Source organism: Myodes glareolus, chromosome 12 (assembly GCF_982192425.1).
Source record: "Myodes glareolus chromosome 12, mMyoGla1.1, whole genome shotgun sequence".
Taxonomy (NCBI): domain Eukaryota; kingdom Metazoa; phylum Chordata; class Mammalia; order Rodentia; family Cricetidae; genus Myodes; species Myodes glareolus.
The window spans coordinates 17,573,329-17,634,600 of NC_142037.1; the positions used below are offsets into that span (position 1 = coordinate 17,573,329).

Here is a 61,272-nt window from a genome sequence, read left to right on the forward strand (position 1 = left end):
ATCCCAGGCTGTTCTGGAATTCAATATTGTAAGTTTGACCTTGAATTGGAGGCAATCTTCCTCACTCAGCCTTCACAGTCCTGAAACTAGTTCTGTAGACCAGGCTGACCTCAAACTCAGAAGAGATCCGCCTGCCTCTGCCTCCCAAATGCTAGGATTAAAAGCGTGCACCACCACCGCTCAGTGATTTTTGTCTTTTTCAGACAGGGTTATCCTAGAACTGGCTATCCTAGAACTATGTAGACCAGGCTAGCCTTGAACTCAAACTTTTTTATTTTTTTGAACCAGAGCCTCATGCGCACTTCGGCAGCACATATACTAAAATTGGAATGAAACAAGGTCTTAGAACGTAGCCCTGAGTGGCCTGGAACTCCATGTAGACCAAGCTGGCATCCAACTCAGAGATCTGCCTATCTCTGTTGAGTTACAGATGTGACCACCTCCCAGCATTTAACTGTACTCTCTGATTCACAGGGTTCTGGGGAGTGGCAGTTACTCTAACCCAGTCTGACGACAGAACTAATTTCTTTCTTTCTTTCTTTCTTCCTTCCTTTCTTCCTTCCTCCCTCCCTTCCTCCCTCCCTCCCTCCCTCCCTCCCTCCTTTCTTTCTTTCTTTCTTTCTTTCTTTCTTTTTCTCCTTTTCTTTTCCTGGCTTGGAACTCTCAATCCTCCTTCATTATCTACCCGATGTGGAACAGTCTTCCAAATGCTGAGATTACAGGCAGGTGCCACAATACCCACATCAGACCTAATCTTCAAAAGGACCCCAGAGAAAAATCAAATTGCCTTACCGCCTCTGAGTTCCTTCGGATCTTCTCCACTTTTGAGTCGGGATGGATCCACGGAGAAAGCTTTCCCACAATTAGCGTATTCCAGTCTGCACATCCCCACCCAAGAAAAGACAAAGACTCATTGAGGTCTGGCATTTTCTTGCTCAATTTCTAGTTCTCAGCAGGAAATAACGAGGAGAGGGGAAACCAAGTCTTTTCTCTCAGATAAAGAACGGGGACTGCGGCTTTTAGTGAGTCAACACGGAGAAAACAAGAGTTACCTATATCACAGGACTAACCAATATAATCAAGTCAGAAAAGGAGGAAAACGAAGGCCTATAAAGCAGAAGTCATTGCTGCCTCTAATAATAATTAAGGGCACATGGGATGGTCCCTACCCCTTCCCGACAGCAGCAGGTCCGATCGCGTCTGGGGGCCAGGCCGGTTCTTAGCAGGCTCCTGAATGAACTCCCTCTTGAAACGCGGGTGGAAGACAGGCATGCAGAGGAAATCAAACCTACAAACCGCGACAGACTCAGAATTATCATGTAAAGTGAGGACCCGGAGGTCCAACCAACTGGGTTTAAACTGTCTTGACTTTGCACAGTTCTATAAAGCCATCATCACCCCGCGGGCTACTGAGTTCAGCCCAGCCCGGGGCACACACTTTCACTCCACTGTACATTCATGTCTTCCCAAAGCACAGTCATGAGAAAGATGAATGAGAAAAGATGGACAACCAAGTCAAGTAGCATTCTTTCTTCCCTGATAACACTGGCTTTCCAGGACTGTCGAATTCAGATTTGTTCCAATACTGCCCATGCCTCCCCAGCCAGATTAACCTCTTCTCGCGCTTGCCCCTTTATACTTCCTTCTACTCTCAATCTCGGCCTCCAAGGCCCTAGATGGGCTGACTTGCGTCCCTTTTCTAATTTACTCAATAACTCCCCTGACTTTTGAACTCCGTGACCACACGCCTCCCAGAGTTTCATCCACTCGTTCTTGGGGCCGAAGTCTTCCCCACTCAAAGAGTAATGGTGTCTCAAGCCCTCATCCCCCGCGGGGGACTAGTCTGCCCTCCTTGGTCCCCAAATTTGGATCCCGTATTCCTCTGGCGGAGGCCCAGCCCTCACCCCTGCTTGGCCACAGCACCCAGTGTATCAGCTATTTCGGGGACGCAATTCAGGTCCCTGCCGCTGGACACGCGGCTGCCACCGGCACCTCCGACTGCCATCGCCGCCATCTTTTCCCTCGCGCGGCCCACGCCGGGATTCCTTGATACTAAGGACCAATCACAAAGCTGAGAAGAGTCCCCGAGAGGCGGGACAAGTCGCCCTAACAACCAAAGCGTCTTCACAGCTCTAGAGTGGAGGTGGAGGGACCCTGCGGCCCCTCCCGCCAATCCACAGGCCGCACGGTGACGTAGTTGTGGCTCCCTGGTTCTACCAATGACAGCCTCACACTGGTGACGCTCTGCAATCTCCCAGAATGCCCTGTCCGTCTGAAGCGCTCCAGAGAGACTACAGGTCCCATGCAACCCTGCAGCATAAGCCTGAAGGATCATCATTGGGCCAGGCCAGAATGTCTGCGGGCCAGTGGCGCAATGGATAACGCGTCTGACTACGGATCAGAAGATTCCAGGTTCGACTCCTGGCTGGCTCGTTGGGACTGGTACTCCTTTATTTGCATCCCTTGCAAATAGACCATTTGTTCCTAAACAACGAGTTTAGACGTATTTTTCTTTCCTTGTCTCTCAACCACTTTATTTCCTTCACTCTGCTCACGCTGTCAATTTCAGATCTTAACCTACTTGGTTGTTGCAGCCAAAGCATGCTGGCGTTTCTCGCTCCTCTTTTCAAAGCTGCTTCTTGTATAATTAAGTGAATCTGAGCATGAAAATTTCAGTGAATGGACTACTAAGATGAGCTTTGTCTCATTACTATGCTACACTTAAAAATAGACCATAGTAACTTAGCCACTAATTCCTAGTGATTCTGTCTCAAACACGGATGTAAATAAACATCTTCGCGTGCGCACTCCCCGCAGAGAAAAGGAATTCAATGGAGATTACGATGCCCAGGAATCATGAAACTGTTTCACATTTCCTCCTGTCCACAGCTGGAAAAGAAGGAAATGACAGAGGAAGGAAGGATCTAAGGAGGGAAATAGGAAACACATACCTGAAGCAAGAAGCCCACACATGTTGAGGGCCCTCCAGGCCAATCTGGTGGAGGCATTTTCTCAGCTGAAGTTCCTTCTGCCTTGTTTCAGCTTGACAAAAACAAACAAACAAAAAAACACAAAAGAACAAAAAACTAATCAGGACAAGGAGGCACTGACAGAATTCAGGAGCTCACTCAGTAGCAAGAAACCAAGGAGTAGGGGTGGAGGGGAGGGGCTGCCGGTTAGGGATGACATCCAGCTGTTTGTCCTTGCAGTGGGAGCATTCAGGGAGAATCAGATCTGGGGTGTGGGTGTCGTCAAGAGAGTGCTCTGTAATAGAGAGGTGCATGAACAATGATCTGGACCAGACAATATTTGGAAGTTTCCAGGCGAGAAATCTCGACTAGTGAGATCATCATGGATTCTGGAAGACAGTGCCCTTGGCAACACAGGAAGGATGCGGATTGGATGTGCTCTAAGGAGCCGTGGGTGATGGAAGTCTCACTCCCCCGCACCCCTAAGAAGGACAGTCAGGAACCAGAGAACCAAGAAAATGGACCATGAGAGGCAAGAATGATTTTGTACAACTACACTACCAGCTCTACACCATATGACCACCACACCACACCACACCATCACACCATCACAGCACAGCACAGTACAGTACACCGCACCACCACAGCACATTACACCACACCACCACAGCACACCACAGCACAGCACACCAACACACAGGCATATTGTAAGAAACCCTTCTGTTGGAACTTGTCTTGTGCTGTTCTCATGATTAGACTGGGACAGAAAATCAGAGATAGGAGACTCAGAGACTCTCTCCCTCCCTCCCTGTCTCTTCCCTCTTTCTTCTCTCCTGCTCTGTTCCTCTTTCCCTCCATTCCTCCTTCCCTGTTCTTGGGTTTTTAAAAAAGAGTTTTCCTCTGTAGCTAAGACCGACTTGGAATTCACCATGTAACCCAGACTGGCCTCAAACTTCCAGCAAACACCCTGCCTCGTGCCATTTCCATCCCATAATAACAGCGGTGAACTCTTTCAGCATGACTTCTATGCTGTAGTGTCAGCATTGCCAGGAGGAGCACTCCGGTGTCTCCCACCGGGTGCAGTTGTATACCTACAGTCCCTGCTCTCTGGGAAACTGCGGCTGGAAGATCTCTTGAAACTAGCCCCCGCATACACACTCACTCACTCATACACACACGCTCGCTCTCTCTCTCTCACACACACACACACACTCATACACACTCACACACTCTCACACATACTCTCACACTCACACACTCATTCATACACACTCATACACACATTCTCTCACACTCACTCATACACACACTTCTCTCTCACACACTCACACACACAAACACACTGCCTCACACACACAGACTCACTTATACACACACAAACACTCTCTCACAGACACACACTCACACACAAACACTCTCTCTCACACACACACACTCACCCATACACACACACTCTCTCACACACACTCATACACACACAGTCTCTCTCTCTCTCAAACACACACACACAAACACACACACACTATTCCTTTTCCACTATACTTTCCGGAAGGATCTCACTTCGTGCGTCCCTGCGCACACCCAGGAGTCGGGAGTGCGAGCTCCAGTCTCTCCCTGTGGGGACCAGATCTGTAGAATTTATCTGCAATTCCTCCCTGCAGATCTTTCCCCCAGTAGGTGGATGTCTGTGGGAAGTGAGGGCGCTGCCCACAGCCCAGGACATAAAGCAGGTGCTAAGGAGGTGTCCTTTCTCTGCCTCAGCTGTGTCCAGCAAACTACATCCACAGAAGGCCTGGGAAGTGTTTGTTCTTGAGAAACTAAGGGTCTAGTTGTGGATCATCTGTGTCGTTGCTGGGGTCTCACTCCTGATAGCAAGGTAGTGGTTGTTCCACTGACTGTTAAAAATCCATAGGTGAAGCCGGGCGGTGGTGGCGCATGCCTTTAATTCCAACACTCAGGAGACAGAGGCAGGGAGATCTCTGTGAGTTTGAGGCCAACCTGGTCTACAGAGCAAGTTTCAGAACAAGTTCCATAGCTATGAAGAAGCCCAGTCTTGAGAAACAAACAAACAAAAAAACCAAAAACCCGACTTTGACTTTGTCACCTATTGGATAGGATGCTGAGCAGCTCCTGGGAGCTCTGTCCCCAGTCCTGCTCTTTCCTACAACCTTCTCCTGGGTCCCTGGGGAGGGGAAGCAAAGCGTGTAACTGCGGGTTTGTGCCTAGCAAGAGGGAAGGACCGAAAGAAATAGAGAGCTTAGGTCAGCGAGGTGGCTTGGTGGGTAAAGCCCTCACCACACAAGCCTGGTGATCCAGAGTCCTTAACTTGCGGATCACAGTTGTATAACAGGACTGGGGTGGGGGCGGGCGCTGGCTTTGCTGGGATGAAGAAGAGGTCAAATAAGAGAACAGGGGAATTCTGGGAAAAGGGAAGGCTCAGTCTGCAGTCGTTACCCAGACACAGAGAAAGCAAGATGAGAATGCCTCACTGATAAAAGGTACCAAGCCATGTGCCTAACACAGACAAGAATTATGGGTTAATTTAAGATGTAAGTTAATAAGAAGCCTGAGCTAATAGGCCAACCAGTTTATAATTAAAAAAAAAAAAAAGACCAGATAAGGTTGCAGTTAAAATGGCTTTCAGGAGCATGGATGCCCATGGGACTGAATTCCTCCCATCTGTGTTGTCTTTGTTCTTTGCTAAAATTGACTTTGGTCAGCAGGGCAGTGGTGGTGCACATCATTAATTCCAGCACTGGGGAAGGGGGGGTGCAGAGGCAGGTGGATCTCGGAGTTAGAGGCCGAGACCGCCCTAGTCTACAGTTTCAATGCAGCCAGGGCTACACAGAGAAACTCTGTCTTGAAAAACACCAAATAGCAAATAAATAAATATAAATGAGCAAAAAATAAATAAGTAAATACAGTTACCTTTCCAGTAGACAATAATGACAACAATCAGAGCATTAGAAACCTTTGGGAAGGAAAGGGAAAAAGGAGTGAAGGAAAGGGAAAAGGTGCCCACTCCCAGATAGCGCCCACTCCCTGCTGCCAATGTTCCCTGTCTTCAGGCTCAGTCTTGTTTGACTGAGTTTACTGTGTTTGTTTAAATACCGCCTGCCGATCTTAACTACGCTGCTCTTTCCATTGTCACCGGCTGTCACCTCTGCGCCAGCTCCCTGCACTCTCCAACACCTCCAGAATGGCCTGCCTGACCCCCCCCCCCACTGCTCCAAATTGCTTCTTTACAATTTCTGGCTGTGAAAGTGGCAGAGTTACTGAGGCAAAATAATCTGTGCCAATTTGCATTTCCTTCCTTGTCATGTCTATTATACAGCATTAATCTGCCAAGACAAATAGGAAGCAGGGGCTGTTCTAAACATAGAAAGAGATAGAAAGCAACTCAATTTATGGATGAAGCAGAAACACAGCCAGTACCAAAAACTGTCAAAAGCAGCACCCAAAAAGGCTCTAGGCCAGTCTTATCTCATGAATATAAAACTCCTGAGATATTTAGAATTATTAAAATCAATAGAGTGATGTAGTGATTATATAACACAACCAAATAATGCTTATTCCAAAAACAAATACAAAATTTGGTATTAGGATATATAGATATGTAAGATACATAAATATGCATATTTATGTATATCTTTTCTTGTTTTTGAGAACAGGCACTGGCAAAGGAGGGACTCAGGAGGCTAAGGCAGGGGAATTGCCTTGAGTTTAAGGCCATCCTGGGCTACAATATGAGACCCTATCACTCTGTCTCTCTCTCTCTCTCTTTCTTTCTCAACACACACACACACACACACATGGGCCAGGGCTGTAGCTCAGTCGGTAGAGAGTCCTAACATGGGCAAAGGCTCAGCCTCTGCTCCTAACACAACATAAACAGGACACATACACAGATTACTAGAAATGGGTTAAACTAAGATGTAGGAGTTAGCCAGAGCTAATGGGTCAAACAGTGATTTAATTAATACAGTTTCTGTGTGATTATTTTGGGTCTAAGCTAGCTGGGTGACTGGGAACCAAACAAGCAACCTCCTTACTACAGGGCTACACAGAGAAACCCTGTCTCAAGAAAAGAAAAAAGAAAGAAAGAAAGAAAACAAAAAAGATACACCATCTGGGATCCCTTTAAGTTCAGCACTCACAAAGCATAGGCATGTGTATCTCCGTAAGTTCCAGGACTGGCTAGCGCACATAGCAGTTTCCAGGGCAGCCAGGGTCTAATGAGGAACACGCGCGCGTGCACACACACACACACACGTACACACACACACATGTACACACACACGTACATACACACACACACGTACACACACACACACACGTACACACACACACACACGAATTACAAGGCCGTTTCCATCTCTGGACTCTAGGGTCTCCTGACTTCACTCTTACCCTTCTCTGCCCAGCGCCAGACCAGTCAACAACAGTCTCTTTGGCTCAGCCTCTGGCTTTGTAACCAGCAGAACCACAACCACAGATGACTGCAATCCAGCAAAGGACACTAAAGTCTTTAATGTCTTCTCCTCATGAAGCGTCGGTCGTCTTCCAGCCTATCCGTCTCACAGAGGAACTTCCTATTGCAGGACTGTGGGATAATGATGTTTGCTTCTGAAAGTTCGAGACAGCAGGCAGACCATTCCCAAAGCCCAGCAGATACCCCTGCTGGAGTGAGAGAAGGAGCAATGTGCTCACGGCATCGTGTGATAAGATAGCCCAGATGTGGGACCTGAACAGCACCCAGAGCCGGGCCACCCAGATCACAGTATAATGCTCCTGTTACTACCTACCAAACACTGGATCAAAGCCCCCAACTACGGTGATGACCAAGAGCTGGGATAAGACTGCCAAGTTTGGGCTAACTGATTATCAATTACTATGATGGTCTTGCAGGTACCATGTGATATACCTGATGGCTGCTGTGGCCACTACCAAGAGGCATTTATTTGCCTGTCTATCAGAGAAGCAGCCTTTGATATTCAGGAAGTCAGAGTCTCCACTGAAATGCCTGTCTGTAACTCTAGTTCCAGGGCATCCAATGCCCTCACACCGACACACATGCACTACACAGGTGAATGAAGGAATTCATTGCCTTCCATCTGGTCCACAGCATCTCGCCGCTGTAGATTCTAATGGTGGGTTCAGCTTTTGGGGCAAAGATTCCAAAACCAAACTAAAGACTTTATGCTCAGTACGGAGCAGCCTGCGGCTTCAATCACAAGAGAAGCGCACTTGCGAACCCTCCTTCCAGCTGTGACTGGTCCAATGATAAATATTTGTAAACACCAAAAAAATATTTCCCTATACAGCACAGCTGAAGAGCTGAAACCAAGGAATCCAAAGTAGTGTCCCGCCCTGGGGGCCGTTGGGATTTTCTCTCCAGCCTGCCTCATTTCTGCATGGCCATGGGTGGGCCAGCACCCTCGGATGAGGGTTTCCACCTCTGGAAGAAAGGCACGCTTGACTACTTGCCTGCCTTCCTTTCTACTCCCTGTTGCAGCTTTCCTATAAGTCTAAGGTGATTGAAATTCCCACCAAAGCCACACCCTTGTGACAGCGCATTGTTCAACAGTGTTCATGCCCAATAATGTTGAAAAACTATCAGTCTACAGCACGTTTTATAATAAACTATTTTGAGTATGGCCAATAAAAGATAAATTGTCGGGGGCTTGAGAGATGGCTGGCTGGGTGGTTAAGAGCTTGTATGCCATGTGGTGCTGGCACTCAGGAGGCAGAGGCAAACGGATCTCTGTGAGTTTAAGGCCAGCCTGGTCTGTAGAGCAAATTCCAGAGCCGGCACCAAAGCTATACAGAGAAACACTGCCTCGAAAAACCAAAAAAAAAAAAAAGATATATTATCTTTGTTATTGTTCTATTGCTGGGAAGAGACAAGGAAACTCTTATAAATGAAAGTATTTAATTGGAGGCCGGCTTACGGTTTCAGAGACTTCGTCCACTATCAGTATGGTGGGGAGCACCGTGGGAGCCCAGTGGCATGTATGGCAATAGAGCAGCAGTTGAGAGACACTGGGCCTGGTGTGAGCTTTTGAAAACCTCCAATCCCACCCCCCAGTGACACCCTTCCTCCAACAAGGTCACACCTTCCAGTCCTTCTAATCCCTCTCAAATGGTTCCACTCCCTGGTAATTATTCGAATAGCTGAGCCTACGGGGGCCATCCTTATCCAAACCACCACACATGTATATCTTCTATAATTCGCTTCTAGAAAGCTAGCCCCAGCGATCTTCTTCACCCACGAGAACAAAAGATTGACCAAGAGAAATGCTTAGTGCCAGCTTTACTTATCTATTTGGATATTTTGTCTACATGTTCCTCTGCACACCAGAAGAAGGCACTGGATCTTATGGAACTACAGCCAGATGGTTGTGAGCCACTGTGTGGTTGCTGGGAATTGAACTCAGGACCTCTAGGAAGAGCAGCCAGTGCTCCTAACCACTGAGCCATCTCTCCAGGCCCTCGTTAAAGGCTTTTTTTTAAAACCACAAAGCTGTTAGAGAACAGAGAGCGGCGATGGTTAAGTAAATCACTCATGCAGTGACGTCTCACGCAGCCATTAAAGTCAATGTTGCCAAAGAAAATTGAATAATGCAGGGAAGTGCTCCTAATAGTACCATTAAGTGAACAGATTACAAACTGTACATGCAGAATGACCTCAGCTGTGTGGAGAAAATAATGCTTCCCGATTTTTCAATGATGAGCGTGTTTATATTACATTGACAACATCTCTAAAAGTATGTATGAACAAAGGCTTGGCTCCGGGCCGTTCTGCCTCATTCACCCTGTTCCTCCGCAGGCGTCTGTGGCTGTCTGACCTCAGCCGTTAAGAACACGATCATCCCCCAGGCAGATATTTATTAAGCTTTACCACACATCAGGCATTTTACAAATTTGGCGCATCCTCTAGATATAATTATGGAAGGTCAGAATCATTAATGTCCATCTCACAGGTAAGAAAAGAGACACATGAACCCTGAGTGAAGTGGTACTTAGCTCTGGGAGAGCCAGATGGGGAAGAGTCTAGCATCTGATTCAAAGGCCAGTTCTTTTTTATTTTTTTTTTACAGCAGTATTTGTCAAAATGTGGTCCAAGAAGTCAGGCAGAGGTGGCACACACCTATAATCCTAGGGAGGCAGAGGCAGGCAGATCTCTGTGAGTTTGAGGCCAGCCTAGTCTAGAGTGAGTTCCAGAATAGCCAGGGCTACCCAGAGAAACCCTATCTTGGAAAATATTAATAATAGTAATAATAATAATATTTTCAGTACATCAGCAGCCCTTTGACATCCTAGATGCTGTGGACCAAGAACTTCCGGGAGGTGCTGGCTGTGTGTATTTTGCTCTGTCTCCCCAGGAGTGTATCCGGCATTGGGCTCTGGTCCTTTGAGTATCCTCCACACTCTGTTGTCTCTGACTCTGGTGCTCACCAGTTTTGGGTCTAACTGGTGCCATGTGAACTTCTTGGTTCTCTTATTGACGATTAGGCTTCACAAGAGGTCTCATGGTGTAGGAGGTCCTTCTTCCCTTTGTTTGTTGCTTTCATTGGTTGAATAAAGAGACTGCCTTGGCCTTTTGATAGGGTAACCCTTAGGTGGGCGGAGTAGACAGAACAGAATGCTGGGAAGAAGGGAAGTGTGGCAGATGCCATGATTCTCCTGCCCAAGACAGACGCTGGTTAGACTCATGCCAGTAAGTCACAGTCAAGTAGCGATACACATTAATGGAGATGGGTTAAACGAATATGTAAGAGTTAGTCAATAAGAGGCTAAAACTAATGGGCAGTAATTTAATTAATACAATTTGTGTGATTATGTCGGGTGTAAACTAGCCGGGCGGGATGAAACAAAGGGGCCCACCGCTCAACTTACAACAGTCTCAAGACAACCATTTCTCTAGGTAGCAATAAGGAAGAAGGTACAATGGGCTTTTTAAAAAGGAAGTAATAAGAGGCTGGAGGGTGGTAGAGTGGTTAGCAACACTTGTTCCTCTTGCAGAGGACCCAGGTTCTATACCCACACACTGCTGTCTGTAGCTGTTTCCCAGGGTGGGGGTTGGGGATGTCTGATGCCCTCTACCGGCCTCCTCCAGCACATGGTGCACAGACATGCCTGCAGGCAAAATACCCATATATGTGTGTGTGTGTGTGTGTGTGTATGTGTGTGTGTGTGTATACACATATATAATACATATAAATGAGAAATGAATTAATAAGCAAATTTTGGTTATTTTGTTTTTTAAGACAAACTCTTGCTATGTAGTCCTGGCTGGCCTGAAACTGACTATGTAGCACAGGCTGGCCTTTAACTCACGATGATCCTCCTGCCTCTGTCTCTCAAATGCTGGAATTACAGGTGTGAACCTCCCTACCCAGCCTGCAAACATCTTTAAATGTTCTCAGTTTGTCATTGGTGGTGGTGGTGGAGGTGGTGGAGGTGGAGGTGGAGATGGTGGTAGAGGTGGTGGAGGTGGAGGTGGAGATGGTGGTGGTGGAGGTGGAGGTGGTGGAGATGGTGGAAGTGGTGGTGTGTGTACTTCTTGTTTGCTTGAATTAGGATCGAAATTATGTACCTCAGGCTGGCCTCACCCTCCTGAGTACTAGACAGAAGCCTGGCTCAGTTTTCATGTGGGGAATGTCTATTGATAGAGTTGCAAGATGGGGATAGTGGCTCATGTCTGTAGTCCCAGGATTTAGTAGGTTGAGGCAGGAGGATTACTACAAGCTCAAGGCTACCTTAGACTACACAGAGAGACATTGTCTTGAGCAAAAACAAAAATAAAAAGTATATGGGACCTAATAAAGTTTCAAAGCCTTGATCTTGTTATTTGCTTGTTAGGTTTATTTAGTTTGTCTTCTGTGTGTAAGTGTTTTGCCTGCATTATGTATGTACACGGTCCTCCAACGGCCAGAAAAGGGTATCAGATCCTTGGGAACTGGAGTCACAGACAGTAAGCTGCCAGGTGGGTGCTGGGAACTGAACCTGGATCTTTTGCAAGAGCCACAAGTGCCCTTAACTGCTGAGCCATGTCTCCAGCCTCTTGAAGCCTTGTTTAATGGGAAGAGATCACAACCAAGGCTTGTTCTGGCCCGGTGCAACCATAGCTACTTTCCCCAGGACCCTAGCTTGGTATCCCTTTCATACTTAGGGTCAAATAAAAACCAGAACCTTGTGTGTGATGATTAAGTTTAATACGTTGATTTGGCTACAAATGTACAGAGTTAGCTATGCACAAGGACAACCTGCTTCCTTTTTCCCTTCCTTTACTTTTCTTGTATATTAAATTTATTCTGTGATAACTTTATACATGTGTACACTATATCTACATCATACTCAACCCTCATCTTCCCTCCCAAACTCCCTGGACCCCTGGATGCATTCCCTCCCACTCACTTTCATGGGGTTTTTTGTTGTTGTTGTTTTTTGGGTTTTTTTTAGATTTATTTATTTATTTATTATGTATTCAACATTCTGCCTCCATGTATGCGCATACCCCTGAGAAGGGCGCCAGATCTCATTACAGATGGTTGTGAGCCACCATGTGGTTGCTGGGAACTGAACTCAGGACCTCTGGAAGAGCAACCAGTGCTCTTAAACTCTGAGCCATCTCTCCAGCCCTTTCATGTTTTTTAATAAACCACTGAGTCCAGTTAGTGGTTCCGACTTGCTCCTGGGTGTGGGGCCAACCATTACAGTGTGGGTAATGGACCAGCAGCCACATCCCCAAAGAAAAATGATTTCCCTTCCCCCAGCAGCCATCAGCTGCCAACTAGGGGTGGAGCTCATAAATCCCTTTCTCCTCCACTCTGGAATGTGGCTGGTACGACCTTGTACAGGTCTGTGCAAAGTCACCCCAGCTACTGTGAGAGCGTGTGTGCGACAACCATGTCGTATCCATAAGACAGCATTTTACAGCACGCCTCCACCTTCGTCGTTGCTGTTTGGGTTTTGTTTTTCCAGACAGGTTTCTTTGTGTGCCCTGGCTGTTCTGGAACTCTTTCTGGAGACCAGGCTCATAGAGATCCGCCTGCCTCTGCCTCCTCTTATATAATAAGGCATCCATCTTATTTTCTTTCTGACCCTCTTCCTCCGTGTATCCTGAGCCTGTGCATGGGGGAGGGGGTGATAGGCTGAGCACTCAGCGGTCACTCCTTCTCTGCACTTTGACCCTCCGAAGTCTGCACTGACCGCAGCAGGAAGAGGCTTCTGTGGCCAAGGCTGAAGGCAGCGCTGACTAAATTCTTGTGCTGAGTTGATGAAGGTCCTGGGTCCCTCTGGCTCTAGCAGGTTCCCTGGTACTGACGAGTGGGAGTCTGGTCTTTTCAGCCCCTGCTCGCGGGGCTCTGGGGACTAGGAAGGGGGTCGCTGTAGTCCTATCCTGGTAGTTCCCTCGGAACCCTGCACCGCATCGCCCTCTTCTGGTCCCTCTCTTAGCATTTCTATTTCCCCCACCCCCCCAACTCCAGGTTAATTTTGCCACTTGGGGCTAATTCTAGAAGGCTTTCTATTCTGCTCTCAGGCTCCCTCTACCTCTCCTTCCATCTTTCCTCAACCCATTCTTTCTCCCCTCTCCATTCTTTCTCTCTTGAACCTTCCTGTCTTCCTTCTTTTTATTTGAGTGCCTCTGCGCATAGCCTGGCTTAACTTTAAACTCATGATCCTCCTGCCCCAGCCTCCCAAATGCTAGGATTACAATTTGAGCCACCAGGCCTGGCTATTGAAGTCCTTTCAGTCCTAGCTGCCCTACTCACCCCAGAGCTAGTCTGCGTTTTCCAAGCAAACTCTAAATTGTAGAGCCCTTACAGTGGGAACTATGCAGCCACACCCGTCCCAGAAATGCTCCTGATTCTTTGATAATAGCTTAAGATAACCTAGCTAGGATGAGGTTCCTTTGGTCCTAACCCACTAAGAAAACGCCTCTCCTTCAAACTCAAACTGTGGAGATCTAGTTGGTCTTCCTGGTGCTGGGCCACACTTTTGCTGCTAAGGCCCCAAATAAATTGAATTTTGTGCAATTCTATATCTCTCCCACGATGTATAAGGAAACCTACTTGTTTCCTAAAAGCCCGATGAGGTCCTTCAGGATTGATGATACAGTGTCTTCCTGGATGAGAGGCAGTCCTGGTTACTGGACCCCAGAGGTCCCGCTCACCGTTGAAGATAACCAGGCTGGCCTCTAGGGGGCGATGTTTTCCTACCTTTGGTGACTAGTGTAGGCTTCAAATTCAACCTTCCTTGAGAACACGTTAGTTTATGTATTTTCTTACCTGTGTGATCTTACTCCACTGTCTGGAGGTGATTTCCTTCACTCGACAGGCAGGAGGCAAGTAAAGGGATCTCAGACCACCGAAGAGTGGAGGGGAAACAGCACATGCTTCCTGAGCACTGTGAGGAGATGGTGGCTAGGAGACCTTAGCTGTCTGCTTGCCAGCCGGATCCCTTTTTGTTAGCCACTGCAGCACCACAGGGCAAAGCGTGGAAGAGCTGGGAGGAAACAAAGCAGGGCTTCCTTCGGGAGCAGGCACGCCTTTTGTCCCTCTGATTTTCTGAAAGGGTTTTGTTTTGTTTTTCCCACAAAACTGAATTCATGTCCCGCGTGACTGCGTACCCCCTTAATCCTGGGACTTGGGAGGCAGGAAGATCTCAGTGAGTCTCCAGAGAGAATTCCAGGCCAGCTAGAGCTACGTTGTGAGACCCTATCTCAAACACACACACAATCCCCTCCCCAAATAACCATATTCATACACTCAGTAATTATTTTTCCATAAAATAAATGAACACATTAATTTATAATACCTCCAAAGAGCAAAAGGCAGGGCTAGGGAGACAACCCCGAAGCCACTAAGAGCACTTGCTGTCCAACCATGTGAGTTCAAATCTGCAGCACCCAAATCAAAAAGCTGGATTTGGAGCTGTAGAAACGACTCGGCAGTTAAAATCATGGACAGCTTTTCCAAAGGACCAGAGTTCGGTTCCTAGCACCACATCCGGTTCCTCACTATCACCTATGACTCCAGTACCATGCCTTCCTTTAACCTCCATGGGTACCAGGCACACAGTTTTATACAAGCATACATGTAAACAAAACACTCATACCCATAAAATAAATAAATCTTTTTTTTTTTAAATGTTTGTTTTTGTGAGACAGGGTTTCTCTGTATAAGTCCTGGCTGTCCTGGGACTCACTTTGTAGACTAGGCCGGCCTTGAACTCATAGAAATCTGCTATCTGCCTGACTCTACCTCCCAAGTGCTGGGATTAAAAACATGCACCTCCACCACCTGGCTAAAAAAAAAAAAAATTTAAAAAGAATATAACAAGGCAAGATAAATATGAAATGCTAAATTCAACAAAACATTCTGTAATAGGGTGAACTGGGAGCAATCTAGCATCTATCATGATGGGAGCCGTTTAATTATAAAACAGAGGCCTGCCTCTGCGTCCTGAGGGGGGCTAGGATTAAAGGTGTGAGCTGCACGGGGATACGACCCTGATTTTCTGACCCTGACAGATCAAAGTCTCAAAGTCTACTTGGCGGGATGACAGACATGCACTAACTACCATGTTGACCTTATGTGGGTTTACAGGAACCAGAAGCAGGTATTCGCAATTGTGAGGCCAACACGTTTCCCTACTGGGCTGTCTCCATGGTACCAAGAGTACCAGCACACCCAGTTTACACAGCACTGGGATTGGATCCAGGGCCTTACCAATGCTAGGCAAGAGCCTTCTGCCAACTGACCTTCCCAGCAAAGGTTAAAAAAGATAGTTTGCCAAGACCATTACTCCAAAGCCTGTTGATCTGTGATGCTGGGGCTGTGAAGAGCCTCAGGGCCCTGAGGTGGAAGGGAAGAACCAGCTCCCACACGGTCTGCCCACACACAGTCAACGAAAAGCATTGAAACTGGTTCCACAAAACCATCTCAGGCAAAGGCTTGCTGCTCTGTGACTTCTGAAACACAGAAACAGTTCATGGCCCTTGGGGACAGGGTGGGAATCACTCTGCCTTGGACACTTCCCTCAAAGACCAGTATTCCAGAGTCTCGGGTGAAACTGGGAGGGTTCTCTCAAATTTTGGTCACTAGGTGAAAGCCTGCCCAGCCCTAACTCTTTTCTGACCTCTCCTTCCTTTTTCTTAGCTTATTTCTTCCCCAAAATCCTATGCCAACAACCAAACCTGCCTTCCTCCCAAGACTTCCGTACGTCCAGACTCACAGTGCTTGGCCAGCAGGCACTTTGTTTTTGAGGTCATCTCAATACATAGCTCATGCTGATCTTGAACAATCCAGGTTGGCTGCAAACTCAATATCCTTCTGCCTATACCTCCCTAGAGCCCCAGCTTCTTTTTCTTTTTTTTTTTAATAACTTATTTAACTTTATTTTATGTGCATTGGTGTGAAGGTGTCAGACTCCAAGGAACTGGGGCTACAGACAGTTGTGAGCTGCCATGTAGGTGCTGGGAATTGAATCGGGTCCTCTGGAAGAATAGCCAATGCTCTTAACCACTGAGCCATCTCTCCAGCCCCCTCCCCAGCTTCTTTTTCCCCTAAGATTATTTTATTTTTATGTATGTGTGTAGGTGTGTGAGTGTGAATAAGTGTACACCGTATTTGTGTGAGTGTGAATAATTGAATACCATGTGTATTCGTGTGCTCACGGAGGCCAGAAGAGGACATCGGATCCCCTGCAGCTGGGCGACAGGCAGCTGTGCCTTCCCAGCGTGAGTGCTGGGAGTCTGCAAGAGCAAGCACGCTGAAGCATCTCTCAGGCACGCCCATTTCTCTTTTAAGTTTTCATCCTTATTATTTCAAATACCAAAATCTAGTTTGATTTAGGATACTATCTAATTAAATAGGAAAGCTTCATGCTGTCAGAATGGCAGGAAGAACTAGTGTGGGATTTGGAAGCTGATTTCCAGATGCTACTAACTACCAAGAGAAATTGTGTTTGGGCTTTTTTTTTTTTTTAAGACTTACCTTTTTTTTATTTTTATTTTTTTTTATTAAATTATAAAAGTTTCCATTTCAGCCCCTCCTCCCAACACCCTCCCACTCCCCCCACTCCCTCTCCTCCTCCCTCTCCATCCCCTAGAGCAGTCAGGTTTCCTGCCCTGTGGGAAGTTCAAGTTCCTCCCCCCTCCCTCCAGGTCCAGGGAAGGTGAGAGTCCAAACAGACTGGAGCGCCAAAATCCAGTATATGCAGAGGAAGCAAGTCCCAGTGTCATTGTCAATGGCTTTTCAAAAAGGCTCCGGGCCAGCCACATTCAGAGAATCTGGTTGGATCACGTCCTCATTCAGTCCCAGTCCAACAGGCCTTGGTGAACTCTCATATCAGTCCCCTTGTATCAGTGGGTGCTCGCATCCCTCGCAGTCCTGATTACTTTTTTTATTTTCTTCATCCTTCTGCTCCTCATTTGGACCGTGGAGTGCTCAGTTCGGTGTTCCAGTATGGGTCTCCATCTGTATCGCCATCCAACGTCGGATGAAGGTTTCCTCTGCCCTTGCCTTCTTTGCTCACGTTCTCTTTCCTTCTGCCTCTCATTTGGACCTAGGGAGCTAGGTCCAGTGTTCCAACGTGGTTCTCCGCCTCCAACTCCATCCATCGCCAGATGAGGGTTCTGGGACTCTTGTCTATTTCCTACCTCCTGGCGGATAGCTAAATAATCTTCATCAGGTTCATCTTCTTATTTAGCTTCTCTAGGATCACGAATAATAGGCTCAAAGACCTTTAATTATGGTTAGAATCCACTTATGAGTGAATACATACCGTGTTCCTCTTTTTGGGTCTGGCTTACCTCACTCAGTAAAGCGTTTTCTATTTCCATCCATTTGCATGCAAAATTCAAGATGTCATTGTTTTTTACCGCTGAGTAAAACTCTAATGTGTATATGTTCCACACCTTTTTTAACCATTCTTCTATTGAGGGGCACCTAGGCTGTTTCCAGGTTCTGGCTATTACAAATAGTGCTTCTATGAACATAGTTGAACAAATGCTTTTGTAGTATGTTAGGGAATCTCTTGGGTATATTCCCAAGAGTGGAATTGCTGGGTCCTGAGGGAGGTTGACTCCCAGTTTCCTGAGAAACCGCCACACTGATTTCCACAGTGGCTGCACAAGTTTGCATTCCCACCAACAATGGATGAGTGTTCCCCTCACTCCACATCCTCTCCAGCATAGGCTATCATTGGTGTTTTTGAGTTTGGCTATTCTGACAGGTGTAAGATGATATCTCAAAGTTGTTTTGATTTGCATTTCCCTGATCGCTAAGGAGGTTGAGCATGACCTTAAGTGCTTTTTAGCCATTCAAAGTTCATCTGTTGTGAATTCTCTGTTCAGTTCAGTACCCCATTTTTTAATTGGGTTAATTAGAGTTTTAGTGTCTAGTTTCTTGAGTTCTTTGTATATTTTGGAGATCAGACCTTTATCTGTTGAAGGGTTTGTGAAGATCTTTTCCCAGTCAGAAGGTAGCCTTTTTGTCTTACTGACAGTGTCCTTTGCTTTACAGAAGCTTCTCAGTTTCAGTAGGTCCCATTTATTTATTGTTTCTCTTATTGTCTGCGTTCCTGGGGTTCTGCTTAGGAAGTGGTCTCCTGTGCCTATATCTTGTAGACTACTTCCCACTTTCTCTTCTATCAGGTTCAAAGTGGTCGGATTAATGTTAAGACTTACCTTTTTAAAAAATCTATATGTATGTGTTCTTGTGTGGCTGCAGATGCCCTAAGAGGTCAGAAAAGAGTCTAGGCTCTCTACGAGCAAGAATTAGGAAAACACAGTCCTCTGGAAGAGAGTGCCCATCTTTTGCACCCCAACAAAGTATGCTGGGCTTCTTTCTTTTCTTTTCTTTCCTTTTTTTTTTTTTTTTTTTTTGAGACAAGGATGGAACTCACAACCATCCGCCAGCCTCTGCCTCCAAAAGCTGGCATTAAAGGTGTTTATCACCGTGGCAGGCTCAAGAAAATGATTTCCTACATTAGAGAAATCCAGCAGGGCATGGTGGTTCACACCTTTAATCCTACAGGGAGGTAAAAGTAGGTGGATCTCTGGAGCTTGAAGTCAGCCTGGTCTACGTGGTGAGTTCCAGGTCAGTCAGAGGTGCACAGTGAGATTCTGTCTCAAAAACAAGAGCAGAAGTTAAGATTGCCAAAAGTCAAGATCAGGCTGATCATATGAGACTTACCTCAAAAAAAAAAAAAAAAAAAAAACAGAAAAGAAGAAAGAAAGAAAGAAAGAAAGGAAGAAAGAAAGAACTAAAGGAAGAAAGGGAGGAAGGGAAGAAGGGAAGAAGGGAGGAAGGAAGAGAGAGAGAGAGAGAGAGAGAAGAAGTGGTGGCGCACACCTTTAATCCCAGTCAGTACTCAGAAGGCAGAGGTAGTTCTGTGAGTTCGAGGCCAGCCTGGTCTACAAGAGCTAGTTCCAGGATAGGCTCCAAAACTACAGAGAAACCCTGTCTCGAAAAACAAACAAACAAACAAAAGCACTTGCTACTCTTCCAGAGGACCCAGGTTCTGTTCCAGCACTCACAGGACAGCTCACATCAGGTCTAGAGGATCTGACGCCCTCTCTTGGCCTCCACACGCATTAGTCACAGATGTGGTGGTGCATAGACATACGTACATACCTGCAAACTAAAAACAAGCCTCTGCCCTCTACCAAAGAACACCGCCCCCCAAAAAGCTGTTTGCAGCTTGCTTAGCATGCACAAGACTCTTGAGTTCACTCCCTAGTAGGGAGGGGAGGGGAGGGAGGAAGAAGGAAAGTTAACCAGGAACTCCACACCTATAATTCCAGAACATAGCAGAGGCAGGAGGATAAACTGAAGGTTGGCCTGGGCTACACAGCAATACCTTATTACATTAAGTAAATACATGAACAAATGGGAGGAGGGGAATTACATGCACACCACCCCAATTCTAGGAGCCTGAGGCAGGAGGACCATGAATTTGAGACCAGTCTTGACCACATTACACTATTTTAACAAATAAAAAGAAATCCATAAAACCTAATATCCAAGTGTAAGACATTAGATTGTATTGGACCTGAGATCAGGAGAAGAAGTTTGAGAAATTCGATGACTTGGATAATAGTCGTTATGGAATTATTAACCTTTCTGAATAACAATTTTATTAGTTATACAGAGGAGCACCCTAATTTTTAGTAATTGCCTCCTGAAATCTGTAACTTCCTATAAAATGGTCAGGGAAAATGTATTTATATCTGAATCTTTAAGAGAAGGGGGGAAAGGAGGACTGGAGAGATGCTGCAGTGGCTAGAAACAGTGGCTGCTCTTCCAGAGGACCGGAGTTCAGTTCCCAGCAACCACGTGGCAGCTCAGTTCCAGGGGATCCAACAGACTCCTCTGGCCTCTGCTTGAACCAGGCGTGCACATGATACACATACATACATGCTACATGCAGGCAAAACACCCACATACATAAGAATTTTTTTTAAATATTTATTTATTATGTATACAGTATTCTGTCTGTGTGTATGTCTGCAGGCCAGAAGAGGGCACCAGACCTCATTACAGATGGTTGTGAGCCACCATATGGTTGCTGGGAATTGAACTCAGGACCTTTGGAAGATCAGGCAGTGCTCTTAACCTCTGAGCCATCTCTCCAGCCCAAGAATTTTTTTTTTTTTTTTTGAGATAGGGTTTCTTTGTGTAGCTTTGGCTGTCCTGGCACTAGTTCTGTAGACCAGACTGGCCTCGAACTTACAGAGATCCTCCTGATTAAAGGCATGTGCCACCACCACCTGGCCAAGAATAAATTTTTTTTTTTTGGTTTGGTTTGGTTTTTTGTTTAGTAATTAACTTTATTTTATGTGCATTGGTGTGAAGGTGTCAGATCCCCTGGATCTAGAGTTACAGACAGCTGTAAGCTGTCATGTGGGTGCTGGGAACTGAACCCAGGTCCTTTGGAAGAGCAACCAGTGCTCTTAATCACTGAGCCATCTCTCCAGCCCCCAAGAATAAGTTTTAAGCAAAAAGGGAAAGAGGAAGGAATAGGGAGACAGAAAAAAGAGCAAATTGCTATCGATATCAAATGTAGATTTAAAATACACTGGTATTTATCCTATTTTTTTCAATTTTTCTATAGATGAAACTTTCTCTAAATAGTTTTGAAGGGAAATTGCTTCACGTAGATCAACATTTACATACATAGTGACTGGCACCATTTACAGAAAGGTTTTGGTTTTTTTTATGATTTATTATGTATACAGGGTTCTCTCTGCATGTACACCTGCATGCCAGAAGACGGTATCACATCTCATTATAGGTGGTTGAAAGCCACCATCTAAGTGCTGAGAATTGAACTCAGGACCTCTGGAAGTAACAGGCAGTGCTCTTAACCTCTGAGGTATCTCTCCAGCCCCTACAGAAAGTTTTAAAGTACAATACCTTAGTTCTACCCAGACCAATTCTGATGGTCGTTTGACCTCAGCAGAAGGCTCCAGTTGCTTGCTCTAGACCACAGTTGGGTAGCTTCTGAGCGAAGCCTTCTGCCCCTGCCCTGCTTCCAAGCTGACAGCAGCCGGACCCCTGCCCAGCCTCAGCTAGGACTGTAGAATTTTGTAGTCCGGTTTCTATCCCACTCTTTGCTTTTGGAAAAATCAAGTCCTTATACCACAGGAGCATAAGTGGCTGTGTCCTAAGGTGAGCCGGATGCCTGGCTGTTGTGGGACATTTGTTTAACTAGGCAAAGATGTGTTACATTTGTTCCTTGATGCATTTAACTATGTAAAGATGTGTTGCATTTGTGTTAATTAAATAAAATTAGCTTGGGCTCAGAGAGGTGGGGTTAGCAAGTAGTTGACAGGAAGTAGCAGGGAGCAGCGGTGTGCAAAGGAGGAGGCCTCTGGGAACACTAGCAAAGAGAGAAAGTTAGCCAATTCTGTTCTCTCTGAGCTCTGGAGTTTGCACCGTAGCCTTTGAATCTCGAGTTTTATTAAAGCAGGAGATTTTTAGTTAGAATTACCTTTAGCAGCAGCAACAGAGCCATTGTCTGGGGGAAGAGAATCTCCCCAGGCTACGCCTACCCAGGCCTGGCACTGTGGCAAAGGTAAAACAGCACCTGGCTGCTTCACTGTGATTGTCCCACCAGCAGCCACATGGCAAAATAGCTTCCAGTCTTCCTGAGCACCTAGCACTCCTCTGGGGAGCGCAGACGGGCCCATGCGTCCACTTCCTCTCTGCTGCCTTACCAAGACAGTCAGTGTTCTATTGCTGTGAAGAGACACAACCATAGCAATTCTTAGAAAAGCAAGCATTTAACTGGGAGGTTAGTCCACTCACACCACGGCTGGAAACATGACGCTAGAGCAGTCGCTGAGAGCTATGTCCTGGACCTGGCACGGGCTTAAAAACATCAAAGCCAGCCGGGCACTGGTGGCGCGCGCCTTTAATCCCAGAGTTTGGGAGGCAGAGGTAGGCGGATCTCTGTGAGTTCGAGGCCACCCTGGGCTACAGAGCGAATTCCAGGACAGGCTCCATAGCTATGAGAAACCCTGTCAAAGCCTACTCCTTGTGACACACTTCCTCCAGGCCACACCTCCTAATCCTTCTAATTCTATCAAAGAGTTCACTCCCTGGTGACTAAGCATTCACATATATCGGCCTATGGGGCCTTTCTTACTCAAACCGCCATACACACACACACACACAATTCAAGGTTCTTTTTCCATCTTTGCCAAGGAAAATTACTAAAATCCCGAGATGCAACATTACTACTTTATTCAGGAAATAATATTACACAGGGCTGGTGCAAACAGATATGCATAAAATTATATAAATCTGATAGCTACATTTCCCAGAAAAGACCCAGTCATTGTAGACAAGGAAACTAGGAGGGTGTCTTAATGACTGCAGTGTTTCCCTAATAGTGGAGGTAGTCTGGTGAACAGGAAGCGGAGGTGGCCATGTAGAATCCATGCTTCCGGGCTCTGCCTACACTCAACTCAGTGGTTAGGGCTTGCTAAACTCCTGGAGAGCCCAACGCTTGTTTTCAGTTGCCTGTTTGAGCTGCGTGTATTCCTTTACCAGGTTCTCAAAGTCTTCTCCAAGGACCTCATAGGTTTTCAGGACCAATCTCGATTTCTCCAGGTCCTGCTCTTGTAGGCGAATGGCTCCCTCCAAACGGTCCCTAAGAGCCCCAGCAGAGAAAGTTCAGTAGAAGTTGTGAGTCCTCAGAAACCAGACCTGAGCAAATCTGACAAGGCTGGGGCCAGGCCACGAACAGCGGTGCCCAGCTCTTGGGGCTCTTACCTGATCAGACGATGCACTTCCAGTTTCTCAGCACTGTAAGTGTCAGACAAAACCTTCACCTCCTCCATCCTGACAGAGGGGAGAAAATGTTACATGGAAGATCCCAAAACAAAGAGTTTAGGGGCCGGCAAGGTGGCTCAGAGGATAAAAAGTGCTTGGTGTGCTAGCCTAATGATCTGAGTTCAATCCCTGGAACCCACGTAAAGGTGGAAGATGAGAACCGGATCCCACAAAGTTGTCCTCTGACCTCTACATGCACTGTGGTGCATACACACATCCACCCCAACACACACACAAACTCTCTCTCTCTCTCTCTCACACACACACACACACACACACACACAAACTCTCTCTCTCTCTCTCTCTCTCACACACACACACAAACTCTCTCTCTCACACACACACACAAACTCTCTCTCTCTCTCTCTCACACACACACACACACAAACTCATTCTCTCTCACACACACACACACAAACTCTCTCTCTCTCTCTCTCTCTCTCTCTCTCTCACACACACACACACACACACACACACACACTCACACATGCCTTTTTAAAATACAGTAAAGAGTGGCCAAGAAGCTGGGGGCTGGGAAGGTGCTTCAGTGGATTAGAGCATCTTTTGCAGAAGACCTTGGTTCAATTTCCAGCACCCACAAGGCAGCTCACAACTGCCCGTAACTCCAGTTCCAGGGAATCTGACACCCTCTTCTGACCTCTGTGGCCACCAGAGTTCATTCAAACAATACTAATACTCATACATATAACAAAAGAAAAATAAATTGAAGCAGAATTTTCCAAAAGGGAACATTTAACTCTGTTGTGGTGGTGCATGCCTTTAACCCCAGCACTCAATAGGCAGAGGCAGGTGGATCTCTGAGTTCAAACTCAGCCTGGCCTACGTAGTGAATTGCAGGCCAGCAGTTAGCCAGAACTACACAGTGGGAAGCTATAAAAAAAAATTCAGAGTAGCTAGCTGTAGTCAAGCTATAGAGAAGAGATAGACAAAGTCACTGTGAGTGAGTCCCCAAGCAAGTGACCTCAGAGTACAGCACCTATTTCAGAAGGCCGTAAATAAACACTTCTAAGTGCTGAAAACTTTCGGGTAACACAAAAAAAGGCTAATTATAGTGCCGTGTGGCACTTCCGGGGACCCACTGGTACTAGGCATGGAGAGATGAGGAAGCAGGGTGGAGGAGTGGCGGGTGAGACAGAATCCCTCTGACCAGTGGGCTCACAGCTCACCTCATTTTAAGGATCATAGCGCTGCACTTGACTTCCAGGTACTGGGCATTGATGCGGTCGAGCTCGGACTGCGTCTTCAGCCGGTGCTCCTGAAGAAGCCTCTGCAGCAAGGTGAGGCAGCGGAGAAGCGCCTGGGAGTAGGTGGTTCTCTTCTTCTCCAGCAGCACCAGCTGCTCCTTCTGCAGGTTCCTGGCCTCCAGGCACTGCTGCTTCTCTCCTACCAGGACCTCTGGCAGTTTCCACACCTTGGCTGCTTTCAGAGTTTCTCCATCAGTATCTGGGCAGAGACAGGAGGACAGAAACCCCCATTGCTAATGCCCTAAAGGTGGTGGCGGTGGTGGCGCAGGCCTTTAATCCCAGTACTCAGGAGGCAGAGGCCGGCGGATCTCTGTGAGTTTAACGCCAGCCTGGTCTACAAAGTGAGTGCCAGGGCAGCCAGGATAACACAGAGAAACCCTTTCTCAAAAGACAAAAACAACCAAAAAGACCTGTTTGAAACCCACATCAAACTGAAACGCAGGCTATAAGGAGCCGACGGCCACACGACAGGGGAGGCGGCTCTCACCTGAGCTGGGGTCGTGGTAGCACAGCAGAGTAAAGCACTTCCTCTTGAGCTGCTCCTCCACCTCCAGCCGGAGCCGCTCTCTCATCCACACAAAGTCCTGAAGAGAGCACACAGACCTGTCCAGCAGGTGCAAGGGCACAGAGGGTCTCGCAAAAAAGAAATGGCAGCACTGGGGGACTGAGGCCAGAGACTACATAAGACCTTGTCTCAAAAACGTAAATCCTAACACTAAGCAAGCAAATTACGCTATATCCACACAATGGAATCCTACCAGCGGTTCTGTTTGTTCTTTCATCCTGGGGATGGAACTCAGGGCCCCTGGGCAAGGGCTCCACCGCTGAGCTATCGCCCCATCCCTGGGAATGACTCAAGCCTAGACAATGCTCAGAGTGCTACTGGGGGTGTCATTTTATTTATCTCTGCTGTTATTCTCTGGTTTGTTTGGGTTTTGTTTGCTTGTTTGTTTTTGGTTCTTTGAGATACGATCTCTCTACATAGCCCTGTCTGTCCTGGAACGGAACTCACTGTGTAAGACCAGGCTGGACTCAGACTCACAGAGATCCACCTGCCTGTTTCCCGAGTGTGGGACTAATGGCTTGTACCACCACATCTGGCTTTGTTGCTTGTTTACTGGGATAGACACGTTACATAGACTCAGGCTGGCTTTGAACTCACAACCCTCTGCTTCAGTCTCAAGTACTGGGTTTTTAAGCATGAGCCTCGACGCATTGTGTTTGTTTCTGAGACAGGGTCTTACTGTGCTGCATGGATCTGGTTGGCCCGGAACTAGCTAAATACAACAGGCTGGACTCGAACTCAGAGATACACTTGCATCTGCCTCCTGAGTGTTAGGATTTCTTAAAGATTTACTGATATTTTTATGTCTGTGAGGGGAAAATGTGCGTGTTTGAGTGTAGGTGCCCATGGAGTCCAGAAGTGGGTGTCAGAACCCCTGGAACTGGAATTACAATCAGTTATGATCTGCCCCAGGTTGGTCCTTGGAACTGAACATCAGGTCCTCTCCAAGAGCCATATGTACTCATGCACTGAGCCCCTCCCCAGCCTCTACTCGTGAATTTCCTCTATTAATTTGGGTCCTTTTGCTTTAAAGGCAGTCTTACGTAGCCCAAGCAGGCCTTAGCTAAGTCACCAAGGATGAAGCCAGTCTGGCCTACAGAGTAGGGGTAGAGCACGCTTTTATTTGCAGCACTCATTTAGGAGGCAGAGGAGCTGGATCTCTGTGGGTTCAAGGCCAGCCTCATCCACATCCAGCCACAACTACACAGTTAAACCTTGTCTCCCAAAAATGTTTTCAAAAGTGGAGAGATTGTAGAGATGGCTCAGAGGACCCAGGTTTGCTTCCCAGCTTGCAACAGCCGTAACTCCAGCTCCAGGGTATTGTGGGATAGTTGATCACACTGTGAACCCCGAGATCACATCATTTAAATAAAATCAACCATAGGTCAAAAGGAAGAGCAAGCAATCAGTTGACTGGAAGTAACCATAGAGAGTGAGGGCAAGTCAGGAGGTCTGGGAGAGAGAGACACAGGAAGTAGAGGGGAGGGACATCTGGTTGTAAGAGGTTTTGTTTCAGTTGCTGTGGGTGAAACACTTTTTCTGAGATGACCATGGGAGGGGGAAGGTTGGCTGGCTGCTTCTTCTGCCTCTTTGAGCTAGCAGGTTTTCATCCAGCAACTGATAGAGACTTAGTAGTCAAAAAACAACATTTGGCTCCCGACATGGAGGCAGCAGCTGAGACAGCAGCAGGACACAAGGCTCACCGGGGCCTCGGCCTCAGAAGCGAGGTGGCAGCAGGCTCAGGTCAGCCAGGGTGCTGTAGGGGAAGCAACACCAGGGGATCCAACACGCTTTCCTAGCCTCCTCAGACATGTGGTGCTCAGACATACACGTAGGCAAAGCATTCATATCTATCTTAAAACAAGAGAGCGAGCAAGGAGAGTATAATATCAGCACAGGTTGTTTATACGAACACTGCATTCCACTCTTCCAGTCCCTGGCTGAGGGGCAGAGCAAAATGACAATGGGGACTTTGTGTTTAAGTACCTCACGAGGATGCACACGCTGTGTGGCTGTGGTGACTCTGAGGCCTGCCAGCCTCAGGAGTCAGCCTGGTGTAAATGGCCACCCTGCCAAGCAGAGAATGAGTAACTGGAACAAGAAGTCTGGCAGAAACACTACCAGGGTTGGGCAAACGGGACATCTGAAACTGTCTGTCACCGTCTCAGACGTGGGCTCTGTGAAGGAACACCACCAGCTAAACCCAAGAGGGCAGTGATGGACCCAGCGCCTTCATCATAACATAAACACTCTAGTTTCAAAGAAAAACAAAATTTCTAGATGTAGTATTTCAGATATTCCATTCTTGGGTGTGACATTTTTCTTGAGTCTGACCAGATGATATATGTAATTTTTTAGAAAAACAGTAAAGCTTAATAAGAAAGCTTATGGGCTGGAGAGATGGCTCAGCAGTTAAGAGCACCAGCTGCTCTTCCAAAGGACCTGGGTTCAAGTCCCGGCACCCACATGGTGACTCACAACCATCTGTAATCCAGGTCCAGAGGATCTGATGCCCTCTTCTGACCTCCGTGTGCACTCCACATATATGCTGCGCAGATACACAACTACGCAAAATACCCATAAACATAGAACAAGAATAATAAAAGAAAAAAAGAAAAAGGAAAAGGAAATGTTTAGCTGGGCTGTAGCTCAATTGGTAGAGTGAGGCCTTGGGTCTGACTCCCAGGACCTCATAAATCAAGTATGGCAGTGCAACCTGCAGCCCAGCACATGGGAGGCGTAAAGTGAGGAATAAAAAGTTCAAGGTCAACCTGAGGAAAGTACATGAGGTCCTGAAGAAAGGGATGGAGAGACAGACAGGCAACAGATACAACAACTGCTTCCAACCTGTGAGGGGGGCATGAGCTCCAGGAGGTCAGCCTTCTCGAACCCTAGCAGTGGGGGCATCTCGGGCTCCTGGCCAGGACCTGAAAGCTGTGCCAGCTCAGTTACAAGCAGTCGCTGTTCGAGGGTCTCATGAAACTGAGAATAAAAAAAAAAAAACAGACTATAAAACTGACAGCCAGAGCCGGGCGGTGGTGGCGCATGCCTTTAATCCCAGCACTCAAGAGAGGCAGAGGCAGGCGGATCTCTGTGGAGTTCGAGATTACAAACAAGTTTCAGGACAGCCAGAGCTACACAGAGAAATCCTGTCTCAAAAAAGAAACAAAACAGAAAACAAACTTTTGATTTAGCTGGGCAGTAGTGGTGCATGTTTTAATCCCAACACTAAGGAAGCAGGTCTATCTATGTGAGTTTGAGGCTAGCCTGGTCTATGGAGTGAATTCCAGGACAGTCAAGGCTACACAGAGACCCTGTCTCAAAAAACAAAACAAACAACAACAACAAAAACCACTTTTGACTTAGCCTTTAATCTCAGTACATAGGAGACAGAGGCAGACAGACCTCTATGAGGTTGAGGATAGCCTGGTCTACATGGTCAGTTCCAGGTCAACCAGGGCTACAAAGGGTTACATCCTGTCTCAAAAGAACAAAACAAAAGGATGTCATCATCGCCTCTTCTCACACCTTCTCCAGGTCCTCAAGAGAGTCACCGCTTTAGGGAACTGAAGACTAGGGTTCCATCTCCCTCCCCTCCCTTCCTCTCTTCCTACAGGGTCTCACTGTGTTGCCCAGACCAGCCTCACATTTCTGCACCGAGCTCTTTCCACAGCCTCCCACGGCTTCCTACCCCGTAGTTCTTATCACCATAACCAACACCACCCCAGTTCTCTGGCCTCACCTTTTTGTCTTCCGATGTCAGATTTTTGTCCTGTGCCTTCACATAATAGTCCACGAGCAGCTCTTGGATGATTCTCTGTAAAATCTCGTACCTCAGCCACGCCATCTTACGCAGCCTAACTTCATTCCATGCCTCGAAATAAAACAAAACCCCTGTCTGAGACTCTTCTCTCTCAAGGACTTTCTCTTCCTCCTGCCAGCCCTTCTCCTGGGGGCCTTACCTGAGCCTGCTCTTTCGCCAGGGTGAGGCTTAAACCACTTTCATCCATATGCTGTGAGAGACTAAGCAACAGCTTGCTGAAATTCGGGTTCTGAATCAGGTCCTCTTCAGTCAGGGCACAGGGAGGAAACTGCTTGACACATACTTAAAAAATGACAGACAAAGCAACATTGGGTATCACTTCTGAAACAAACAAAATGACAACCCTGGCTCTGAGTAGGAAAATTCTCTAAACAGAATGCAGTTTGGGGCTGGAGAGATGGCTCAGTGGTTAAGAGCATTGCCTGCTCTTCCAAAGGTCCTGAGTTCAATTCTCAGCAACCACATGGTGGCTCACAACCATCTGTAATGAGGTCTGGTGCCCTCTTCTGACCTTCAGGCATACACGCAGACAGAATATTGTATACATAATAAATAAATATAGAATGCAGTTTAAAGGGGAAAATGAAGCCAGGAGCGGTGACACACCTGTAGTCCCTGCTACTCAGGAGACTGGGGAGCAGCCTTTAAAGCCAAGACATTGAAGTCTGCCTGACAACACAGGGAGACAATGTCAAAAACAAACAGCAGCCGTTTAGATGGCTCAGCTGGTCAGGGCACTGGTCACCAAGCCTGGCCACCTGAGCCTGGCCCTCCACATGGTGAAGGAGAGCACCCACTCCTGAAACATGTCTTCTGATCGCCCACTTCAGCCCTCACACAAACAAACAAACAAAACAGTGAATATTTGGATGTGGTGGCACACACTTGGAATCTCAGCATCAGGGAGATCGAGGCAGGAGAAGGAGATCTAGAAGTTCGAGGCCTTGGACTACGTGACTTCCAAGGGAGCCTGTGTTATACTGTGAGACCTTGTTTCAAAATACAAATCACAAATAAACCAGAAATGATACTTAAAAGTATTTAAAGTATTTACTTTATATATATAAGAATATTGATCAAAGGAAAACAAGTATTTAATAAAGTAAGGTCGCCAGGACTTGCACACAGTAAGCACAGGCTCAACCACCAGCTACAGCCCCAGTTCCAACGTTAGAGTTTTGGTGAATGGAAATGCAAGGAGTAGAGGGTAGAGTGTGTACTTGCTGAGGACTTGGTTTGCTTCCCAGCTCCAAGAGAAGGAAGGGAGGGAGGAAAAGAGGAAGGGAGGGGAGAAGAGAGAGGAAGGGGAGGAGGGAGACCATTTAGTATAAACCACCAGTAGCCAAAACACCTCAATAATACAAAGTTACTAGGATCTTTTTTTAAGGTTTTCTATGTAGCCCCAGGCTGGCTTTGAATTTGTGATCCTCCTGCCTCACCCACCTAAATGCTGGGATTACAGGCATGCAACATCAAGCCTGGCTGGAATCATTAGAGTTCTTGAGGAAGAGAGGGAAAGAGACGTGGCAAATTTCAACTGTGGAAGAGACCTCAGTCAGTCACACAAGCAAAGCTGAGGAAAGGCAGAAGGAAGCAGCTGACCACTAGAACTCTGTAGCAGAGCTGAGTAACCAGCGTGGGCACGTCTGCACGGAGAGAGGCCACAAGGGGGCAGCGTCTTCCAGTTACCCTGTCTGCTCAAGGCCCCTTTTCCACCTCTCTCCCAGGGGCTTTTACCATTACCTACCAGACACCAAGATGTTTACTCTTTGGACTATTATATCCAAAGTCATTTTAGAGACTAAGAAATCTTTTATTTTCATTATCGAGCATAAAATTGGGCGTGGTAGTGCACACGTATAATCTCCAAACTATGAGGTGGAGGCAGGCTAGCCTGGGCTACAGGAGAAACATGAAAACACAAGTAGGAAAGAAGCCTTTAAGGGACAGGCCAGCCACCGTTACCGTGGCAACAGACTACCAATACAGCATGGCATGCAGCATCTATTGCAGAAGCAGATACTGAATCCGCATGGACTGCTCATCTAACCTGATTCTCAAACGAAGTCCTCCTAAATCTCCTGAATTTCACTTTCTTTTTTTTTTTTTAAAGATTTTATTTATTACGTATACAACATTCTGCCTCCATGTATACCCGCACACCAGAAGAGGGTGCCAGATCTCATTACAGATGGTTGTGAGCCACCATGTGGTTGCTGGGAATTGAACTCAGGACTTCTGGAAGAGCAGTCAGTGCTCTTAACCACTGAGCCATCTCTCCAGCCCCTGAATTTCACTTTCCTCAGAAACGGGGAGAGCCCTTTTCACCACAGAAGCAAGAATCTAGACAAGACCCCTGGAAATGTCACCAAGCCTTTTGCAGACAGCTACCCTTACCTTGCTGCAATATTTCCACCCCTTCTCCAGGTGAGCAGAAATCTCCAGATGCCATCTGATTTTCTTGATGTTATCTGTATGGAACCAAATGGAAGAAACTGCCAGACAACAAACCCCTGGCTGCTCCAGGTGGGGCTGCCTCAGGCAGTCTCGCAAGCTCAGCTGGTCTCAATCTCTGGGCCAGCGAGGCAAGCCTTGAACTTCTGATCCTCTTCAACTGCCTCTGCCTCCCAAGTGCACCACCCCATCTTGCTCAGAGAAGGGCTGTATCAGACATCACGGATCCCAAACTCTTCAGCATTTTATAGACAAAGTGCCAGAACACCTTACATTCCAAAAACAAAATGTCTCCCAAACTGTCCAAAAGATGACTCTTTCTAAAGAAACCACCCGGCCCCCACCCAATCCACTAAGGTCTAATGGAAGGCAGCCCCACCACCACCACTATTGTGCCTACAAACTGTGGCACTCATGTTCCCAGGAGACTGGGGAATGGGAGCGGGGCCCAAGTGTGCCATTTCCCCGGTGACAGCTCAGTTGTGGAGCATCTCTCATTTTCTAGTGCTTCTCTGACCGTGTTCCCTCATGGAAGAGCTGTTGGTCGGGGCAGGAGTGACAGACAGTGGAACCACAACGGCTTCCCATTAGGCTAGGAAAGCGCACTTAGGGAAAGGATACCATAGTGGACCATAGACGGCAGAGTAGAAGATAAGGGGACACAGCTATGGGTGTTTTGCCAGAACCTCGGGTAACTTGGAAAAAGAACGTCATCACCAGAGGGCAGTGAGAAAATGAACAGGAACACAAAGACTACCTGCCCATTCATTCCCGTTTTTGTTGTTGTTGTTTGTTTTGTTTTGTTTTGTTTTGTTTTTTGCTCCACCCTCTCCACCAAATGCTGACTCTGAAGCTTATTAGGGCTTAATGCTTCAGGCCCACAGAATATTGGTTTATTTGCTCCTTTTATAGAGTCACAAGTAAGCAAGTAGCCGTTTGTTTTGTAACGTGGACGCAGCTGAGGAAGTGCGATGCTAGGCCTTAATTTGTGACTCTGCCACCTGATGTTTCTCTGTGAGTCTAAGGGAAACACTTTTCAGGTGCCAACCCTCTTCCGCCTGCAAAACCGCGATAACGATTAAACATTAAGAATGAATAACAATCGACTTGTCAACAAAAGCTATTTAGTTAAGTTCAGTTTTACCAATTCAGTTTATTGTTGAGCTACTCCGGCAGTTTTGCGGTCCTCAGCGGAGCCGCCGGCCTTCAGTGGCCACAGGACGTGACCTCAGGCTGCACCCCACCCTGCGCAGGCATCCGGGGTCCCACGCCCGGGGGTGCCCAGCCCTCCAGCCGTCCCGCACGCTGCACTGGGCGCAGATCGATTTCCCAGGTGTTCTCACAAGAGGTGACCCTTACAAGGCCCGAGGTAATCAAGATGCAGGACGCGCTCTCCGGCGCCAACCTACCGTCTGGGCCGCCAAGGAGTCCTAAGGGCGAGCGCGGCGTGGCTGCGAGCTCGCGGACGTCTAGGGCAAACTTGCACACCCCGCCGACGGGGCGCCGAGGTCGGAGGCTGCCGGAGGTGGCAGCCGGGGGCTGCAGCTGGTGGGCGCTCCCGCCAGCGGAGACCGGACGGGTCTGAAATGGGCCGGGCGGAGGGGCGGGACGGGGCGGGGCTGCGCTGGGCGGGAATGGAGACCCCGCCCCGGGAGCGCGCCCCGGGAGCGCGCGCTCGACTCAACCGCCGGGAAGTCGGAGCTTTACCCGTTTAATGGAAGGAAGGGCTAAGGCACGGATGGGTATAGTTAGAGGGAGCGGCCCAGCTCAGGCCTGCCTCTGGGGTCCTCGAACAGATCGCACCTTTACCGGCTTCCTCTCGAATGTGCTGTCGTTTTAGATTTATTTGTTTAGTTTGGTTTTTCAAGACAGGGTTTCTCTGTGTAGCCCTGGCTGTCCTTGGCCTGCGACTCGCTTTACAGACCAGACTGGCTGGAACCTAAGAGATCCGCCTGCCTCTACCTCCCTAGTGTTGAAACGAAAGTCTCACGTTACCGCATCCCGGCTGGTTTATTAATTTATGTGTGGGTGCGCGCATGCGCCACACATGTGCAGTGTCCACGGGGGCCAGAAGATGGAGTCAAAGCTCTTTGAGCCGATGTTACAGGCGCTTGTGAGCTGCCTGATGCGGGTCCTGGGACTTGAATTCAGGCCCTCTGCAAAAGCGGTCAGTGCTCTTTAACCACTGAGCCACCTCCTGGCTATTGAATTTCTTTATTAATAAATTTATTTTATTATTATATCTCAAATTGGTTGGTTGATTTTTCGAGACAGGGTTTCTCTGTAGCTTTGGATCCTGCCCTGGAACTAGCTCTTGTAAACCAGGCTGGCCTCGAACTCACAGAGATCCACCTGTTTCTGCCTCTCAAGTGCTGGGATTAAAGGTGTGTGCCACCGCCGCCTGGCGCCTATTGAATTTCTTAATCCAGCCTCCTCTGCTGTCCCTTTATTATTTTTAAATCACATTTTACTGTGAGTGCTACATGTGCTATGTAAGTCAGAGACATTGGGAGTCGCCAGTTCTTCCAGATACAGGTTCTGGGCGTGGAACTCAAGTCAGAGGCTTGGCAGCAAGCTCCTTTACCCATTGAGCCAAGTTAACGGCCCTGCCCTCACCTTCATTTCTCAGTCTTCATTCACTCCTGCCTATACTGGCTTTGCAAAACTAAGGGAACCCAATCAGGAAGTGAGTTATTTTAGAAAATAAGGTGTTTAGCTGGATGTGGTGGTACTTCTGGTCCTTCATCCCACCTACTCCGGAGGCTGCGTTCAAGAGCAGGCGTGAGCACCATGTTGAAGTCGCCACCCCTTTCCTGCCCCCATCTGAATGAAAGTTTTATATGAGATAAACAGCTTCAAAGCTATTAGGTCTCTTTCTAAAGCTTTATTTTACTGCTATTTGTGTGTGTGGGTGTTTTGCTTCCGTGTATGTGTACCGCTTGTATGCTTGGTGTTCTGGGATCCCCTGGAAATGGTTAGAAGCACCCTGTAGGTGCTGAGAATCAAACCCAGGTTTTCTAGAAGAGCAATGGTTGAGCTATCTCTCTAACCCAATTATTAGCTGTCTTGCATAAGAGAACAAAATGATGGGGTGGGGCAAAGTGTGCTAGGAGATGGAACTGTTCACTTCTTCCTTCAGAACAAGCTAGGGCAGATCATAGCAGCGCCCGCCCTTAACCCCAGCACTTGGGAGACAGAGGCAGGTGAATCTCTCAGTCTGAGGACACCTGGTCTACATAGAGAGTTCCATCCAGGGCTCCATTGAGAGATCCTGTTCAAAAAAGAAAAGAAAAGAAAAGAAAAGAAAAGAAAAAAGAAAAGTAGAGACTTCCACTCGTATACACAGAGAGGAATGAACCAGTGCGGAAAGATTTCATGCCCTTGCTCAGAGCACCCATGTTTCGTGTTTAATGCTGGAGTGCTGTCATTTTCCAAGGCTTTTAAAAATTGTTTATGCTTCCTCAGTTCTGCAATGCAGCCTCATTAAATACCGGGCCTACACACACAGAGCTCAGAACAAAATAGCAAGCAGGCTTTGGAGATTTTCAACTGGTCAGGGATCTACTGAAATTTCATCTTCAAGTTGTTCTTAAATACCGAACTACAAGGTTTTGGAGAAGCGGCTCTGCGGCATACAAGACCCTGAGAGGTGAAGGTACAGAATCCTGCCCTCCAAAAGGGTGGAGAAGCTAGTGGTGGAAGCCAGGCATTGGACAGACCTCCGCAGGCAATTACTTCTTTCCTCTTTGTCCCTTTCAAGCCAGGAGACCTGGGGTTACAGTCTCCTTCCTGTCAAAAGGGGGCAATCACATCTTTCTAGTTACTCCAATCTCTTAGCATTGATGTAATGATCAAATGAGATAATGGCTCAGAAAGTGCCTGGGAAAGACTGTGAAAGTGAGGTGTTTTCTTAAGTGCCTTGGGAGACACAAAGATAAATGTGACCTAATTCCTACCCTGAGGAAAGTCACAGTCGATTGAGAAGATACACATGCGAAGGAAATAATCCAAGGCGGTAAATAGGTGTCGAAAGGGCAGTTTAGATTATAAATACCAGGGAAACTTCAAGAGAGGACAGACATTTTTCTGCAGAAAGAGATAGAAAAGACTGCGAAATCAATCTTATGTTCAGTGCACCTGAAAGGAGAGGGAAAAAAAAATTGAAAACATTTAGGACAAATGAAAGAGTCCAGCAATTTGAGGCAGAGACAAGGTCTATGGAGGTGCCAGGAGCAGGCCATCTGAAACTGTGTGGGGAAGGGTTCCTGGATGAGCTAGCTCTCTTTGAAATGAGTCAGCCCTCTAGACTCTAGAGAGCTGAGAAGATTAGAGCAGCATCCTAGCAGGAATGCAACAAAGGCGACACAGACTTGAATCGCAGCACTTGAGAAGTAGAGACAAGCGATCCTCTGTAAGTTCAAGGCCAGTGTGGTCTACATACCGAGTTCCAGAACAGTGAAGGCTACATAGAGAGACCCCGCCTCAACAAAACAAACAAAAATGGAAATTCGACAAAGAATTGCAAAAGAACATTCAAATCAGACCGCCTTAAGCAAGAACCCCACCTCTGCCCCATGCTTCCTGCCAACCTCCTTTCCCATGTATATATATTTTTAAAGGACACAGCCTCGTTGAGGTATTTTGGCATAAGATATTTAAAGAGTTCTGCTGTCACTGCACATTGTTACGAGCCAGCTGCTGATCACTGACCAGCACTGCAGCCCACACCACCATTCCCAACATTCAGAAGGCTGAAGCAGGAAGGATCCCAAACTTGAGGACAGTCTGGGCAACTCAGTGAGATCATGTCTCAAAAGCAAACAAAAGAGGGTTTGGGGATGTTGTCAAGGGATGGAGATGCTACTTGAAGGTGTAGCATCCTGGACTCAATCCCCATTATCCGAAATAGATACATGCATATTTACATACGTACATACATATGTGATTGTTTTGTTGTTTTCGTTTTGTTTTGTTTTGAGACAGGCCTTAAACTTACAAATGTAACCCAAGGCTAGCCTTGAACTCCTGATCCTCCTGCATTCACATTTGATTATTCACACAAATAAATAATCAAATTTAAAAATAAAAATATAATAAAAATAGTGGGCAGAGTGGTAAATACCTTAAATCCAAGTATTGGGGAGGCAGAGGCAAATAGATTTCTGTGAGTTCAAGGCCAGCCTGGTATAAAGAATGAGTTCCAGAACAGCCAGGACTGCATAGAGAGACCCTGCCAACAAACTAACAAACAGGGCTGGAGAGGCGGCGCAGCAAGAATACCTGCTGCCTTCTCCGAACGCCTAAGTTTTGTTCTGAGCACCCACTTTGGGCAACTTACAACCTCCTGGAACTCTGTAACTCCAGTTCCAGGAAACCCACCACCCTCTTCTGTCTTCTGTAAACATCCACACACATGTGTACATACACACAGACACATACATGCATATAAATTAAAAATACTATAGGCTGAGCCAGGCAACGGCAGCACACTTACTCCGAGCGCTTGGGAGGCAGAGATAGGCAGATCTCTGTGAGTTCGAGGTCAGTCTGGTCTACAAAGCAAGTCCCAGGAAAGTTAGAGCTACGCAGAGAAACCCTGTCTCGAAAAACAAAAAACAAACAAACAGACAGACAAAAAATTATAGGCTGGCAGACACCTTTAATCCCAGCCCTTGGGAGGCAAAGACAGGCAGACCCTATGAGCTGAGGTCAGAGTAGTCTACAAAGTGAATTTTTCTAGAATCTAATGTAAGTGGAATAAATTAAAATGTGTTCTTTCGGGGGTCTGGTCTTTTGCTCGCCATAATTATTTTGACAGGTCACACATCTTGCTGTGTGACCCTGGCTACTGAAATCAAAGGTGTGCCCCCAACAAGACCAGCCTGATTGTTTCTGAAATAACATGAAATCTCTGAAAGCTTAGTTTGTTTGGGCTTATATTCAAGGAAGTGCTTCCTCTCCCTTTCCCCCAAACACCTACCTCCACAAGCGGGATGTAGCGGGCCTTACTGGTTGACAGAAGGAATTTTGAACACTCCTTCAGCACTTGCTCCACTGGTCCACGCAATGTCGGGCGTTTATAGGCTGCTGTCTTCTCTGTACTATTGGCCTCACCTTTGGCTCGGCCACACTCCACATGCAAAGCACAACCATTCATTTCTTAACTGCTCCTTAACGATGAAGCCAAGAATGTGCCCCAATACATCTCAGCTAGATTCCTGCCAGGTGGGGGGGGGTGCAAGACAAAATCTAGGCAGAGCATCTATCCTCAGTTAATGTTTTCAAGACATTGCTGTTAACCCAGGCTTCTGAAAACCTTTGTGTTGACAGTGGTTTCTGTCCCGCCCAGTCCTGCAGCCATTCAGTCCCAAAGAAACACCCAGAGGTCTACATTAATTATAAACTATTTGGCCTATTAGCTCAGACTTCTTATTAACTCTTATAACTTACATTAACTCATAATTCTTATCTGTGGCTTGGTACTTTTTATCAGTGAGGCATTCTCATCTTGCTTCCCCTGTGTCTGGGTGACGACTGCAGACGGAACCTTTCCTCTTCCCAGAATTCTCCTGTTCTGGTCACCCCGCTTATACTTTCTGCCTGGCTGCTGGGCAATCAGCATTTTATTAAATTAATAAGTGACAAATCTTTACAAATTACAAGGCCATTGTCCCACAGCACCTTTGTGCATTTTAACTTGGTGATACGTGTAAATGGGAATCTGAGAACAGTCTGTGGAACCTCTGAGACTTGCATAGTCCTTTGGTGCACTGTTTAACATTGCAGAAAAGAGGGGAAATTTACAGGATTCTTGCAGGCACTCTGCCTCCCATACTAGCCAGGAAACAAAATGGCTCACTAAAGAAAGAGTCCCAGGGGCTAGAGAAATGACTCAGTGGTTAAGAGCACCGCCTGCTCGTCTAAAGGTCCTGAGTTCAATTCCCAGCAACCACATGGTGGCTCACAACCATATGTAATGAGATCTGGTGCCCTCTTCTGGCCTGCAGAATGTTGTATACACAATAAATAAATAAATCTTAAGAAAGAAAAAAAAGAAAAAGAAAAAAGAGTCCCTGCCAATATTTAGCATTCCATAGTGATCCTACAGGACAGCTTTAAGTCCACCGTGCTCGACACTAAAAGTATGGGCTTTCAATGGCTAGCTGCAAAGTTGGGACTAGTATGGTGGCTCTCATTTGCCATCCTAGAACTCAAGTGGATGAAGTCAAAGACTAGTCAACCTAGACTATGTCTCAAAAAGACAAAAATGAACCGGACTGTAATAGTGCACGCCTTTAATCCCAGCTCCCAGCACTCGGGAGGCAGACACAGGCAAATCTCTGTGAGTTTGAGGCCAGCCTGGTCTACAGAGCTAGTTCTAGGACAGTCAAGGATAAACAGAAAAACCCTGTCTTGAAAACCCAAAGAGAGAGAGATGGATGCTCTACAGCACCCACAAAGACTGACCAGACTCAGTGACTCCCAATAAATAAAACCAGTAACAACAAATGGTAGCGATCAAATCTTCAGAATCAGTCTGCTTTTAAACCACTTGCTCAGAAAAAGTTCTGAACATCAGATGTACCACTCAGAGAGTGTCTGGATGTGTCACGGGCTGAGGAGCAAGTTTCAGGGAACTGTTTTCAAGGCATTCACTGGAAATGAGGGTATTCAGAGTGACAAAGATTCATGATTAAGCTAGAAAATGTCATGGCCATTGTAAGTGTACGGTTTGAGAAGAAAACAAGAAGATAAAAGAAAATATGTAATCAACCTATGACATGAATTTCAAGACAGATGTTTATAATGCACCATTTTAGCCACAGCTTAGCACTTCTGAGGGAATTTTAAGCCTTGCCCCTTATAGCCTCAAGGGCTTGATCACTGTTCACCAAAACTAAGCAGATTGCAGGGCACCTACCTTCACCCTGAGACACTATGGAAAGCTGGAATATAAACGAGCCCTGGTAGAAATTTTAGATCTCAAAGAAAAGCAAAGAAATTTGGCTCAAAAATAGGACAGATTGAAACAATTTTTGCTTAAGGATGATGAGATTGTGCAGGGAAATTTTTCAAGAGAGGAAGGCTTTTTAAAAGCCAGGCATGAAGCAGACTGCACACGGACCCTGCTGTAACCATGTGCACGCTGTGGTGACTTGATTGAAAGCTTGCGCCAAGTCGATGAAGCATTCCCCTGGGGGCTGGAGAGACGCCTCATCAGTTAAGAGCACTGTGACTGCTCCAGAGAACCCTGATCAATTCCCAGCACCCACATGGTGGCTCACTCTGCAACTCCAGTGTCAGGGGATCCAACACCCTCTTCTGGCCTCCATGGCACCACATCTATGTGATGTGCAGAAATACATGCAGACAAAACACCCATACACATTAGATAGACAAATAGATGATAGAGAGATGGGTGATAGATAGATAGATAGATAGATAGATAGATAGATAGATAGATAGATAGAAGATATAGTTAGATGATAGAAGATATAGTTAGATGATAGAAGATAGATAACAGATAGATGATAGATAGAAGATAGATAGATAGATAGATAGATAGATAGATAGATAGATAGATAGAGGGGCTGGAGGGATGGCTCAGTGGTTAAGAGTACTGACTGCTCTTCCAGAGGACCCAGGTTCAATTTCCAGCACCCACATGACAGCTCACAACTGTCTGAAGATCCAGTTGCAGGGGGTCTGACACCTTCACACCAATGCACATAAAATAAAGTTAAATAAACCATAAAAATATTTTTAAAAAGATAGATAGAAAGAAAGAAATAGATGATACTTAGAAGGTAAGCAAGCTAAGTTGCTGATGAAAGAGGTTTTCTCCCTTGCAATTCATACACTAACAGGGAGACACAGGCCATTCCAAGGGTACTTGGAGTTTCATGCTTGGGAAGGATTCACGTTGTGATCTTAAAATGCCTCCTGAGATTAAAGTCTTATAATAGAAAAAGCAAAAGCAAGCAGAAGCTAGCAATTGAGTGTGCTTTCCATATTCTATTTACCAGTGAGAAATTTGGTTCAGCTAATTTACAATATCCACCCATGATAGCTAAGGCAGTTACAATATTCAAGTTCACTGTGACTGACCCATGTGACTGTGACTTAGGCATAAACCCTAAGTGCTCTGGGTTCAGGTGTGGGCTGTGAGTACAGGCATGGGCTGTGGGTACAGGCGTGGGCTGTGAGTACAAACGTGGGCTGTGAGTACAGGCGTGGGCTGTGAGTACAAACATGGGCTGTGAGTACAGGCGTGGGCTGTGAGTACAAACGTGGGCTGTGAGTACAGGCGTGGGCTGTGGGTACAGGCGTGGGCTGTGGGTACAGGCGTGGGCTGTGGGTACAGGCGTGGGCTGTGGGTACAGGCGTGGGCTGTGGGTACAGGTGTGGGCTGTGGGTACAGGTGTGAGCTGTGGGTACAGGCGTGAGCTGTGAATACAGGCGTGGGCTGTGAGTACAGGCGTGGGCTGTGGGTACAGGCGTGGGCTGTGGGTACAGATGTGGGCTGTGGGCACAGGCGTGGGCTGTGGGTACAGGTGTGGGCTGTGGGTACAGGTGTGGGCTATAAGTACAGGCGTGGGCTGTGGATACAGGTGTGGGCTATAGGTACAGGCGTGGGCTGTGGGTACAGGCGTGGGCTGTGGGTACAGGCATGAGCTGTGAATACAGTCGTGGGCTGTGAATACAGTCGTGGGCTGTGAATGCAGTCGTGGGCTGTGGGTACAGGCGTGGGCTGTGGGTACAGGTGTGAGCTGTGGGTACAGATGTGGGCTGTGAATAGAGGTGTGGGCTGTGGGTACAGGTGTGGGCCAGCATGTTTCCTAGTACATATTCTTTCCTGTATTTTTATTTCATAAATATACAGACTTTTTTTAAAAAATTATTTATTTTAATTTTATGTGCATTGATGTTTTGCTATGGGTGTTGAGTCTCCTGGAACTGGAGTTACAGACAGTTGAGAGCTGCCAGGTAGGTGCTAGGAATTGAATGGGTCCTTTGGAAGAGCAGTCAGTGTTTTTAACCACTGAGTCATCTCTCCAGCCCCCAGAGGGCCTGAGTTCTGTTCTCAGCACTCATGCTGGGCAACTCACAATTGCCTGTAACTTCAGTGCCAGGGGTTCGAAGACCTCCAGCTTCCATGGGTGTCTGTGCTTACATGTCTGAACACACACAATTTCAAATAATAAAACTGGTGGGCACGGGTGACACACACCTTTAATCACAACACTCGAGAAGCAGAGACTGGTGGATCTCTGTGAGTTTAAGGTCATGACAGCCAGGGAGCTGTTACACAGAGAAACCCTATCTCAAAAAGACAAGAGTAAAAAACAAAACAAATAATAATAAAACTTAAGAAAAAAGTTTGAGAGACAGAATGAGAACATACTGGCCCAATGGCGCCATCCTGAAATCTCAGTCACTTAAAAAACTGAGATACAAGCATCATAAATTGAAGGTCTGCTTGGCAATTTATTGAGATCCTGTTTCTCAATAAAAACGGGAAATCCTTTTCTCAAAAAAATTAAAAGAAAGGCCTGGTTTGGGGTGAATGTGGTGCATGCCATTAATCCCAGCACTCAAGAGGCAGAGGCAGTTAGAGGCCAGCCTGTTTTACAGAGTGAGTTCCAGGACATCCAGGGCTACACAAAGAAACTATCTCAAAGAGGAAAAAGAAAAGGAAGGAAAAGAAAGGTCTAATGATATAGTTCAGTGGTAGAGTGCATCTCTATCATGTGTAATGTCCTAGGTTGGATTCCTACGAACACACACACACACACACACACACACACACACACACACACACTCGAGGGAGAGAGGTATGTTTAGGATGCATTGGCTTTGGGCTAGATTCCAGAACCACTGCCTCTTAACACACACTCAGATGGTCTGGCTGTGCAACTCAGTAGAGTTTGTACTAGTATGCACAAGGTCTTGGGTTCAATCCCCGGCATTAATAAGAACAATTAAACTCTCTATACACAGACTCTGCACTTGGCAACAGGATTTATACTGTAGGCTGGCACCTCCTGATCTGCAGTCAAGCCGTATAGCCTTGCTCATCAGCACTCTGTACCCTGGGCTATTAGGTCTTTTATTCATACCAATCAATTACTTTACACTCTCCTTGACAAGTTGCTTATAATCTCAAGTCGTTTTATGTGTGTATTTGTCTCCCTGGCTAGACTGTTCCCCTTCAAGGACAGGAAACCTCCAGCAGTGCATTTCCTTTGTTTTGTTCAAAGTACAGTTAGTTCTAATTAACAGCGTAACAGACACAGACCAAAACAGAGGTTTTTTGTTTGTTGGTTGGTTGGTTTTTTGAAACAGGGTTTCTCTGTAGCTTTGGATCCTGTCCTGGAACTAGCTCTTGTAGACCAGGTTGGCCTCGAACTGAGGTCTGCCTGTCTCCCCTCTCGAGTGCTAGGATTAAAGGTGTGTGCCACCACTGCCCAGCTTCAAAACAGAGTTTTAATTTCTGTTGCTTGTGTCCCTTGGTTTCCCAAAATTGTCAAAACAAAGTGCTTTTCTCACAATAAGTAAGCCTGGGTCACTTACCTATGGTGGTGCCACTATTGCAAGGGGTGATGGGAAGAAGTGAGAGGTCCCTCATTCACCTTCAGAGATCATAAAGCATCATTGACCCTGAATGAGTCATATCACCAAGGGATGCTATTTTTTTTAAAAGACTTATTTATTTATTATGTATACAGTATTCTCAGTACTCTGCCTGCAGGCCAGAAGAGGGCACCAAATCTCATTACAGATGGTTGTGAGCCATCATATGGTTGCTGGGAATTAAACTCAGGACCTTTGGAAGCGCAGACGGTGCTCTTTACCACTGAGTCATGTCTCCTGCCCAAGGGATGCTATTTTTGCTTCTGGTGTGTATGATGGATGTGTGTGTTTGGATATGTGTATGGTGTATGTTATATGTGTGTGATATGTGTATATATATGTGCGTATGGTGTATGTATGTGATGTGTGTTTATGTGTGTGATGTGTGTGTGTGAGACACATGTACATGAGTACGTTCCATACACACACAAGGCCAGTCCAGGTCACAGAGCGTCTTCTGTTACTCTGTCTTATCAATTGCAGACAGGGACTTTCAGCAGCAGAAACTGCTCGGTGTTGGCTGATTGGCCAGCGGTCCTCAGAGATGCAGTAGGCGCTGTCTCCGCCATGCTTGGGTTGCAGTGACGCAGCCATGCCAACCACTTCAGCAGATGCCAGGGACTGGAACTCAAATCCTCACGCTTGCCTAGAGCACGTGCTCTTGCCCACTGCACCATCTCCCCAGCCCGTTTGTCTTCATTCTAGAAGGAAGAAGACTATTCTCCAAAACCATGCCCTATTCGGCTCTCACCCACTGAAGCTAATCAGCTTCCTCCTGATCAACTCCTGCTGCACAACCAGCTCATCCTTTCCGAGTCAAGCTGGAGGCAAAATAATATTCAATACACAGTAGAAAGAACTCTTTGGACTAGCAAAATGGCTCAGTGGGTAAAGACACTTGACCTGATGACCCTAATTCAATCACTGGAGCCCTCCCATCCCATGATGGAAGAGAAAATCAACTCCAGAGGGTGGGCCTCTGACCTACACACACAGGTGGTGGCAGGTACATGCCTCTCCCCCATAAATAAATAATTATTTTAAAAACTATAATTATGGGCTGGAAAGATGGCTCAGCAGTTAAGAGCACTGGCTGCTCTTCCAGGGATCCTGAGTTCAATTTCCAGCAACCACATGGTGGCTCACAACCATCCGTGATGAGCTGGCATACATGCAGGAGAGACATTGTATACATATAAATAAATAAATCTTTTAAAAAATAATTATAAAAATAAAACAAAAATAGAACCAGGCACGGTGGAGCACACTTTTAATCCTGATAAACAGAGACAGGCAGATCTCTAGGAATGTGAGGCCAGTGTGGTCTATATTATGAGTTCCAGCACAACCAAGGCTACACAGTGAGACCTCATGTCTTAGTTAGGGTTTCCATTGCTACAATGAAACGCCATGACCAAAATGCAAGTTGAGGAGGAAAGGGTTTATTTGGCTTACGCTTCCACATCACTGTTCGTCACTGAAGTCAGGACAGGAATTCAAACAGGGCAGGATCCTGGAGGCACGAGCTGATGCAGAAACCATGGAGGGGTACTGGTTATTGGCTTGTTTCTCGTGATTCCCTTAACCCACCTTCTTATAGAACCAGGACCACCAGCCCAGGGATGGCACCATCCACCAGGGGTTGGGCCTTCCCCCCATCACTAATTGAGAAAATGCCTTACGACTGGATCTCATGCAGGCATTTCCTCAACTGAGGCTCCGTCCTCTCTGATGATTCTGGCTTGGGTCAAATTGACACACAAAACCAGTCAGTACACCTTGACTCAAAAAAAAAAAAAAATCAGGAGGGACTAGAGAGCAGCAGTTTATGCAGAGAGAAGATTTGGATTTGGATTCAATGCCAAGCATGGTTATGTAATGGTTTACTCCGAGACTAAACTGTCCTATCCTCTAGGAAGCTCCTAAAGACAAGGAGGGTAAACAACTTCGAAGAACTTCAGGAAGTACCTGAAACTAACCAGAGGAAATGATTAAAGTTGAGAGTCTTCCCTCAGATGACAAGAGGCTGAACTGCAGAAAGATTTCAGACAATCTGAGCTGCAAAGAAGACTCTGAGACCAGTCCGCTGCCAGGAAGAGGTGTAGACCAGAGTCACTTGGAACGGACGTCTTCTAACCTATTGAGCTGCCCACAGGCTGTGCCGTGTGTGCCAGGTTTCCCAGCGTTTGTGAGCGGTCATCCATGCTGGGGTGGGTCTTGGCGAGGCAGCTGTCTTCCGTCATTTCTGTAACTCCTCATCCGTGTTTCAGTAAGTAAACCTAGCGGAGCTCCTGGTTGGCCAAGTTGGACTTTGATGCTATTGGTACATGGGTCTGTCGTGGGTTTTCTGTCTGGGCTGAAGAGCTGTGTGTGTTGTATCTCCCCAGGAAAAGTCTTGTCACACAGCGAGCACCTACATGGCAGCTTGTAACCCTCTGTAACTCCAGGAGAGCGGATACCATCTTCTGGCTTCCACGGACACTGCACATACATGGTGCTCAGACAGACATACAGACAAGACTCTTGTATATAAATGTTTAAATTTAAAAACATAATACATTTTTTTAAAAAACGAAAGAATTCGCCGGGCAGTGGTGGCGCACACCTTTAATCCCAGCACTCGGGAGGCAGAGGCAGGCGGATCTCTGTGAGTTCGAGGCCAGCCTGGTCTACAAGAGCTAGTTCCGGGACAGACTCCAAAGCTACAGAGAAACCTTGTCTCGAAAAACCAAAATAAAATAAAAGAGGGCTGGAGAGATGGCTCAGTGGTTAAGAGCACTGACTGCTCTTCCAAAGGTCCTGAGTTCAATTCCCAGCAACCACATGGTGGCTCACAACCATCTGTAATGAGATCTGGTGCCCTCTTCTGGCCTGCAGACATACACACAGACAAAACATTGTATACATAATAAATAAATATTAAAATAAAATAAAATAAAATAATTTGTCAAGATGAATGCACACACACGTTTGTAATCCCAGCACTTGAGAAACTAAATCAGAGATTGCTATAGCTTCTAAGTCAGTCTGGGTTAGTGGGAGAAAGATCTGAGCTATACCGTTAGACCAGTCTACTTGTGATGGCTGACAGTCATGAGCAGCTAATTGTTATTTCACTTTAGAAACAAGGCCTGAGACCTGCAGAGTTGGCTCAGCAATCAAGATTATTTGTTGCTCTTTCAGAGGACCCAGGTTCAATTCCCAGCACCCACATGGTGGCTCACAACCATCTGTGACTCCAGTTCCTGGGGATCCGATGCCTCTTCTGACCTCTGCCGGCAACAGGCATGCATGAGGTGCATACACATAAAATCAATATTTTAAAAATAGAAAGAAACAAATTCTCTCTATGTAGTCCAGGCTGGCCTCAATTTCAATATGTCCCGGCCTCTCCTCTGAATGCTGGATTACGGGCATGACCAGTCTAGCAATCTGCTCTTATTTTCAAGACCAAGAGTTACTCCTTTACAGCCAAGACTGACAGTGAATATACTAGGACCCCTTTGTGGTCGGCGTGGCTGAGACCCAATCAGCAAAGTCAGAGGGGACAGACAGGACACAGAGGACTGAGGTTGATGAGATGCCTATGGAGCCTCATCACAAGGCCATTGAGCTAACTGAGTGAGGTCAGCCTTCAGGTATGGGTGCTTCAAAAACACAGTGGATGAAATGTTTTCCAGTACTAGAGGTCAGGATGTCAGGATGCTTAAGTCCCCAACAGAGGACCCGAGTTCAGTTCCCAGCACCTACATCAGGTGGCTCACAACTCCAGCTCCTGGGAATCTGATACCCTCTTTTGGCCTTTTTTGTGCACACATTACACATACACACACACACTTAACACAAGGGCTGGGAGTGGCTCAGCAGTTAAGGGTGCTAGCTGCTTTTTCAGGGGGACCCAGGTTGCATTCTCAGCACCTGCATAGCAGCTCACAAAAGTCTGTGACCCCAGTGCCAGGGGACCTGAGCATTTCCTCTTCTCCCATTATCTGAGCACCAGGTATATGTGGTGGTGTACTCACCTACACACAGGCAAAACACATAAAGTAAAAATAAAAAATTAAATACTCAAAAATTTTTTTGAGTTTTAAACAAAAATGTTTTGGCTAACCTTTATTTTCCCCATCTTTTACATTCCTGTAGTGGCATTTCATTTGTATTTTAGTAAATAAAGCTTGCCTGAGGATCAGAAAAGTAAAATAGCCACATAGGCCAGCCTTACAGGCCTGGCAACAATGACATACACCTTTAATCCCAGAACTAGAGAGGATATAAAATGGGAGGAGACAGCTCTCAGGCTGTCTCATTCCGACATTCCAGGAGGCAGGACTGCCATTTTGGACTGAGGTACAATCTGGTTGTTTTGCTTTTCTGACCTTCAGGTTGAACCCCAATTTCTGTCTCTGAGTTTTATTAATCGTGCCTCACATTCCAGTCCTTGTGCTTTCTTACTTTTTGTTTTGCTGTGTTTGTTTTGTTTGGCATAGCTCCAGCTACGCCTGTAACTTGCTCGGTAGACCAGGCTGACCTTGAATTCATAGAGACCCATTTGCCTCTGCTCCTAAGTGCTGGGCCATCACACCCAGCTGCTCTCTTTTTGCTTAAAAGATACAATCTGAAAAACTGCACGCAGCAGACTCGTGCACCGGGGAACAGCTCACTATCTTTGGAAGGGTCCTGGTTATAAGTGCAACCTTTCCAATCTCCTGGCTCAAGAGGCAGCAGTCAAGACTATAGAAGAGAAGGAAAACCACTCAAACTGGCGTCGCCCCCATGCCCACCTCCCCCCACCCATGCCCACCTCCCCCTACCCATGCCCACCTCCCCCCACCCATGCCCACCTCCCCCCACCCATGCCCACCTCCACCCATTGGTCATGGGGTAGACACTAAGCAAACACTGTCTCATTGAGCTACAACCTAGCCATCGACCGTGAGCCCAGGTTGACCTCAAACTTTTGATCCTCCTGTCTCAGCACCACCCCCATGCTAGAACTACAGGTACATGCTATTACCTGTAGCATGCTACAAGCCAACATTTCTACTTATTTTTATTCTTAGGAGCGTTTTCCCTACATGTGCCTATGCACCACATTCATGCCTGGTACCTGAGGTCAGAAGAAGGCATTAGAGCTCCTGGAACCGGAGTTACAAAGACTGTAAGCTACGATGTAGGTGCTGGGAACAGAACCTGGGTCCTGTGTAAGAGCAGCAAGCACTATTAAACTGTTGAGCCATCTCTCCAGACCCCTGAACTTGAGGCTCTCCTGTATCTACTTCCTGAATGCGGGCACTACAGACACTAGCCCATGGGCCCAGTCCCATCTTACTCTCACTTATTTATTTATTTACTTATTTGAGACAGGGTTTCTCTGTAGTTTTTGGTGCCTGTCCTGGAACTAGCTCTTGTAAACCAGGCTGGCCTCGAACTCACGGAGATCCGCCTGCCTCTGCCTCCCAAGTGCTGGGATTAAAGGCGTGCGCCACCACCACCCGGCCTCTCACTTATTTTTGCCGACATTTTTAATTCCGTGTACCTATGCTATAGCTCCAGTGGAGACCAGATAACTCCTGGGAGTCGGCTCTCTCCTTCTACCATGTGGGTTCTGGGGATTGAACTCAGGCCACCAGGCTTGGCAGCCAAGTGCCTTTAGCTGCTGAACCACCTTGCTGGTCCCCCAGGTTTATCCTTGTTGGGTTGTGACCAGAGCTGTCCAGAGCAAAGAGCCCAACCCTCATCTCGCAACTTTCTTCTCACAAAGACCCTAACTTAGCATTCTTCCCCTTTCCCCATTGCAGTACTAGTATGTTAGTAACTAGAGCATCCAAGTTAGCCAAGTGAGGGCTACCATTGCTGTATCCATGACACCATCTTATCAATTATCAGCAGTCACAAACAGTCAAGATAAATATTGAGGGACAATCCTGTGCTGACACAGGGTAGCTGGTTGCTCCCCTGCTGCAGCCTATCCCTTTGGCAAGCACAGTTTCGGGGAGCCTCAGGCAGTATTAGTGCAGACCTAGATGGGAAGGAGACCATGGGTGGGAACGGAGATAAGCCAAAAGTACAGTGGATGAGTTTCCTCTAAGAAATTCAGAACCAAGAGGCTGAGTGTCCAGTTCCACAAGTTCGCCTCTTTCCCCAGCCTAGCGGGAAAATGCCCCACTCACGCGGGACCTTGTAGTTACTTATTCAATAATAGTTCCGAAGTCTCAGCTGAACAACAAGCAATTCAAATTTCAGAATGTTTTTCCAAAAATACATTTCCTCCAGCTGGTATCCAACTGTATTTATCTGTTCTCTTCCTTGCTTAGAGACCCTATCCTTGCAATTTTTAGAAAACAAACATACAAAAAAAATGTATAATTTAGACCAATGTACCAAAACTATAAGGAGTTCCATTATGTTTTTTCTTGTTTTCCTTTTTGTTTTTTTTTCAGGACAGAGTTTCTCGTGTGTAACAGCAGTCTTGGAACTTGCTTTGTAGACCATGCTGGCCTTGAACTCAAGAGATCCACCTGACTCTGTGTTCCTCCGGGAGTGCTGGGATGAAAGGCATGTGCCCCACCACCCAGCTCCCTTACATCTTCAAGGCATATTTATAAATGAACTTATAACAAATACCAAATTAAGAAACAAACACAATACACTCACTAAATATCCATAGCAATTGTTATTTATTGCTAGGATTTAAACTTTTTTTAAGTGTTGGAGAAGCAGGAAAAGACACCCATGGAGGCAGGGAGCAGTCTGATCACTTACAAAGTGCCACAAGGTCGGTAAATGCAGGCTGCTAATAACTGGCGTACTCTTGACAAACAGGCAGAAACACTGAATGCTCAGTGCAACGCAAAGAACAGCACACTTACACGGCTATAGAAACACTCAGAGGGGACCGAGCTCTTGACAACAAATGAACTGAACTTTCAGCCAACAAGTGAACTTACTTTAACACATCGGCTTTAGGTGAACTGGAGCTTCAGCTAAGTCGACTAGAACCAAGTCAAACCATCTTGTTCTCTCCAGCATCCCCCCAAAGCCTCGAGCTGTAGGGCTGTAGCAGATCCAATGCACGATCCCTTTAAAAAGTGGGCCTCAAATGATAAACTACTGCTCGGGAACTAAGTGTAAAAGTCACCTGAGAAAAAAAGGGGTTGCAGAGGGGGCTGCACACATGGACACAAATACATCCACATGTGCCGGGCTAGAGGGCTCAGTGCACTTAAGCCGCAGTGGGGCTAGCCTAAGCTTCCTGGGCATCCCACCCAGAAAGTATCACACACAGAGACCTGCTCATTATGTCTACCAACTGAGAAAAACAGCAACCAAGGACAGGCCTACTCAGCCTCCCCAGGTCCCTGAGAAATAGGCAACACAGGCAGCAGGCCTCCCCAGAGCTGGTCCCCATTCCAGCAGACAGACAGGGAGCTCTCTAGTCCTTAGGGAGACAGCCGAGAAATGACTCATCATGGAGTCCAGGGCTTCCAGCCCTTCATGCAGACAAAGATAGGACACTGTGGGAAAGGCCTGGCTGACCCCTTCCATTGGGCACAACAGACTGAGGGTGGCTTCTGTGATGTCCCCTCGCATGATCCAGCCAGCACTGGAACATTGCTCGACTTCTACAGAAACATATACTGGAAATATACATCAGAACGCGATGTTCAGAAAGAACTGACACCCGCCCGTGTGTGCTGGGGCAATCGCTGCGGCACGGGCTGCACATGCACACGGCGAACAGCCCACCCTCCTGGCAATCAGAAGGTTCCTCCTCCACAGCCTATTTGGAATGTTAGGATCTTTGGGTCTCTGGCCTTTGGGGCCTCCCCAGAGACCTCTTCACAAGGATTGCAGAGTGCATTCCTCGCCTCGGCTGGCCAGAGCATTTCTCCACAGGGGTTGATGGCAGCAGCAGAAACTACAGCTCAGATATAGTTGGTAGGGGGCTGTCGGGCATTGAGTCGCTGCATGTGGCAGCCATGGCAGAGCAAATGTCCATCGAGAGGGAAACAGCAGCAACCTTCCTCGTCACTCAGCTGCATGCGGCAGTCCTAAGGAAGAAGACAATTAGTTCACATCAGTCCGGGCTTCCCCCGACGCTGAGGCCATCTTGGGAGTCTGTCCTGCTCAATGTCAGACTAGTCAATGACTGGAAGATGGTGGCAAGGCAGGGAGGGTGCAAGTGAAAACCCAAGAGGCCCTCCGTCTAGACACCAGGTGTCACTCTGGGGAAGCCACATTCAAAACCACATCAACACATCACCAACCAGGACCAGGAAGAGTAGTAGCTAGAAGACAAGAGAGACTGGACACAGGTCACAACAGTGTCCTGCATCACTTCCACAGATGCCCAGTTCCCCTCCCAAACCCCAACTTCCCTCCTTCAGCCTGAACACCGATACTGACCTCACAGTGGTAGCACTCAAAGTGATAATCACGGTCCATCGATATCACCCTCACAATGTCTTCACAGCCCTGAAACACGTAGAGAGCCCCACGGGGGTGAGTGCAGCCTAGTGTCCCTGAAGTCACCGTCCCATCCACAGAAACCCTCCCGCTCCAACGGGCAGATCCTACAAAGGCTTCTCTGAAGTTAGATACCATCCCATGCAGCTTTGAGATGTTTTAGCAACTCCTACCAGAATGCTACCCCTAACCACAACACTGCTCCAGGACAGTAGCCTCTATGCCTTTGGGGGGGGGGAGACGGACGGGGCGGGGACGGACGGGACACGACACACACACATGGCTGAGCACAAGTCAGTCTAAGAAAGAGGCGTTTGGCTACAGCTTAAATAATCTCTGACCCCATTTTTACCAGCTGAGGGATAATTTCAGTCCCTGTATCAGGTGACCTTGAGAGCCTTGTTCTCTGAACAGGGACAAAAGATATGGAGCCGGGGCCCAGCAAGACTATGGGACATGCCTGGGTCCGGAAATTTAGGTCAGGGTGGTGACCCCAAGAGCAGAGTCACACGGGAAATCTTCTGGAATGTACATTCCTCAGAAGTACCACTTCCCAAGGGAGGCTAGGCTGCATGTCCCCATCTCTTCCCAAGAGGCAGCAGTACTGGCTGCCCTGTGGAACTCAAACACACTGACCTCTGAGGGGAGGATGGGTTGTCCACAGGCTGCACATTTGGGGGCATAATTTCTGAAAGAGAAGAGACACTGCTCAGCTGAGGCTGAGGGATCCCGGGGCCCGGGACCACATCTTTCCTCCCCTCGAGGGTAGACTCACTTGTGGTAGTCAGTGACGCAGTACACCTGGTTGGAGAAGTCCACGGTGAAGGGGACGCCGTCCAGGCACTTGTTACAAACGATGCATCGGAAGCAGCCTGGGTGGTAGGATTTCCCCATGGCCTGTAGGATCTGGCTCGCAGGGCGGGAGGAGGATCAGTCTCCGTTCTGTCTTGGGCTTCAGCTACCCATTATGTTCCAACCCCCTCCTGTCCTCCTAGAAGAATGCTACATAATTTGAGGGGACCAGGAGTCTTAAAATAAAGGCAAAAAAAAAAAAAAAAACCCTAAAAAGGTCTCAGAAACTTCTAGGCCTGTGGATTTTTTGTTATTTCTTGGAGACAGGGTCAATTGTATCTTAGACTGGCCTTAAAAACCACATAACAGAGGATGACCTGGAACTCCAGACCCTCTCCCTCACTTCCAGAAAACTGAAAAGCTGAAATAACAGGCATGCGTGTACTGCCATGCCTGGGGTGTAAGGCGCTAAGGAAAGAGGAACCCAGGGCTGTTTATGTAAGGCATTCGTTCAACCAACAGAAGTGCCGCTTCCGGCCACACCTAACCTTTTATTACAACTTGAGGTAGGTGCCAGAATTTTTATTTATTTTTTCCTCAATCCTTCCCAGGTATCTACTAGATGGCCATAGGTGGGAATCACCAATCTAGCCGGGCACGTGGGAGACAGAGGCAGTGGGATCTCTGTGAGTTCAAGGCCAGCCTAGTCTATAGAGTGAGTTCCAGGACAGGCTCCAAAGCTACACAGAGAAACCCTCTGTGTCTCAAAAAACCAAACCAAACCAAAAAAAAAAAAATCAATCAAACAAACAAAAATCACCAATCTAATTTGAGTCCTTTTTTGTGTGGAGGGGAGGGATTTCAAGACAGGGTTTCTCTGTATAACAGCCTTGGCTGTCTTGGAACTCACTCTGTAGATCAAGTTGGCCTCAAACTCACAGAGCTCCACCTGCCTCCAACCAGTAGCTGAAAAGGGAGCATGCTCACCTAGCTCGGGCTGGAGGGCAGGTGGGGGGGGGCGACAGATTACAGGCCCAGCAGGGTGAGACTAGGGTTACAGATTTGCTCTCATGGGCAGAGGGGTAGCAACGTGGGACAGGACTGGGGACGAATGGTGAGAACATGGGTCACTAGAGACAGGGTCCCTCGGCCGCCTTCTCGTTCTCCCCTCACGGCCAGGTCTTGGCTGAGGCGCATTCCTTACCTTCTCTAAAATCAAGTGGCCGCAGACACAGCACTTCTCAGCTGCCTCCTGAAACCCTGAAAACTGGAGAAGGGGGGAAAGAGGTGTCACCAAGATGAAAAACGACAGAACCCAACCCAACGGGTGGGCCACCACCCGGGACTGTCCCAGAGTCAGGCAGGCTCACCAGATAATCTTCCTCACAGTAGACAGAGCCGTTGACGCTGTAGAAAGCCTTGCAGCGCAAAGTCCGTCCTAGGAGCAGCAGAGAAGGGGCTGGAGCCTAGGTTTGGGGCCCTCAGGCAGGGCTTTTCCACCTCTGATCCCTGCTCCCCAGTGCTGCACAGGACAGCTTCCCCTTCTAACTGTCTAGTCTTCCTTCCCAGACAAAAACACCATGTGCATGTGGAGACTAAGGCAGGAGGATCAAGAGTTTAAGGTCAGCTTGGCCTATATAGTAAAGCCTGCCTCAAAGAGGAAGTAAAAAGAAAAAATTTCGTATGATACAATTCCAATTGGCTTTGGTCTCACTGTAGCCCCAACAACTTTTCCTTTTTTTTAAAGATTTTTATTTATTATGTATACAGTGTTCTGTGGCATATATGCCTACTCGCCAGAAGAGGACACCAGATCTCATCACAGATGGTTGTGAGCTACCATGTGGTTGCTGGGAATTGAACTCAGGACCTCAGGAAGAGCAGTCAGTGCTCTTAACCTCTGAGCCGTCTCTCCAGTGCCCCCAACAACTTTTCTATTCCCTGCTCCTCTAGCTCCTGCCACCCACACCTCCTCAGGGCCCAGCCAAGGTCAAACAGGCTGGTGCTCTTGGACCAGGGTGATTTATTCGCCTGGAGCACCCGTCATGGGTGCCCTCTGGGACCTCTAACCTAGGTTCCTTTGTTCCAGTCCGTACCTGTCTAGCTCCTTCCTGCCACATGCTGCCCCTCTGGTGGTCAGGACATCTGGGAGTTACTGCTTTGTATGGGAGCTTGGAGGAATGCAAGCGTCTCCAGGGTCAGAGGCAGGTGGATCATTTCCTTTTACACTGATATCCACAGAGCTACCCCATAAGGTCTAAGTGGTCACAGATAAGCAAGGTGTGAGACCGGGGTGCAGAACGGACAAGCTTCCCTTTGAACCCACTTCCAGCTCTGCTGGGGATGGGGGAGGGCTCCGTCGGCTAAAAAGGCTCACTTAAAATGACTTAGGAGAGGAAAGGAGAGGACATACCCGGAAGAGGCCCAATGAAAAGGACAGCCAGAACAGCCCAGAGAGATGCAGGCAGAAGCTGGGGGAGGAAGAGAAAAGCTGAGCGCTGGAGTCAGACAGGCAGAGATAGGAGATTACAGGGTTAGTCGAAGAATCAGAATGGGTAAGCAGTGGAGAAGGGATAATGAGAGGTGAGGGAGGGTGTGGTGGGGGAGCACCCCCACAGAGGGCCTCCTGAGCTAACAGCGGCGGCAGACATTCCTGGAGTGTGATGTCATCAGCTTGGCATGGCCTGGTGGCCTCCACTCTAGTGAGGTGGCTGAACTCTGACCAGCCAAGAGAAAACCCTCCCCCCCCCCACCCCACCAGCTACCCATTTCCCCCAGCCCACACCCGCCCTTCCCACATTCCAGTCTTTCACTGTCGCCCCAGGCAACTCTGCTGCCCAAGACCAAACCTCACCGAAGAGGTGGGGGCGGGAGCCCAAGGCTGGGCCAGCGGCGAGGCGCAAGAAAAAGGAAGGTTCAGAGAAGAGTGAGGAGGCTGAAAGACAGAGAACTCCAAAAAGCAGATCCAGCTCAGGGAGGGAAGTCAGGTAGCACTCTCAGACAGACACGCAGGAGCTAGGGCAGCTGCAGACCCTGACAGGTGTTCCTTTCCATGAAAGGGTCCAGCGGGGGGTGGGGCGGGGCGGGGGCAGGGGGTGGGGGCGAGGGGGTTGTAGCAGGTGCACTCACCACAGGAGCAGCAGACAAAGCACTGGGTGTGGTAGAGGCTGTCCAGGGCCTGGCAGGCGTTGCTCTGCCCGTAGATGCCTTTGTTGCACTTGATGCAGGTGCCTGCGAGGGAAGAGCAGGTCAGTGTCTCGCCCCACTTCCTCAGCACGGATCTAGGCACCCCAACTTGCTTGACTGACGTGCCAAAGGACACAGCTCCCTTAACTGTTGAGAGGGTGACCAGAAAAGGGACGCAAGCACACTCGACTTGTAGAATGCTTGCTTGCCTGCCATGTGTAAAGCCCCAGCTTCCACCCCTGGCACCAAGGAAATGGCTGTGATAGCGCACAGTGCAACCTAGTCAGGAGGCAGAGGCAAGAAGGGTCGGGAGCTCAAGGTCACCTAGGCTACACAACAGTTGAAGCCTGTCAAACCATGAGACCTGTCTCACAAAAAAAAAAAAAAGAAAAAAAGAAAAGAAAAAAAAGAAGAAAAAGAAAGGAAAAAATAGGATACAGCCAGATCTTGACTAGGCAGATCTATCTTCTTACTTAGTGAAGATTCTCTGAACACCTATTTTGCGGCTTAGCACAGAACCCAATCTTTAAAAAAATTGGGTTCAAGATGCTTTGTTTCTTTTGGGACAAGTGAGCGAGAGGTGGTGGGCGACGGAAATGCCAGCACACGGTTCGGCGGCACCTGGAGAAACTTCACAGCCAAAGCAATCCAGGCCCATGAGGTTTTTAGCACCCATAAAACTCGATCTGGTCCAGCAGAGGGTCTTTTGTGCCGGTGGGCCATGTGAACAATCCTCTAGGGAAATCAATAAAAACATAGTCGGGGCTTCAGGGGCCAGAAATGTATAGGATGGGGCGGGGGAATGTGGCAGACCGTATCACGGCCTTCCTGACACGTGAAACAGGGCTTAGCTGCTCTTCCCCGGGACTCTCCACTAACATGCATACACCTGGCTCTGGAACCAGCCTTTCCTGGGTGTGTTCTTCCTTCCCTCCACTCCCCAATTCCAGGCCCATGACTGAGGGCTAAGACCTGTCTTTGGGGAGCAGATCCCAACGGGCCTGCCCCACCTTTCCCCCTCGGCACACTGCCACACTCCCTGCCTGTCGGGGCCCATCCCAGTCTTTGCCCAGGGGCTTTGGGAGCTGGTGCGGCAGCTGCAGCAACTGATGGGCCCGGGCCTGTCCTGTTCCCACCCTCTGGCAGCTGGGCAGAGTTGAAGCCAACAGGGCCCCCTAACTAGAGACAACAGTAAAAGTAGAAGGCTATTACTAGGCCAGTCTGCTGTAGGGGCTCTGTCAGCGGCAACCTGGCCTCATTTCTGAGTTCAAAAGGTGTTCTCCTTTCTCATAACCAGAGGAATTTTGCCCAAGATTGCCATGCCGGGGGGTCCCGTCAGAGCCACGGACACTGGAAAGAGGAAGCTGCTCGGGCACGTTTGCCTCACCTCCGCTCACAGAACATTCACACCTAGCGTCTTCCTGCCATTTTACTGCACTTTTTGAGGCTTTCTTTGGGCTCTGACGGTTTAGCCAATGAGACTTCTTTTCCAGCTCTCTCGTGGGTCTCCAAAGGAATTTGTTAAATGAACATCGCCACTGTTTACCTTGAGCAAAGTGATTTAGATCATCTCCTCTACACCCCCTTTCCGAGTAAGTCAAAAAGTGTGTGTGCGCACGCGTACGCGAGCGCCAGCGCGTGCTGAATTCTCAGGCCCTTCCAGCTTACCTCGGTACTACCTTTGAACTTCTTCACAATTCATCCTTCCCTCTGTTCACATTTCTAGCCACGGGGTGGGGGTGGAACAGAGGCGGAACAACGATGGTGGGGAACAGAGAGTCCCTAGGAAACCTAAGAGCCCCAGACTCAGGAGTGAGTTTCCTCCCAAATCAAATCAGAACTGCATTATATAATTCAGTAAGGTCTGTGGGGTTTGGTAACACACCACCGCCTAGCTTTAATAACCAACCGATCACTACTTCTTGAAAGGAATATTGTGGCCAGGTTTCCTCAACAGTAGCAGGAAAGTCGAGCTACTTCTTTTTGAATGATGGTCAAGATTAGGGGGGTATTCAAAGTCAGTTAATACCTGGTAGTCACGCAAAGCAGGTATCTATCCAGGGGTAATGGTCGCCAAGTGGTCATTGATTTTGCCCAGACTTTCGGAGGCTGGGGGAAAACAGGCTGATAGGTACTCGCTGTAATACTGAGTTAAAATATTCCTAACTCTGGCCTATTTTAAAAGGCCCCCGGCACACACCTCACCACCAGGTCTAGGGCGGACGGGACAAGACTTGAGTGCCCGCTTTCCATTCTAGGGAGTTCAGTCCTCCCACCCAGATTCCATTTCTCCGACAGCAGCCACGACTACGCCGGAGCTAGCAAACATCCCCCAACGCGAGCCCGAGCTCCCCACCCCTCCGCCTGGCGGGCGCCGCCCACGGCACCTGGAGCGCCAGGGCAGGAGTCGGCACGCACGCGGCCGCCCGCCCCGCCCCCCGCGCATTCCCTGAATTCCTACGGGCGGAGCAAGGAGCGGGTGGGGGCGCGGCACGCCGGAGCTTGCAGGAGCCCAGCCGCGAGGGGGGCGCAGGAGGATGCTCTCCGGGCCCCGCAGCGCCTCCTCCTTACAAGGCCTCCTACTGCGACCAGCCTAGGTGCTCCAATGTTTGAGAAAAAATGAGAGTCCCGATAAAGTCAGAAATTGAATTTGTCAGGGATCAGTAGCCCGGTCCCATTAAAAACCTGGCAGGAACGAGCAAGTGCTCTAGGGTCGGCCCTCTTCCATCCCTCTGGCCTCTTTTCTAGTCCGGGGTCTCCGCCTGAAGCCCCTCGGCCATTGACAATTTGGACCGTCGGGGCGTTGGGAAACCGCATACGTTACCGGGTCTCTCGGGTCCCTAGCCTCATCTCTCCTACTCACCAAAGTAATCTTCTCTGGCCTCTGGCTCCCGCATCCGGGCTCGGGAGGCCTCTGGAACGAAGGGACCAGGAGACTCCTCCAGACCCGACGGCTCAATCCCCGAGAGTTCCCCACGGGCACCGGCTTCTCGCCCACCGTGGGTAGCCACCGTCAATCGCAGCAATGCTGTTAGCTCGTCCTGGTAACGGGCCCCCGCGGCGCAGTCCCCGTAGCCCGTAACTGAGTGCCGTCCAGGTTGCGCCCCACGTCTCTCCAAGGGCCCCGCTGTTCCCACCACGGCTCCGGCTAGAGCTCCGGGGCTGCCTAGGGCTGGGGGGTACGAGTGGCGGCTCTCCTGGCAGCCGAACCCCACGGGCCGATGAGCGCACAGTCGGTCGAGGGCGGCATGGAGCTCCGGGTAGGCGGATGGAACCCCTCCAGAGGAGTAGCCCGCCGGGGCAGTAGTCAGGGGGAGGCCGAATAGGCACGGCCCCGCGGGCAGCGGGCTCCCGTGGCGCTGGTCGTAGCCCATGCTGATGCCGCTGGTCCGGTTGCTGCACGGCCGGCTACCTCCGGCTCCGCTGGGCCCCGCCCCGTCCAGCAGCAGGCTGCCCCGGGGACTCGACGGCTTGCTCGCGTCGCTGGCCGAGCTACTGGCGAAGCTGGAGCGAGGGCTGAGGGCCGGGGCCGTGGTCTCCAGCCGAAAATCAGGAGGCAACGACGGAGGTAGCGGCAAGGCTCGAGTGGGCGGCGGCCCCCCAGGAAAAGACCCTTCGAAGCGCTGTGCCTCAAAGGAGCCGCGTGCGTTCCGCTCGGCGTCCAGGGACCCTGGCTCCCTGGCCGGCTCCAAAGGCTCATCCCCAGGCCCCCCATTAGCTCCTCGGTGTCCTGATTTCCTAGGTCCCCCCAACCCACTCAGGCGCCCCTTGCCTGCTCCGGCAGTCCCATCAGACCCAGAACGGCTCGCTTCGCCCTTTCTGCGGCCGAACTTGGCGCTGCCGGAGTCCGAGAGTCTCAACTTTTCTAACAGGCGACTGGCTTTCTCCCCTAACCGCTCCATGCCCTCGGATCTGGGGCCTGCAGCCCCCTCCCCGCCCGGCACGCTGCAGCGTTAAGGCCCAAGGCCGGGCTTGGGTTCCCCGGGTCTCGGATTCCCGGGGTGCAAGAGACGCACGAGGGCTCAGCGGGCGGCCCAGGTGCCGGGCTCCCGCGATCCCGAAGCATGCCCCGGCGAGAGGGTCCGCGCGCGGCTGGCAGGGCCCACGGCAGCAGCAGTCCTCTAGTCCACGCGTCGGCTCGCGCCACCGCCCGCCAGCCGGCCCGCCCCCCTGGCTCTCACTCGCCCCGACCCAACTTCTCCAAACTTTTGTCTGCCTAGCCGGATCTACTTTCCGGGAAGGGCGGAGCGCTGTGTGCACCCGGGGTTGGAGTATCCGCGCAAGGATTTCTACATCCCAGGAAGGACACTGCCTCTGAGATAGAGGGTCACCGGCAGGACTTGAAAAGTCAAGGGACAGACTGGGCAGCTGCGACCATAAGATTCAAGAGTTAGAACAGGAAAGAGTTCAGGGAATGAGTGAAAGGGAACTCTTTGTTTACAGTTGGAATGTGCGGAGGGGCACTGTGGAATGTATCCATCAATGATGGGAAGAAGGGGCATGTTCTACACAGACATCGCGACGTGAGGACTGAGGGGGAGATGGAGAGAGGTGGCACAGGACAGGGCGCTAACTATAAGAGGAAGATAAGAAGTGGCTATAAAGGAGGCCCAGAGACCGGCATGTAAAGATAGCTCTGAGAGGACATGAATCACAGGCACGAATGTGGGAGCTGCAAGGACCGACGGATTCTTACAACAGGGAAAGGACAAGTTGGTCCAGCGAACCTGAATGACACAGATAAACTACAATAAAAAGAACTCTCTGGACCCACGGTTCTTGGAAGGTGCAGTGGGAGGATACAGGATTTATGTGCTCGTGTGAAAAGGTGCAAGGAAAATGATTGGGGCTGATCCCTGCCTCAAGAGGGACAGAGAAAGATTTAGTGTGTGCTACCAACACGGAGGAAAAGGTTTAGGAATAATGCACCCTTAAGGGAGACGAGAGAGAGACAGAGACAGAGAGAGAGAGACAGACAGAGAGAGACAGAGACAGAGACATAGATGAACTGGGAGAGACACCCCCTGGTGTTGGGAAGTGAAACTTTTAGTAAATATTTTAGGTGGCTAGAGATCAAAAGTATGATTTTCAGGCAAGCATACACTAACTTTGATCCTCCCCCATAGCTTGGCCACAAGAGGTTAGTGGGAAAATGTATTAACTTAGGGGGAATAGGAGATCTAAGTGATCAGGGTGGAAAAGGAAAAGAGGTGATAATGACCAGAGTAAGAGTAAGGACAGAAAGCTGGAGGGATGGCTCAGTGGTTAGTACTGGCTGCTCTCCCGGAGGACCTGGGTTCACTTCCCAGTACTCACGCGGCAGCTCACAGCTGTCTGTCACTCCACTTCCAGGGAATACAACAGTCTCTCTCACACACACGTTTATGCAAGCAAAAACACCAATGCACATAAAATAAAAATAAGTATTTGCCAGGCATGATGGCACACACCTCTAATCCCAGCAGTTGGGAGGCAGAGGTAGGTGGATCTCTGTGAGTTTGAGGCCAGCCTGGTCTACAAAGAGAGTTCCAGGATAGCCAGGGCTGTTACACAGAGAAACCCTGTTTTGGAAAAAATAAAGAAGACGCACTTGATTAAAACTGAACACCAGGCAGTTGATTTTTTATCCAAAATAGCATATTGGATGGTAAAAGATAGGAAATGGTGAAAATTTTCTCTCTCTTTTTTTCCTTATAAGAAAAGCATTTGAGGTTGTTTTTTGTTTGTTTTGTTTTTTTCCTTTTGAGACAGGGTTTCTCTGTGTACC

General features: G+C 48.1%; 3 protein-coding genes and 1 non-coding gene across 5 annotated transcripts in view; 1 reads left to right on the top strand and 3 right to left on the bottom strand.

The window, feature by feature from the left end:
* The window catches only part of Prmt5 (protein arginine methyltransferase 5), a 9,995-nt gene extending 7,938 nt beyond the window's left edge, over nt 1-2,057 (bottom strand). The window contains exons 1-3 of the mRNA XM_048444976.3: nt 1,905-2,057; nt 1,170-1,288; nt 793-878 (exon numbers count right to left, since the gene is read on the bottom strand). Of these exons, the coding sequence (XP_048300933.1) occupies nt 793-878; nt 1,170-1,288; nt 1,905-2,014 (315 nt within the window). The 5' untranslated portion in view covers nt 2,015-2,057. The remainder of the gene's footprint in view (nt 1-792; nt 879-1,169; nt 1,289-1,904) is intronic.
* A 303-nt stretch (nt 2,058-2,360) lies between these two features.
* Trnar-acg (transfer RNA arginine (anticodon ACG)) lies at nt 2,361-2,433 on the top strand. The gene has a single exon. It is a non-coding gene; the product is annotated as a tRNA-Arg (tRNA).
* A 20,279-nt stretch (nt 2,434-22,712) lies between these two features.
* On the bottom strand, nt 22,713-33,025 carry Haus4 (HAUS augmin like complex subunit 4). Of its 2 annotated transcripts, XM_048444955.3 has the most exons (9): nt 32,837-33,023; nt 31,371-31,444; nt 29,113-29,255; nt 28,893-29,024; nt 27,998-28,132; nt 25,073-25,169; nt 24,508-24,784; nt 23,261-23,329; nt 22,713-23,138 (listed from the first exon to the last, which is right to left on the bottom strand). In XM_048444955.3, exons 2-9 carry the CDS (start codon nt 31,423-31,425, stop codon nt 22,961-22,963), a joined length of 1,086 nt encoding a protein of 361 aa, XP_048300912.3. In that variant the 5' UTR covers nt 31,426-31,444; nt 32,837-33,023; the 3' UTR covers nt 22,713-22,960. The 2 variants fall into 2 exon arrangements, with proteins under 2 accessions (XP_048300912.3, XP_048300921.3); XM_048444964.3 differs by lacking the exon at nt 27,998-28,132 and having other exon boundaries at nt 32,837-33,025.
* Nucleotides 33,026-49,721: 16,696 nt separating this feature from the next.
* Nucleotides 49,722-59,706, bottom strand: Ajuba (ajuba LIM protein). Its single transcript, XM_048444941.3, has 8 exons — nt 58,369-59,706; nt 55,449-55,550; nt 53,690-53,757; nt 53,524-53,586; nt 52,303-52,433; nt 52,164-52,215; nt 51,468-51,536; nt 49,722-51,112 (listed from the first exon to the last, which is right to left on the bottom strand). The coding sequence occupies exons 1-8, from the start codon at nt 59,405-59,407 to the stop codon at nt 50,987-50,989; spliced, it is 1,650 nt and encodes a 549-aa protein (XP_048300898.1). The 5' UTR covers nt 59,408-59,706; the 3' UTR covers nt 49,722-50,986.
* Between the last annotated feature and the right edge of the window lie 1,566 nt (nt 59,707-61,272).

Coding starts and splice junctions, on each gene's coding strand:
- Haus4 (XM_048444955.3), bottom strand. CDS start 31,425: ATGGCATCTGGAGATTTCTGCTCACCTGGAGAAGGGGTGGAAATATTG. Junction 28,133..28,892: donor TGACATCGGAAGACAAAAAG/GTGAGGCCAGAG, acceptor TTTTATTCTCAG/TTTCATGAGACCCTCGAACA. Junction 23,330..24,507: donor GCTATGATCCTTAAAATGAG/GTGAGCTGTGAG, acceptor CCCCTCTGTCAG/GATGGAGGAGGTGAAGGTTT.
- Ajuba (XM_048444941.3), bottom strand. CDS start 59,407: ATGGAGCGGTTAGGGGAGAAAGCCAGTCGCCTGTTAGAAAAGTTGAGA. Junction 55,551..58,368: donor GGCCAGAGAAGATTACTTTG/GTGAGTAGGAGA, acceptor CTTCCCTCGCAG/GCACCTGCATCAAGTGCAAC. Junction 53,587..53,689: donor ACTGTGAGGAAGATTATCTG/GTGAGCCTGCCT, acceptor CCCCTTCTCCAG/TTTTCAGGGTTTCAGGAGGC.